General features: G+C 45.8%; 1 protein-coding gene across 1 annotated transcript; it reads right to left on the reverse strand.

Moving 5' to 3' along the window:
* Positions 1-26,067: 26,067 nt before the first annotated feature.
* Positions 26,068-27,383, reverse strand: LOC141026247 (uncharacterized). Its single transcript, XM_073502252.1, has 2 exons — positions 27,019-27,383; positions 26,068-26,494 (listed from the first exon to the last, which is right to left on the reverse strand). The coding sequence occupies exons 1-2, from the start codon at positions 27,381-27,383 to the stop codon at positions 26,068-26,070; spliced, it is 792 nt and encodes a 263-aa protein (XP_073358353.1).
* Positions 27,384-72,089: the final 44,706 nt, after the last annotated feature.

Here is a 72,089-nt window from a genome sequence, read left to right on the forward strand (position 1 = left end):
TACATCTAGAGTTGACTAAAAAGGATCAGGATGAGGATTGTTGTTCCTTCAAGGCGATACATCTAGAGTTGACTAAAAAGGATCAGGATGAGGATTGTTGTTCCTTTAGATACCCTTTTTAGTCAATCTAGAGTTGACTAAAACGGAACAACAATCCTGATCCCGATCCTTTTTAGTCAACTCTAGATGTATCGCCTTGACATCTGAAATGTACTTCTTTACATCTGTAGTGAATCGCGCACAGATAGCTTCGTGCTCTGAGATATATGCAAAAACTTCATGAACAGTTTCGCGCATAGATTCGCGTTGCAGCTTGGTCCGTAGAGAGCTCCTTAGATCACAGGGACCCTCTATAGCGTCTCTATGCAAAGAATCTTCCATCTTATTCAAGAAAATTATGAACCTATCAACGAACCTCAAATCTGCAATGCGCAATTCTGAAAGCAGTTCTTTAGCCTTGGCAGCCTCGCAAGAATGCTGATCAAGATTAATAGCCTGAAAAGGCGTGTAAACAGTGTTTATGTGCCATCTCTAATACTTATAAAAGCAAAAAAGAAACTGCAGTTGCGCCAATTCAGAATAAATTAAATCATGGTTAGTATTTATGAGCAGTCTAGCTAGCTGCATGTCACTTCTTATATGCATATGTTTAGCTGGGAACTTTTTGACATCGTTGTTAACTTGTAGCAGAGATCGTGTGCAAACTAGTACATATTAGGATTAATTTATATTCGAATCATTTGACTTACATGGAGTTGCGGGGAGGAAGCATGGGAGCTTCCGGTGCCAAGCAGACCACTTTTACATGGTCGATTGAATATCTGAGCGTAAACACTATCACACAAGCCCCTGAACTGCAAAACAGTAGAATTCACATAAATACGTCTATTAGCAAGAAGAAGTCGTAAATAAAACGTAACAATATATCCTTTTTCCAGTTATCCTTTCCCTTTCCAGTGGATGGACAAAACTAGACTGTATGAAAAAAAAGGTTAGTTACCTCAAGATTTGCAAGACCTTTATCAAACACCTTAGTAAACCGCTCTTGTAGTATGAATTCATAGCGTGGAAAACCAGATGCTGGTGGTGGAGTTTCATCGTCCTCCAGTATCGCTAAGTCCGCAACTATGATTTGTTGGGAACCCAGTCGGAAACATAATGTCACTGGTCATTACACAGAATATTTGCAAGTAAATTGAGTACCAAACATATACGAGATAACTTACCAGGGGTAATAACATATTTCCTGGAATTGATGTTAAATCTCCGTTTTTCCAACTTGTGACACCATCCACCAAAGTATCTACACTATAATCGCACGACCTATACTCCTCACCAGTACAAAATACACCCAAATGATTCATATTAGCAGTACTGGCACAACTTGGTGCATTGATCAAAGCCCACACATAAAGCCTGTAAAGACACATAACTTTTTCATCGTCAGCCGGATTATTCTTCTGGGACAAATCTATCAACAACTCCTTTAATTCATTCGTGGTCAGGACCCTCCGTTTTGAGTGAGGATCAGATGGGGGTCGTTTGATCATCGCTTTCAATTCCTCAAAACCTATAGGAATCCCAACTGCAGGTCCCACAAAATCACCTTCATTGGGATCGCCCATCACATATGGTGCCAGCTCATACAGATCAATATATGTGCCTTTCAGATCAAGTCTCCCTTTTTCATCAATAAGCATAGCCATATCCTTGACAGTCTGAGTTCTTAGTGCTTCCATCACTTGTAATTTTAGAGGGGCATCCCATTCTCTTTCCTCGATCATAGCAACGTGACGCGGTTCGAGTGAATTTTGGAGACCCTTAATTTCCATGGGCCTGCATCGTGTGATGTTGTTCAGACTCTTCTTCCTATGATCACCCGGTTTCTTCTTCCTATGATCACCCATTTCTGGAACATCCTCTTCAGGAATGCCCCCTTTTGGAATGCCTAAATCTGCAATCCCCTCATCTGCAATGCTCTCATTTGCCTAAAAGAGTCCAGAGGACGCATATGTTGACTGATTTGACCTTCCAGCTTGCAAAGGTTCCTTAGCAAGTGCACGCGGTCTCTTTACTCGCCCTTGAGGTACGGGTGGAGATGATTGTCCATTGGAGGCCGACGTCAGTACCGAGTCGGTTGGCCTCTCCAAACTTTCCTCTGTGAACAGTCTTGTCATGCCCTTCCGAGCCATGGTCTGCAAATTCCAAGACCACATAAATAACGACAAGATTCAAAAAAGGCAATGTGAAAAAGGAGGCTGCTTTTTGTTTCCCTTGTTTTCTTTTCAAGAATCCATCACAAGCGGCTAGATTTGGCATGGTAAAACAAGTTACTATATTAGTTCGAAATGATGGCTATTTTGCGAGAAAGGTCAAACATTTGATATTTTCAAAAAAAATCCAAAAGATTACAGTAAATATTAACCTTCTTTGGACAAAAGAATTGGGAGTCGGTGGCTTTTTTTTCGCACTGTGAACTTTGAGCCCGCCCTCGATTTTCTTCCAAGATTCGCCACTGATCATGCCTGAGGGCACAGGCGGGGCTCCCGGTAGGGCGAGGCAGGGCGCCCGCCCTACCTTGATTTTGCGCTAAAAGATTTGTACGCATACGCTGTCGTTGGCTGGTTTTATGTGTGTGGAGTCCCCCGATCGCTAGAAAAAGAGAAAAGGAAGGAAAACGAGAAGGCCTAGTCCCTCGTGCAGCTTCGGTCCACGTTATTTGGGCCCATGAGTTCCTGCTGCTGGGCATCATTCAGGAACTGACAAATGTGTAGACATGATGCTCATTGCAGCAGTAACTATGCTCTTCAAGCTCTCCAAAGTACTGGATCCCGCCAGGTGTTCCTGCATTGCATTTGGAGATCATGTTTCGGACATATGAGAGGTGAGGCAACGGCGTTTGTTACATGACGGCTGTGGTATCTGCTTACCGCATATGATGTACTCTGGATGCTCGCCCTCGTCGCGCTGTGGAGCGTGTGTTGACAGAATTGTTAGTAGAATCAAACATAGTATGGCAATTATTATATCACACGGTATGATAGAAAAATAACTGGGAAGCAGCAGTGATATAAGAAGTAAACTTTAACACACACTATGCCTTCACAAATTGAACGCACAGGTGATGAGGTATACATCCTTGAGTAAGAATAACTAATTAGTGCTGCAGTTCCTTTACAAAAGGCTGGTAGTAGTGCAGTGAGTGAATTTAATTGTAACATGAAAGATGAAGATAGAGTACATTGGATGAAAATGAAATTCTGTCAGTTTATAACATATTCATGCTAACGATGTATGTAAAATTGCCAGCACCACATTCTTCATTTGAGTGTGTAAACAAATTCATAAAATGAAGGTAGGTCCTTTTGATTCACTTTTGTAAAAGTTTGGAATGGAGCATGTGGATGCATGCCATGATCATGCTTGAACAGTCGCATTATAGATTTTGTCGTCAGAATAAAATGTTGACTGAAATTAGATGGAAAAGAATATCTAAATAAAAATGGCCACGCTTGGTGAACTGTGAAATGTAAATAATGAGAGTTGGAAGTAAAGGAAACAATAATAGAAATTAGGTTGTAGATACAAAGATTATCATATAATTCAGTGGATGAAAAGCAAATCTTGTTCAGGTAGAAAAAAACCATACACTCAATGACAAGCATTAAAAGTATGAAGTGAATAACTATCAGTTCGGTGGTGCCTGACGAAATATTCACATGATATTTTATAACTGGTTGATGGACGAAATATTCACATGATATTTTATAACTGGTTGATGGATCAGATTAGTTTCTGCTGACAGCACTGGAAATTATGAAGAGCCTAATTACTAAAAAGCAGCATAGTTTGAAGAAATGCAGTCATGTGGTAAGAGAAAATAGTCAGTACTGCAGTGTATGAATTTAACTGTAACATAAAAGAGCAACATACAGTGCAGTGGTTGAAAATGAAATTCTGTGAGTTCCAACTGTCATGTCATTGTCAAAACAGATTCCTAAACAAAGGTGATTTGTTTTGATTCAGTTTTGTAAAAGCATTGAATGGAGCATAGTTACGTAGAAGATAGTCAGGCTGGAACAATCTCAGTATAAATTGTGTGGTGAGAATACAATGGTAAGTGAAGCCAGACGGAAAAGCAGATGTAAACTGAACAAGAGTGCATTTAAATGCATGGGACAATGTTTTCACCTGATACATGTTGGAATAATCCCATTAAGAAAGCAGTTCAAGACGTTCTACCCAATTAGACCTTATTCTGGATACTAATTACTCTAGACTCTAATTCCTTCTTGAGTGTTAGAAATAAATTAAAACAAATAACACCAGCAGCCAGCTTTTCAAGATCATGCATATTCTTAAGAAGAAAGCATAGCAAGAATGTTGTATTCATCACCTTGATGGAGCAAATTTTGGTTGAGTGCTGTAACATCCGGTTGATTAATTTCTCCACGTAATGTCATTACTCTGCAAGTGCATCTGAATCTGTATCATAGCAAAAGACTAATATCAGCAAGAGAACATAGTACTTCCATGTAAATAACCATATAGAAAGGTATAAGATAGGTGTTTAAAGATAACCTACGCTAAAAAAACGTCACAAAAAGTGACCAGAAATTGAACCTTAGTACAGATTATGTTGGAACCGAGGATCAACGGACGATAAAGAAGAACACGAGACACAGTGGATTACCGGGCGACAAACGCCTGCCGGGCAACGGATGCCCCGCCGGCGACGAACGCCGTATTCTTTTCTCTGTATTCTACTCGGCTCACCGAACAAGTCGATTACATTGGCTTATATAGCTCAGCACACAGGAGCAGCCCACACGTCGCATGCATCCGGCCACTAACCACGCACGCACGCACGAACTAATCAACCTAGCATGCACTAACCACTAACCAACATGCGCGCAACGACGCGCCTCCACTGCCCGATCAGCACGCCCTGGCCTACTCGCACGACGCGCTCACACGCGCCTGCTGTGTCTTGGACTCCCAACAGATCGCCAACAGACTCACACACGCACACACCCTGCCTCGGACCTGACCTGGACGCGCACATGCCGGTCACCACCGCCACGGGCATGGCTTATTCCAACAGATTAGGCATGTGCGCGTGTGTGTCAATAACAACTTACAATAAACGAAAACCCAGCAGACAAACCTGACCTTAGCAAGGGAAGATTAGGCCAACATGAATTGAGGAATTTAAATTATCAACTCTGTACCTTTGTTTTAAGAGCTCGTTTACGGTGATTGGGGCGGTACTGGGAGTACTTTCAAGTACTTACCCCTTCGATTTTTATTAGCCGTCCGATCTGGTGGGGGATTAAAAATGAATTAACTTGATTAGTTTAATCAGAGAAGGGCATAATGGTCCAGGGTAAAAAATAATTTTCAACCGATCACGTCCACGACCAGAACCACGTCTAGATCTAATAGCTCGGTCAAGTCCTCCTTCTCGCCACGACCAGAACCACGTCTAGATCTAGTAGCTCGGTCAAGTCCTCCTTCTCGTCCTCTTCCTTCTGTCCGACGAGCCCGGTGAGAGGAACCAATTCACCGTCGTCGGCGTCGTTCTCGTCCTCCTCCTGGTCCCCTTCACTATAAAAGACGTGGTCGGCGGCAGGAAGAAGAATAAGGCGTGACATCTGCGGCGGCAGTGTCGGTGGCGACGGCAGCGGCGGTATAGGAGAAAGCCCCCCACTGATCCCATCGCTTCCGGACTTGCATCTTAAGGTATGAATCGCCTGAATCTCAACTTACTTTGATTCGTAGCCTGCACTTCCTACTTAGATTTGTTTAGTCATCATCGATTTAGGTTTCCCTAGTGCATGCAATTCAATTTAGCAGTACTTACATCTCTGATCACGTCTGATTTTTATTAGCCGTCCGATCTTGCGGGGAATTAAACTTGGGCGTTGATGATTGGTTTCCCTCACATGTCAAACGAGCAAAGTCTTTTCCATGCACTTGTCTTTGCCTATGAGCTATTTTACACCTGCAACATTGATAAACAGAAAGATGTTGATGATTGGTTTCCCTCACATGTCATATGCAGGAAGACATGGCGTATGCAAGTGATGAGAGTATGTTCGAGTATCTAAATGTTGTCAGCAAGATGTTTGATAGTGAGGCTGAAGGCTATGAATTCTACAACAAATATGCTCTTGAAAAAGGTTTTAGTGTGAGGAAAAGCTACGTTGAGTGGGATGGATCCAACAAATACATAATTTTAAGGAAAATTGTGTGTAGTCGTCAAGGGTTTCGCGAAGAGAAGCACATGAAAAGAAAGATGGAAGATAGAAAGAGGAGGCCACGAAGTTTAACTCGTGTTGGGTGTAATGCTAAATTGGTCATTACGAGACAGGAGGAAACCGGTCGGTGGTTTGTCAAGGATTTCATCGATGAGCACAGCCATCCTCTAGCCCCACGGGATCTTTCTTGTCTGCTGCGTTCGCACAAACGAATTAGCGATGAGCAGAAAGCGGACATTGCGGACATGGAAAAATGTGGGATCCGCAAATACCGTATTATGGATATTTTGTGCTTTCAATACGGTGGATTTGATAAGGTTGGATGCATAAAGAGGGACATTTATAATTTCTGCCATGCTAATAAGCAGGAGACAATCAGTCCGGTGATGCTAATACGGTGATCATGCACATGATGGCGAGGCGAGAGCGAGATGTGGATTTTTTCTTCAAGTACTTGGTAGACGAGCATGGCTATCTGAAGGGACTGTTCTGGGCTGATAGTCAATCGCGACTTGACTACGAGGCTTTCGGAGACGTCATTGTTTTCGATAGCACATACAGAACCAACAAATACAATCTGCCATTCGTGCCGTTTGTCGGGTTGAATCACCACCGCAGCACTGTTATTTTTGGCTGTGGTATAATTTCTCATGAAACAAGCCAGGCATACGAGTGGATGTTGCGGACCTTTTCTGATTGCATGGCACAGAAGCATCCGATATCTGTGATCACAGATGGGGACCTTGCAATGCAGAGAGCAATCAGGGTGGTCTGGCCAGACTCAAACCATAGACTATGTATATGGCACATTCAGCAGAACATTGTACGCCATCTGCATGATGACGACGTAAAGGAGGAATTCAGATCTTTCATTTATGATACTTCTTTCATTGAAGAGCATGAGATAAAATGGATACAATTCTTACAACGGAATAAAGTAACCAGTGAGGAGTCTTGGCTGCATCAGATGTATCAGATGAGAAAGTTGTGGTGTGCTCCATATCTTGAGGGGCGTTGTTTCCTAGGATTGAGCAGCAATCAGAGGAGTGAGAGCTTGAACTCTGTGCTACATACGCATCTTGAGGGTAAGATGTCGTTGTTTGAAATGCTAGAGCACTATGAGCGTTGCCTTGCGTCGCGACGGATTAACGAAGCTCTCCAAGACGTCGAAGCCTTGCAGTCCGTTCCATTTACAGAGGAAAATGCTTTGCCACTTGAGAAACACGCCGCAACAGTTTTCACACCTAGTGTCTTTAAGATGGTCTTATGGAGCATAGATGCTGTCAGCAAATGTCAGATCAGAGAGATACTAGATGGATCAGAAGATTCCACTTATGTTGTGTCCAAGCAGGAAAGAATGGATAAAAAGTTTGGAGTGCGCATTGAAGAGCAAGGAGGTCTTTTGCACAGGGTGAGTTGTTCTTGCCGTAAGCTGGAATGCGCAGGCACACCATGTTCCCACATTTTTTACCTATTGGGGATTTTAAAACAAACAATTCTGCCCAGTTGTTGCGTTCCCACTAGGTGGACTATGAATGCAAAATGTGCATACGCACCTACCAGAAAAAACCAGATGTATGACTATTCGGTAAGCCTGCAGAGGTACCGCGAGTTGCGGAATTGTAGTCACGCCGCATGTTTCAAGGCATGCCACTCTGATGAGGACTATCACCGTCTAAAGATGCTTTTGGAAGCACAACATCATGGCAAGCAATCAAGTTTTGAACAAGCTGACAGCAAGGGGTCAACTAATGCTCAGCATAACAGCATTAGGTTTGGCCCGTTGATGCCGCACTCGGAGAAAGTTGATAAGGTTCTGGATCCCGTGCATGTGCCAGGCCGAGGTGCACCGAAGAAAAGGCTGCAGGCAAAGACAAAGAAGTCAAGATCACAGAATACGTGTGGCTATTGCAAGAATCCTGGTCACAATCGACGTAAATGCGCTAAATTGCTAGAGGTACGAAATATGTTCATATTTATTTTTTGCATGTGTTTTACTCATAATTGATGTCCATGTGATTTATTCTATTCTTCTGTGTAGGATCTCGAGGCTGAACTGTGATGTCTACATATAGCATGAACTGACGATGAGCCAGAGAAAGTCGTGTGCCATTCAGCTTTGTGTGACGTGGTCTTCACATTCTATTTCATCGTGACAGTAATTTAGTGAAGTGCGGTTGTACTGCCATGTTACTGTATTAGTTCGACATCTTTCGTTTTCATTTTCTGTGTGTATCATTTGATGTCCAACTTTAAGAATGATGATGTATTTCGAACAGGAATAAGGGCTAGCATGGAGCACTTGTTATTTTCGAGTAGAATAATTTTTGTGATGTATTTCTGCACGCACGCACGGCCGCCAGACGGATCTCCCGCGCGATCCCATGGTCTGCATGGCTCATGCATGGCAGGCCATTTTCCTACGTCGACCCAAACACCGGCCCATCCGAGGTTGCAGCTCCGGACGGCCCACGTCACGTACGATCTCGCGCGTTGTTCTCGTGTAACTAAAAATAGTCCCACCTCGCCCCTCGACCAGCTCCTTTACTTGCTTAAATACCTTCATCGAGGTGATTTTAGCAAGCGTTGGTCCTCATTGTAGGATGAATATGATTCTTCACCCTTACTTTGGTTGTCACGCATATTCATAATCATCATGCATATTCTTCATTTAGAGATCATTAATGACTGACGTATTTTTTAAATAAGCGGGGCCCAGTAGGGTGTGCTTGGAAATATTTGAGAAACCTCCATGCACGTTCATCTTCGCTGCATGCAAATCGGGCGGCAGCCGCTGTGCCAGCAGCTGTCAAGGCCTTGATGAATCACTATTCACATGCAGGTCCCCGACTCTTGCATTCAGGTGCCTAGTTTTTGCATGAAGGTCCCTGGGTCGCATCATTGGTTGAGGAAGTATCTCTAGAGTTTTCGAACTGACATTGCCCACCACCTCCTCCAAATCACCCAAATCACCTCCTCCAAATCACCCAAATTTTCTTGTACATGGTGACACACATGTCTATGAAAGAAATTTTTGGAAAAAATTATTTTACAATGCCCCTTGAGGCATAGATCGATGTTTTCAGCAGTCAGTCTAGAGGGCATTATAAATTCAAAAAAATTCAAAAAAATAGAAAACCTTGGAAACCTAGCATTGTTTGTGCAAGAGATCATGTGTGCCAAAATTGAGGTGATTTGGAGGTGGTCGAAAAAATGCCCGCATTCCGGAGGGACCATTTGGTCTTTTAACTTAAGCCAGTTTTTGAAAAAAGGTGAATTTTTCCACCACCTCCAAATCACCCCAATTTTCTTGTACATGGTGACACACATGTGCCAAACATGTCTATGAAAGAAATTTTTGGAAAAAATTATTTTACAATGCCCCCTTGAGGCATACACCGATGTTTTCAGCAGTCAGTCTAGAGGGCATTATAAATTCAAAAAAATTCAAAAAAATACAAAACCTTGGAAACCTAGCATTGTTTGTGCAAGAGATCATGTGTGCCAAAATTGAGGTGATTTGGAGGTGGTCGAAAAAATGCCCGCATTCCGGAGGGACCATTTGGTCACTTAAGCCAGTTTTTGAAAAAAGGTGAATTTTTCCACCACCTCCAAATCACCCCAATTTTCTTGTACATGGTGACACACATGTGCCAAACATGTCTATGAAAGAAATTTTTGGAAAAAATTATTTTCCAATGCCCCCTTGAGGCATACACCGATGTTTTCAGCAGTCAGTCTAGAGGGCATTATAAATTCAAAATAATTCAAAAAAATACAAAACCTTGGAAACCTAGCATTGTTTGTGCAAGAGATCATGTGTGCCAAAATTGAGGTGATTTGGAGGTGGTCGAAAAAATGCCCGCATTCCGGAGGGACAGTTTTTGAAAAAAGGTGAATTTTTCCACCACCTCCAAATCACCCCAATTTTCCTGTACATGGTGACACACATGTGCCAAACATGTCTATGAAAGAAATTTTTGGAAAAAATTATTTTACAATGCCCCCTTGAGGCATAGACCGATGTTTTCAGCAGTCAGTCTAGAGGGCATTATAAATTCAAAAAAATACAAAACCTTGGAAACCTATCATTGTTTGTGCAAGAGATCATGTGTGCCAAAATTGAGGTGATTTGGAGGTGGTCGAAAAAATGCCCGCATTCCGGAGGGACCATTTGGTTAACTTAAGCCAGTTTTTGAAAAAAGGTGAATTTTTCCACCACTTCCAAATCACCCCAATTTTCCTGTACATGGTGACACACATGTGCCAAACATGTCTATGAAAGAAATTTTTGGAAAAAATTATTTTACAATGCCCCCTTGAGGCATAGACTGATGTTTTCAGCAGTCAGTCTAGAGGGCATTATAAATTCAAAAAAATTCAAAAAATACAAAACCTAGGAAACCTAGCATTGTTTGTGCAAGAGATCATGTGTGCCAAAATTGAGGTGATTTGGAGGTGGTCGAAAAAATGCCCGCATTCCGGAGGGACCATTTGGTTAACTTAAGCCAGTTTTTGAAAAAAGGTGAATTTTTCCACCACCTCCAAATCACCCCAATTTTCCTGTACATGGTGACACACATGTGCCAAACATGTCTATGAAAGAAATTTTTAGAAAAAATTATTTTACAATGCCCCCTTGAGGCATAGACCGATGTTTTCAGCAGTCAGTCTAGAGGGCATTATAAATTCAAAAAAATACAAAACCTTGGAAACCTAGCATTGTTTGTGCAAGAGATCATGTGTGCCAAAATTGAGGTGATTTGGAGGTGGTCGAAAAAATGCCCGCATTCCGGAGGGACCATTTGGTCTACTTAAGCCAGTTTTTGAAAAAAGGTGAATTTTTCCACCACCTCCAAATCACCCCAATTTTCTTGTACATGGTGACACACATGTGCCAAACATGTCTATGAAAGAAATTTTTGGACAAAATTATTTTACAATGCCCCCTTGAGGCATAGACCGATGTTTTCAGCAGTCAGTCTAGAGGGCATTATAAATTCAAAAACATTCAAAAAAATACAAAACCTTGGAAACCTAGCATTGTTTGTGCAAGAGATCATGTGTGCCAAAATTGAGGTGATTTGGAGGTGGTCGAAAAAATGCCCGCATTCCGGAGGGACCATTTGGTCTTTTAACTTAAGCCAGTTTTTGAAAAAAGGTGAATTTTTCCACCACTTCCAAATCACCCCAATTTTCCTGTACATGGTGACACACATGTGCCAAACATGTCTATGAAAGAAATTTTTGGAAAAAATTATTTTACAATGCCCCCTTGAGGCATAGACTGATGTTTTCAGCAGTCAGTCTAGAGGGCATTATAAATTCTAAAAAATTCAAAAAAATACAAAACCTTGGAAACCTAGCATTGTTTGTGCAAGAGATCATGTGTGCCAAAATTGAGGTGATTTGGAGGTGGTCGAAAAAATGCCCGCATTCCGGAGGGACCATTTGGTCTAACTTAAGCCAGTTTTTGAAAAAAGGTGAATTTTTCCACCACCTCCAAATCACCCCAATTTTCCTGTACATTGTGACACACATGTGCCAAACATGTCTATGAAAGAAATTTTTTTAAAAAAATATTTTACAATGCTAGGTTATTTTTGAAAGAAATATTCAATCATGCTAACTTAAGAACATTGACAAAAAATGATTTTCAACATTTTCTAAATTTAATAATATATTTGTAATGGAAGATTCGATCATGCTAACTTATGAAAACCTCAAGTCAATGTTTTTTACTATCTATCCTATGTAGATAAGGCTTGTTATTTGCACACACCATTACCAAGCACATGCCCACTGTATGCAGCATGTCTCATCAGTCAAGCAACATTGAAGCACCTACTGTGATCACTGCAGCATCAGAATATAAACACTGCAACAAAGCATAGCTGACCTGCATCTAGACAGTTGATATACTTCAGAGACATACTAGATTAATTAAGTCTCTGCCATACTTAAGAGTCTGCCATACTACTTAAGAGTCTGCCATACTACTTAACAGTTCACAAACACTTCCACCTTCCAGATTCACAGTTCACAACCATACTAGCGCAAAAGTTAATCATCAACTATATTGATGATGAGTACCACTACCAGCTTCACAGAGGGTGACTAGATGGGACCCATAGCCTTTAGGAGGGCTGCATGCTCTGTCCTGATCTTCACGTCGTTCCCACTCGTCGCTACAGCGCGTGCATGCGACATAAGGTGCTCATACAGCCCATCCTTGGGAATTGGCTTAGTGGTGCAGTATGGGCACCTGAACTTGCCGCACTTGTAGTACGCCGCCTTCCCCTTCTCCCTGATCTTGTTGGCTTCATGCTCAATGAAGGACTTGTGGTTCCACTCTTCCACCTCATCTCCAGAGTTGTACTGCACATACAAATGATTTGCATAAATACATACTTCCCATTTAGAGTAATGTAATTAACAAACATCAAATAATTGCCATTTACTTGCCCATTAATGAACAAACAAACATAATAGCCCATTTACAGCTAATTAATGCACAAACAACAGAATAGTTCCATTTAGAAGATTTTAATGGACAAACAACAGAATAGTTCCATTTATATGCATTCATATATGGTTTCATGAAAAAACATCACACATATCCCATTTACAGCTAATTAATGCACAAACAACACAACTTTCGGAGGAATTAATTGAAAGCACAACAAAACTTTCCATTTTAGAATAATTCAATGGACAAACAACACAATATTTCCATTTATGTGCATTCAGATAAGGTTTCATGATCAAAGACCACAAATATGCCATTTAGAGCTAATTAATGACCAAACAACACAACTTTATGATATCAATGAATAAACTATATAACATTCCAATTTAGAGGCATTCATATAGGGCATCATCAACAAATAACATCTCACACAGATTAATAAACAGACCAAAAACAACTTGGGGTTACCTCCTCGTCGTCGTCAGACTCAGACGGGTCGTCGAACCCAGCGATGTCCAGCTTCCTCTTGTTGCCAGCAGCTTCCTCATTCTGCAATACAAGTAATTAATTCAATTATACTACTAACTACATATAACATAGTATACAAAGGTCAAGCAATCTGCAATGTGCTTCTAATAACCTAAAATGTTACTTTGACCTAAAATTATCCAAAGGTCAAGCATTCTACAATGATAGCTTGGTCAAACTAAAATTTTAGATCATGCTGACTGTGGTCCTTCAAACTGTAATGCCAGACTGGGCACCAACAATAATTTTGTGAGTGCTCAGGTCTGCCAATTAATGGAGGTAGTACATTGGTTGACAACAAGTAATTGCATTTACTTCATCTGGCTCATGTAATGTACATAGTGGTGCATCTGCTGCCCTATAATCTGAACCTTATATTGGATAGTATATTGTAATGCCATGAGCTTCAGGAAAGGAAATCTTAGTGCAATTTTTGGTGCTAGGTGTGAAACTATTTCATATGACATTCATTCATGGAGTTATGCAACATAAATTTAATATGACCTGGTCATCTGGCATAGTTGCATGTCTAGAAAATCTACTTATGGTTTACTTTATAAGTACAGCAATCCTACAGATCAAAAATAAAACCTACCTACAATTTTAGTTTATGGATAATGAAGTGAAGCTCCTAACTATTTTGAAATTGTGCACTAGTTAAACGTACTGTGTTCATTTCAACAATTAATTGATAGACATCAAATGAACAAAGTAGGATTTTAACCTCATTTGTACAATATCAACTTTAATAGATACACTGGGTGGCGGCTCAGCCCCTGCCGTGGCCCACTGAGGGAATATGCAAAACAAATCTAACAACATACAACATACAACAAAATCTGAGCACATGAGGCAATCCAGATACTAATATAAAAAACCTAACTCTCATTATGATCTCTCTAGCATTCAACCACGAATCAACTACAAAAAATCCTAACTCTCAAATGGGGTTCCCCATTCAATAAAAAAAGCCTAACAAGCAGAAGGGGGTGCCGCATTCAATCGCAAATCTACAATAAAAAAACCCTATCTACTAAATCTTCTGCTTAACAACTACAACTAAGAGAGGAGGGGAACGAGAAGGATTACCACATCCACCACCTGCTTGTCGCTCGCCTCCGCACCTGCATCCAGTGCGCGGCCAGACGCCGTCACCACTAGGTCCGACACGACGGAGTCCGAGCCCACCACCCCCTGCTCCACCAGATCCGCCGCCGCAGCGACCGATCCAGCGACTGCGGGTGCAGCATCTCCCGCACTGCCGACGGCGGCCACTTCTTGGACGACATCTACTGCGGAGTTCGCGGCCTCGACCGCAACTCCGTGCGCAGTGGCGGCAGCGCCACCACCTTGCGCCATCGAAGCCTAAGAGAACCCACCGGAGAGAGGGAGGCGGTGGAGTTGAGCGAGTAGGTGCAGTGGCGGGGTGATGGAGACAAGGGGGAGACGATGCGGCAAGGAGAGAGGGGGTGAGCCGATTTGGAGGAAAAGGTGGGGGAGATGCGGCCGGTGGTGGTTCCCCTCCCTCTTTATAGGATGTGACGTTTTTGGAAGTTTTCGTGCGCCGCGTGGCCGCGTGGCTAGCCCTCAACCGCCGCCGCCCACGCCCACGACCGCCGCACGTGACAAGGGAAAACGAATCGCCCACGTACAATACATGTATACCCCCAGTGTACAAAAGTAATCGGGCCGGTGCAAAAAAAGCCCGCCTACTTGCCCGCTTTCACAATTCAACGGCCTGCATACGACTAGTAACCCAATCATTTATTGGGCCAGGATGTAGAGGCCCGCCAGATTGTGAAAACAGGTAGCAAGTAGGCCCCACAGGGCAGGGACGGAGACGTTTAGGCAATGTGCTGCCCGCTTTAGAAAGGAACTTGAGAGGGAAAGCTCAGCGCGCTATATAAACCGGTGCTAGCTCCCCTCGCTCGGCGAGGTGGGACTAAACTCCCTGCACCCCTGGGATGTGCCTGGCGCGAAGCTCGCTTGGGCCTAATTCGGGTGGGCCGTCCCACGCCAACCTCACCCGTTGGGTCGCTGGATGGACCGTTGGGCCATCTCGTTGTCTGCACCTGAGGCCTGCATGCATGGGAAGGGCGGCGACGTGGGTTTGCATGCGCGGGTGGCGGACGTGCAAGCATGCGAGCGAGGCGATTAAAACCTTGTTTTCACACTTTTCGATTCAACGTGGGAATTAAAACCTTGGTTTCACACTTTTTGATCCAGCCGCATCTATTCAACGTGGCAATTAAAGTGGCATATGGATCGTTCGACGCGGCTAGTTTGAACGTAAGCGCGGTCGGTTCCCTTCCCTTCCCCTTTCCCTATTTAAACCACCAGCCCTCACCTTCTGCACACATCCATTTGCGCCGCCCTTCTCTTCTTCCCCAAACCCAGAGCACTCTCTGAGCGAGCAGCGAGGATGCGTACAACGGCCCCACCTACCGGCTCCCACCGACCGTGCCGGAGAGACAGTATCCGGCCGGCGTCGTCGTGGAGAGCACGCTTCGCGTGTGGGCGTTCTCCCGCTGGAGGGGTGCAAGGGGCTTTGCTCAGTGGTTCCTCCGTGCGGGCTTCGCCCACCTCCCGGCGGGCTCGCCGGTGATGTTCCGACTGCATGAAGTGCGTCCAAACTCCTGGTCTTCGCCGATAGGGCTCACCGTCACCTTCACCAACAGATTTGATGCGTACTACCTCCTCGGCAAGGTGTTTTGGTGTGGATGCGAATTCATCGCATTCACAACCCACAACATCTTCACAAACTTCGACTGGGTCTTCCCCACCCGCGACGGTATGCACACCCTCCCCTACTACATCGGCGAGGATGGGATGGAGAGGAGCACTGGAGCGGAGGCGCAGTGAAGATGGTGGTGAAGGCCCGGTCTCGTCAGCTTGTCTTGCCTTAGCGTGTTAGGGCAAGTTTTTTATCTTTTAAATATTTCTATTAAGAGCAAATCATGTTGTTGGTTCTACCGTGAACTTTATCTATCCGAACTATGTTATGATTTCTACCCGTCTATTTGATATGTTGTTGGTTATCTGTGTTTTGCTTGCTATTTCTATCTTCTTCCCTTGATATTTCTATCTTATTTGACGTCAAAACCAGCAAGTTTTGGGGAGCTCAGATTTCACGCGGCCCACGGGGGTGTGCTTGCGCGCTTGATGGAAAAAATTGGTGTCATTCAACTTAGCCGTTCGGGTAGCAGGGGATGTTCCATCTGGGAAGACGGATTTTTTCGGCATGCTTGAAATGGACCCAAAAAAATTTTGAAACCCTTGTACCAACATGACAAGCATGCATGCCAACTGGAAATTGTTTTGCGACGTTGCATGGTTTTGTAGGCTATAATGATTACACGTGTAGATGAAAGGCACGAAAAAACAGTTTCAACAAAGACAACATCAATGATTTTTTACAAGTTTTATAGATGGAAACTTCTTTAGATGCAATGCCATCTCAGAAACAACTCAGAAACAACTGTATGATTGATCATAAAACTCATGCATTGTTGTTCAAAGAACTGTCTCATGAATAAATTGTACCATAATTGCGAACATAGTGTGAAACGGAAAAAAATGTTTGTTTGCAACAAAATAATCCTGGTTTGAAGCTTAAACTGGTAGAAAAACAATTGAGCCTACTCCATATGGTCTTCTGCACTGCCAAAATCCAGTGACCTCTTGCGTTGCGACGTTGGAGATTGCGTCGGGCTTGGCGACGACCCATGTGCTTCAATCTTTTTCTCTTTAACATCAATGTAACCATACAACTGAAGTTGTTCTTGGTCTTTCTCCGCCAACTCTCTAGCAAGACCCTCCATTTCTTGGATTCTCACTTCCTGTAGAAAACCATAGGAATTGTATTAGGAAGAACTTAAAAATGACGTAGCCATAAACTAGATGGATGTAACATGTAAAATTTGAACCTCTGGATCAAAGTCATGCTCGGGATAACGACCCGTAGTTCTATTGTACACAATGTACAGGTGACATTTCTTGCTGCCATTCAGATCAGAAAGCATTTTTTCTACATCATCTGGTCCTGCAATCAAGAACATTCCTTCTGGCAGCTTCCACGCAGACCCGGGTAAGAAGTAGTACAGTTCTGCTCCCAGTTTGCAACCAAAAGTATCTCTCATTTCACTCATAATGAGATCGTAGGTCACTTTGGCGGGTTCAAAAATTCTGACTTCTGCCGGGTGTTCATCAAAGTATGCTCTCGGGACATGTGACATCTCATCATCCCTACTAACAAAAAATTCCATGACCAGCACCTAGTATCTCACATCAGAGTTAATTCATTAAATGAGTAAAGGGGCAAACATAATTTTTTATGTGCATAGCAAAATTGCGGTGTTGTTACCTGCTTTTGTGGAATGTATCCTTCATGTGGAGTGACTAGGGATTGTGCCATCTCAAACCTTGTCACCTTGTTATGTGGAATGTATCCTTCATGTGGTGTGACTGGGGACTCTGCCATCGCACGTTTCTTATCCTGCGTATGAAACGTCGACAGTGGGTTTACACACAAATTTTAAAAGGTCATACCATATCTTGGGTATGGCATCGTTGGGAGGTACTTACAAGGGGAGAATTGAAGATATGTTGTTGGGGTGGAGTGATGTGGCATTGAACGGGTGACTCTATCGCACTTTCTCGAGTGGATGGCGACTGTGCCGTCTCATGATGCTTAGCCTACATACAATCGCCGACATAAGGTTGCCACAAATTGAAGATGTGTGTATCATAGAATACTAAGGTCCTTAAGATATACAATCGGTGCGAAATACTTACAGGGGGAGAAAAATTGAAGACATGTTGTCGGGGTGGCCGTGAGATCGCACGGGCTTCTAACATATGTCCTTCCAAACGGACCTTCTCCAGCATGGCCTTATAATCCATGTCCGACCGCTCCTGTAGCAGCTTGTTGTCCATATCCGAACGTGCCTGCAACACATAGGCATCCATCCTGACTCGCTCTGTCTGTATAATACTGTCCACAAGCTTCCGGTCCTTCTGCAACGTTTGATGCATTTCCTTGTAGCCAAGGAAAAACTTTTTTTCCATGTCCTCACAGTCCCGCTTATACTTTTCTTCAATCTCAAGACGCATCTTCGCCATCTTACGGGAAAACTCCTCACGCTCCTCCTTTATCATCCTGTCCACGTATGAACGTTCTTTTTTGAGTTTCTTATCTACCTCAGCGTGATCCTTTTGCACCTTCAAGTCGATCTCCCGGCGCGCTTCATGCAAAGACTTGTCGTACTCCGCATGGTTGTTATGCGCCTCTGAGACCATGGTCCCTACAACAACACATATACCCATAGTATGAAAACTGTATCCACAACCTCATCCAACTAATTCCTAACAATACCACAGAGAAAATATATTCATAACCAGTTCGTACGAACAACTACTACAAACTATCAATCAAAAAGCTCTTGCATGACATCCTGCACTCCAATTACACCAGAACTACTCAACTATGGCAAAGGCTGTATTTTCTAATCTCTTCGGAAATGACTTCTTGGTCGAATCAATGGAAAAAATAATCAGCACTGCAATCGAAGATGGGAGGAGCCGTGGAGGAGACCTTTTTAATCCGGCGTCGGCGTGGTCGCTTCAGAAGCGATGGCGCGATCCCGGCGATGGCTATGTGAGGAGAAACAAGGTAGATGGGGGTGGTTAGGATAGGGTTGATATGCGGTAGAATGGGAAGGTATATATCCGTGATTGTAGGGATAATTAGTTATTTTGAAGTAATGCGCTTTGATGCGGTAGAATGGGAAGGTATATATCCGTGATGGGAGGAGCACGATCTTTTGGGGGCTTCCAAAACATGTGCACTGACCGCGGGTCCAACCACATATCACACAAGCCCGAGCCATCGCCGTGCCCGTGCCAACCCGCGGCCCACCATTGCCTCCCTTTCCCTTGCCCCAGCAAATTGTTATTCTTCTCCGGCGACGAAGCCTGCCATCGCCGGCGGACGGTGAGAGACGAGAGATGTCCATGTCCAGTTCGGCCTCTCCGTCATCATGGCCGCGGTATGGTTCACTACCGATGACCAGATGCCCCGACTGCCCACGCATCGCGCCACTGAAGCGTTTGACAACCATATCGGAGAAGAATGGAAACCATGGGCGGGAATTTGTGAAATGCGAGAGCAAACCAGAAGCGGGGAAGGTTGAATCTATGTTCTGTTGTGTCTTTTTGCTATGAATTCTGACCCCAAATTTATTTATATTTCCTCGGAATTGGTATTTAGGGTTTCCCTTCCCTTTTTCAGAACCTGAAAACATGCAAGCATTTTGAGTGGGTGGATGAATACGTTGAGAGGCTTCAAACGGATGGCTTCATTGATTTGAGGCACGGGGCAACCCTAGAGGTAGATCTGCCATCGGCGGTGGATAATAAGGGCTATGCCAATGTTCCTCCGATGGTGGCGGATGCGGAACTCAAGGTGGAATTGAAGAAGATCAACAAGAACTTAAGGCAGTTGATCGATCTGAAGAAGCACGCAAATCTGATGGCCGCGGGATTTTATTTTTCAATAATTGTTGTGGGATTTGTTTACTTGTTGATCATCAGTCGTTAGTAGTTGTTAACAAATTATTTCAGTCAGCTTCTGTATAAGCAATGTCATGTGTGCTTAATGCCTTGTATGACCAGACCAAGGAAAAGCTCATTTGAAATCTATTGGAAAGGACAAATAAAATTGAAAACTGATTTCTTGTTTCCAAAATAAAATTTGTAACTTATTGTTCTCTAAAAAGGAAGAGCAATAAATTCCTTCCACGAATTTCAAGAAATAATTGTCAACCCATTTATTACGTGATATGTTTGGCGCAATTAGTGGCTAACTGGTTTTTTTGAGGAATAGTGGCTACTTGGTTTGATACATTCCAAACGTTACGTTCAGATTAGTTGCATCATTTCGTTCATTTTTTACCCAAAAAATCTATACAAAGTGTTAATTGGACAATGTGAACAATGTGGCATGTACCCTGAACCCTAACCACCACCCCCCACCACACACACACACAAAACCGTAAAAACATTCAAAATTTTGCCCCACATGGAAACCATTATGCATGAATTCTCTATGGGGTCATGGGATGCCATGACGAAAGTTTGGGATCATTAGTACATGTACACGCAAGTACGATCTCTGACACGCGCATTTCCGGTCCCTGTACATGTACATGTAAACCAACCCAACATCGATCCGGTTCAGTGGATGGATGCATGCTCTATGTGGCACGAAGTATGTCGGTCAACCCAGTCGACGGGCCAGATCGATGCTACCGGAGGGATTCCATTGTAGACCAACGCTCGACCTATGTCCGGTGTGTGTGATAGGTCCACTTTAAGACAAACATAGTTCCGTCAACCCTAAAATCGTAAACACTGATAACCCTAACCCCCCCCCACTAAACCGTAAAAACATTCAAAATTTTGCCCCACATGGAAACCATTATGCATGCATTCTCTATGGGGTCAGGGGATGCCATGAAGAAAGTTTGGGATTATACACGCAAGTACGATCTCTGACACGCGCATTTCCGGCCTAGCATGTCAACACCCGAAAGCACTAGCTGGGTTCCTCACCTGTATGAAACCAACCCAACATCGATCCGGTCCAGTGGATGGATGCATGCTCTATGTGGGACGAAGTTTGTCGGCCGAGCCAGTCAACGGACCGGATCGATCCTACCGGAGGGAATCCATTGTAGACGAACGCTCCACCAATGTCCGGTGTGTGTGCTACATCCACTGTAAGACAAACATAGTTCCGTCGACCCTAAAACCCTTAAACCCTAAACCCTGATAACCCTAACCCCCCCCCACTAAACCGTAACAACATTCAAAATTTTGCCCCACATGGAAACCATTATGCATGCATTCTCTATGTGGTCATGGGATGCCATTAAGAAAGTTTGGGATCATTAGTACATGTACACGCAAGTACGATCTCTGACACACGCATTTCCGGGCTTGCATGTCAACACTAAACCCTAAACCCTGATAACCCTACCCCCACTAAACCCTAAACCCTGAACCCTGATAACCCTAACCCCCCCCCCCCCACTAAACCCTAAACCCTAAACCCCTAAACCCTAATAACCCTAAACCCCTAAACCCCTAAGCGAGTTGACAAGATTTTCTTATTTTTTTATATCATTTATCCAAATCTCACATAACTCACGCGGCCCACCCCTCCCTAAATCCCGCGATTACAGCTCCGCATTCTAACCACCCGGGCCGTCCGCACCTCCCACGACCGCTGCAAGATCAGATCGGAGACGTCGGTCGCCCACGAAATACAGGAGTCGGCGGCCACCACTCGCCGCCCACCGCTAACGTGATCTGAGGGGTCGGACGTCAGTGTTCTTCTCGCCGCCTCCTCCTCGCGTGAACGCGCCGTTTTTCCTTTGCGCCGTCGACCGCGCTATACCGGCACTTATAGTTTGCGACGCACTAACCGCCGCCATCTACTCGGCGGCACCGTCTCCGAGAGAAGGTATTACCTGATCGTAACTCTTTATAATCGTTGTCGGCCGCTCCTTTAGTAGTTGAACCCTCATAGGTTTTGCACCCAAATAGGTTCTCTGCTTAAACCCATAAGTGGATCATATGTTAAATGACCCAGTTAATTTTGTTAAAATTAATTCGCTGCTAATTTTGTTATACATTTTCCAATTTTGTTCAGATTAATTGAGCCGGATTTTATCATTGCATAGGAGCCAACAATGTCAGTTTCAGATACGAACCTTCATAATGGAGAAAAGCCCATCTCCGAAATTACCGATGCGGTAAGTAATTGACTGTTTGTGTACAATCGTTTCGTACACATAATTCATGTGTACTCAGTATAATTTAATGGCATGTAACAGGAACTCGGCGAAAAGCATGGTCATATGAAGTTAGTATGCTCACAGACAAGGTTCGCAAAAACCATGAAACTGTTGTCACCAGACCACAAAAAGTACATCATATCAGAAACCAGTCTTGGCGGTCTAACCCAGATGCATGAAGTGACTCTACGGCGCATAATGTTGGTTAGACTAGCCAAGAGCATAGATATGGACACCCAATCCATTACCATCGGAAAAACGCCAATTCCTATAACAAAAGAGGACGTGCAGTGTATATTTGGCATTTCGATAGAAGGGGAGGATATAGAGCCACATCTGGAAATGCAAACCGACACAGAATTGTTTACCGCCTATGCAAACAATAGGCAAATTTTGATTTCTGGCCTTGAAACGGCGATCCGAGCTTCCAAAGCCCCAGACGGCGATTTCCTGAGACGGTTCATTCTGTACGCAATTGGTACTGTACTAGCACCAACAGCACAACAGTATGTGGACTCGAAATATCTCAACCTTGTTACAGATCTTCAAAACCTTTGGAAATTTATCTGGGGATGTTTCACACTTAATCACTTCTTCAAGTCCGTTCACAAGTTTAGAACTCGAGATCACGTAAATCTACAAGGAAATCTAATTCTGCTCCAGGTTAGTGCTAGATCACTACTTAATGTCCTTTAATTATTGTTCTGTTGCATATCTGTATGGTGATGAACTAATTTATTGTGTAGTATTGGTACTAGGAGCACGTGCGTAGTGGCCGATTGATGTATGCTTCTAGACCCCCACCATTGATCGCACGATGGGACGAAACGACGGCTACTTTAAGAAGCGATGCTTACAACAAAGGAGGTCTTCATAACGGGCTGGTACCTATCTACAATTGAACTTTCTATATCCGATTTTTTATTTGGTACTAATGGTTCATTATATTTTATAAAAAAAGGCTGTCATGGAAATTTGTGCTCCTCAACGACCGTCTGAGAATTCTAATAATTTTCCAAGAAAAAATGATGAACATGTGCATCAACATGATTCGTATCGAGCACCATCACAAGGACAGCAATTTAGTAGCCAGCAAGTATGTACTCCAAAGACTATTTGTTTTTGCAATATCACAAATAGGTGTCATGGAACCTCATTCATTTAGCTATTGTTATCAACGGGGTTTTATTTGGTTTACACAGATTGACATGGTAGTTGAAGCCATGAATGCACGCTTAGCTGATCATGAAAAGAAGGTAGGCAGGAAGTTAATGGAAATTGAGCACAGATTTGATGTCAAAATACCAGACGCTAGCTGAAGACTTGATCGACATGAAGACTAAAACTGGCACTAATCCTAGGTTGTCGAAGGCCGAGGACGAAATTAAAGACTTAAGGAGGGAACTACATGTATGTCATACTGTGCATTTTGTATTTTGTATGAATATGTTCCTTCATGTTCATTATTGTTTGCATTGTTACAGGAATTAAAATACGAATTTAGAAGCAACCGACAATCAGTGTCACAGAAAGGAGGCGTGCAGGTGATCTTTATGGCCCAACACGTTAATATCTAAAAGTAACAAACTAATGATGAACTACCTTTGTTCTTTGTAGGATCAAGTCAATGTGTGCAATTCATCACTGACAGGAACTCCTAGGGCTATCCAATTCACGGCAGGGACTTCGACTACACCAAGTGCAAGACATGTGACGGAAAACAATGAGAATCCAGAATTAACTCCGATGAAGCCTGTCTTTGGTAATGATTACAAGTTCACGGATGAGGACATAGAGACAGCCGTTTACATCCGCCGAACATACGACCCTGTTGAAATAGCTAGAATCGGAGACATTACCCTCACAGCAGAAAAACTGAAGCGAAATTTGGACGAGAAATACATTTATGGTGATGTAAGCCCATTATACTCTAGTCTACATCATTACTGCAACAACTTTCTTATTATTGTATGATTGAAAATTTGGCAGGTTATTATGGCATATGCTCGCATTAGCCAAATTGAGAATGATACTACCTTAATCATATCCCCTGAAGAAACCGAAACGCTGTTACAAATGAAGGGGGTGGTTCCTGTTGGACGTGCAGCCTCATGGTTAGCTCGTGTAGCAGAAAAATTTGTAGGGCGCCGAAAGGTACATGTTTTCCTCAGTTTCATAGTTTATGTACACACTGTACATGACAAATTTCAGTTCTCAACCCAACCCAAATTTTACTGCAGGTGCATGTCCCACTGAATGTACACCAAAACCATGGGATGCTAATGATGTTTAATTTTGACAAAAAAGAAATTCAGACTCTGAACTCCATGAATTATCATTGCGACAAGACCAAGGAAGATTCTCTTGTAAGTGTTCTCTTGCTGCCTCTTTTGATTCGCATGGCACATGAGCTCCCAAAGTACCGTAACCCTATGTATAACTCGTCGTACCCTAGGTGGACTCGATTCAGTTCTGCATCGACGAAGCTGTCAAGAATGGGTTGATATCACCAGCTAAGAACATCAATTTTGCCGAATGGACCAAAAAACGCTATGAGAACATACCACAACAGACCGATGGGTAGGCATGGCCTCATAAATTATTATTTGCCTACACGAATAAGATTACTGATCTTTAACTAAACATCGCAGGACTTCCTGTGCGGTTTGGACACTGCAGTACATGTTGTCATGGAACGGGGATGAAATGACCGATATTTTCAACCAGGTAATTGAATGCCTAATTAACATTTGTACTTTGTTTAGCTTGAAAGCTATGCTGGCATAAGTGTCGGTTATCAAATATAGGCAAGGATAGATATTTTCAGGTGGAAAATATGTACAGCCTTACTGCATTGAAATTGCAACGCGCTTCGTCTCGAATCATATAAGTTCCCCATAACGGTTAGTGCTACATCAAGAATATATCATTTATTTCATAAGTCTCATGATTAGAACTAACGCAGCACTCTCTCTTATACAGAAGGAGGTGTACGATGCCCAGCAAGCACTTCTACCTGATGGTTCAGAAGACGACGTGCAATTAGTAAACAATCCTGATGGTTGCAACGAACACGACACATCCAACTCCCAGAAGGATACCGGTGCACCCAACTCCCCCAATAGTGGTGCACCCAACTCCCCAAAAAGGAAGAGAGCACGTGGACGCCCGAGAAAGCTAGTCAATCCCGAGGAAGCAGCAAAAACAAAGAGTCTTAAAGAACTGAAAGTTAAATTTGACAGCAAGACCATAGCCAACCAAGTGTCTTCGTTTCCATCACGGTCACGCAGAGAGCATAAACCAGCACCAGCTTTATTGAGCCCATTCAAACACAAATAGGTTGCATCAATTGATAAATGCTCATGCTCATGCTCTACTTTTAGCATCATTTCATACACGTTTAGTTCTTATCAGAAAGTGGAAATAGGTACTTTTGGCAATCATGAGCATCCTCTACTTATAGCAATATCTAATGCATCATCAGTACAAAGCTTGATTTGGCAATAGGTGGAATCGGCAATCATTTGCATGGTTTCATTTTGTGAAGCTATAATTATGCTGAGTTATACACTAAACATAATCATGCCAAGCTATAACTACCATAGTCATAAACCAGGCTTTTCTTACGCACAGGTGCTTATTTGTACAGGGTAGACGCATAACTAGGCGTCTCTCCTGTAGAAATAGGCACCAGTGCTTCAGAAAAACCCTGTTTATTTTTCTAAGCACCACCGTACAGGGCTTATCATGCATCACCAAAATAGTATTAACAACTTGGAACACTAAACCAGAGTAGCAGCAAACTCTTAAGATAAACGGCAGATCAACCACCGCACAGCATAAGTTCAGACACACCATAGGACATAAGTTCAGACACATCGAACAACAAAGAAACATAGATATCATAAAAGGACACTGCGCTAGCAACTTGAAGGCAGACTTTGTTCTCTCTTCATGTCGCGTAGTGGCAGTGGTAGTAGGGGTCAGCCTCCTGTGCTTGTGAAATTTCCACACCTGATTTGATGTTGTCTATTATCTTCCAAGCCTTGTAGGTGGCGTACGCATCCTTCGCTGCGTACTCGATGAGGTAGTCTGGCAGCGGGCTGATCCCCCACAGTTTATGGTCTTCGGTCCTGTTGATCTTCTTCTTCATGTTTTGGTAAAATGGGTGGATGACGCTGGCTGCAACATCAGCCAAGGAGTCGTACTGCTTCTTTCTGCCGGCATATGGAACTCTATAGTTTTTCTGAATGTCGATGTACTTTTCGGGATTGATCTCCAAACCAGACATCTTCAGCATCTCTTTGTCATTATGAATGCTGAAACCGGCAAAGGTGAACAACTTCTTCTCCTGGAGGAAGCTCTTGAGGCGCTTGGGCCTTCAAGGGGAGAGACATATTGAAGATTAGTAGTAATTTTGAAGATGAATGCATGAAGTACATGATGTTATTTCTCTTTTTGGATCATACAGTTGAAAATAACACTACAGCAAACTACTTCACTACATCAACTTCAGAAACAACTTTTAATACATCTAGTCCAGTGCATCCACACCGGTAGACACGACACTAATGCATCAATATCAGAAACTACACTAGTATATCAGAAACTACACTAGTAGACACAACACTAATACATCTAGTCCAGTGCATCAACTTCAGAAAATAACACTAATGCATCCACAGCGGTAGACACAACACTAATGCATCAAGATCAGAAACTACACTAGTATATCAAGTTTGGTGATTAATCTGGTGCAAGATTTTAAGATACTAATCCAGTGCATCAGGGTAAAAATCTATGCCAGTGCATGTACTTGAGAAACCACACTAGTGCGTGCACTTCACAATCTACACTAGTAGATGTAGTTGAGAAACTAGGGTATATGAGTAGGATGGCTCACCATTTTGTGGCCGTAGCGATGTGGTAGACCAGGCAGAGTTCATCCACGCATAACTGCAGAAATGCTGCGTACTGCGGAGGTTCGTCATCCCTGGTATACTCCACATCAACGCCGACGAATCTAGGATACCTGCCGACGGCTTTCATGAAGAGCCTGGTGAGCATTTCGTCGGCAGTGTCTGGATTGCTGGTGCAGACGACCTCCAGCGTCTCTTTGCCGTGGAGTTCCACCTTGTCAAGTTTGGTGGTGTAGTCGCGCTTCTCACCGGGGACCTGAACGTCGTCTTCCTTGATGCTCTGCTCTTCCTTGATGCTCTGGTCGGACGTCTCGCCACAGTGACGCTTGGTAGACGGCTCCTCTGCCATTGCCCTTCTCCAGCGACGGCGGTTTTGAGACAGAGACGGTGGTTGCAGTTTGTGGAGTAGATGGACGTGGTTCGGATAATGAGGGAGGAATGGAGGAGAAGGTGCCTTTTTGAGTTCTGGGGGAGGCGGTTCGTCGCGTGAGGGAGGCGCTCGTCGTTATCGTGATCGTGGGGGTCGTGGGGCTCGTGCTGTTCGTGTTCCATTCTGTAACCACCCACGGGCCTGCAACGATAAAATGCTTAAAACACTTCTGACATGAAAAAAAAGAGAGCAAAAAACAGAGTACTATCGGTCTCACAAGTGCATGCGGTCGTGCACCTCCTGCGGTCGTGCACCTCCTGCGGTTTGCCATCAATTGCTATCGGTCTCACAAGTGGGTCCCCTTGTCATCCACACAACCGCGCCACCACATGTACCACATTTTTCTTTCTCCCCGTCTCGACCACTCCACATCTTTCTTTCTCCCCTTCCCGACCAGCGCCGCCGCCGCCGCCATCTCCCGACGACCCCTCTCTTCGCTGCCGGTGCGCGGCCGCCGCCAACTCCGGCAAGTACGTGAGATCTCCCCTCTTCTTCCCTTACCCAACCGCGTCTCCCTACGGAGGCGGATCTGAGCCGATTGGTTTGACTGAAACTTAGTTTTTGGATTGGATCTTGATTTGGTTTCTATGGTTTGAACCTTTGGATTCAATCCAAAAGTTGAAAACGGTTTGGACTGGGTTGGATGACGAGCATGTATAGTTCGGTTTGGTCTAGATTCTAAATGAAAATATCTGGATTGGTTTGGTTTTGATGTGTGCCGTGGATTGGACTGGTTTTAGTTTGGATGCCGAACTATTCCCAGGTTTAGATGAGACGGGCATTGCCATTGTCATTGGCATTGCTTTATTACGTAGATGATAGTAAATAGATTGATTGGCCATTGCCAGTATAGATTATCACTATGATTTATTATATGTATGATCTTTGTATTGTACTATGTACAATTGAACTTAGAGTTCAACATGTTCTGTGTAGAATGGAGGAAGCACCATGTGGACGCTGCAACTCACGGCGCCGGACCAGCCTTTCTACTGCCACGCTGTTCGGCATCTACTTCCAGCCTTCTTTTGTTGTTGGAGCGCTAACAATTTATATGAACCTTCTGACAGTACATTCTTTTTTTTTGCTATTTCCACTAATGTATTGTGTCCGTTATTTGTTTTTATCTTACACAGATCGTACCATGCAATGTGAGATTGGCATTCAATGAGCTCATCGGAGACACCGTGACCTTCGACGCTCTTGGGGGCCCATACACTATGCAGGTCGACAAGGGGCGAAAGATAACCCAGATAGGAGGAGATGATTGGGATCGTTTCATCGCCCGCATGCGTCTTAGTGGGGGTGAATTGATCAGCTTCTCCTTCAGAAGAGATAGGCCCAGGATTTCTGTTATCTATCTAAATTTGATTCCGGATAGTGAGGATGAAGTTCATGAGGAGGAAGATGGTGCTGATTCAGATGATGACGATTCAGATGATGATGAGAACCCACTTGTTGAATACCTGTATGCCCAAGGACTCAGACTGGGCGACGAGGAAATCGGCAACCTCTGGGACATGCTTCCGCTATGTGAAGACTACCTAGGGAAGCCATTCGTGACCCGCCTCACAAGGACGAATGTTAAACGGCATATCATGGTATGTTACTTAGTGTGGTAATTACATGATATGCATGCTTAGTTAGTGTAGTAGTTCATATGATATGCATGTTGTAGTACTGTGATGAGAGGCCTAGTTTAGAATTCATTTAGTGAAGAATTTTATGACATGCATGTAGTGTAGTAATATGCGATGATATGCTTAGTGTACGCAGTAATCTAATGATATGCCTAATTACTGTAGTAATTTGATGCTTGGCGTATAGTGTAGTGATGTGATGATATATATGCTCAGTGTTGAATCCAATGATATATTTGTCTTGAAGTGTATGCTTTGTTGATAATTGCACGTGACATGATCATATATCATGTCAACTGTTTTCAGAAATTACCTAAGAGGTTACTTGATAGCTGTGGCATCGACCCGGACGAAGAAGGCATGGCTGCTGGACTACGCCTTACCAGAACGGGCTCCATCACCAGCTGTGCCTATGCAGTGGACACGGACGGTCGCACTGTCTTGAGCACGGCAGGGTGGAAGAAGTTCCTTCGTGCCAAGAATCTTCGGGTAGGACAGGCCATCCTACTCAGTGTTGCGAACACCCGTCGCCATGACTTGAGGATGATGATCACCATCCACCTCATTTAGAACTGGGGTGGGCCATGTATCAATGTGAAATGAACTTGTTATGTTAGCTCTTGTTTGCGAGTACTTGTCGTGTATTACCGTACCTATATCTACTCATATCTAGGTACTATTGCTTGTGATGGATTGCAACTATTATTAACTGGTAACTAATGCTCTACTAGCTATGATTATTCCACTGTGTTACATGGTAACTGTTATATATGTTTGCTGAAGCTTCCGAAGAATTTTACATACATTTTCTGAAATTTACATACATTTTTTTAATTTTTGATTTTTTTTAGATTTGAACTTCTTTTTTAAAATGGGTGAACACTTTTGAATTATATTTTTTCATCAACTTCAAAAAATATTCGTATTATTAAGAAATTGTGAAAAAAATTTAAAATTCACGCTTTCTTAAGAAAAACATAAACATATTTTGAATTCAGGAACAATTTTTTAAACGATGAACTGTTCTTGAAATCAGGAAAAATTTCCAATTTCAGAAATATATTTTTGAAATTGTGAACATTTTTAAAATTTCCTAATATCTTTTACGAATTCATGAACATTTTTGAAAAATTCATACATTTTTCAAAATATTTTGAACATTTACTAAAAATTCATGAACATTTTTTTAACATATGAACACTTTCTGAAATCACGAACATTTTTTGAATCTGTGAGATTTATCATGTCCTGAACATTTTTTCAAGCCATGAAGAACTTTGGAATGCGAACATTTTTTCGCAATTTGCAACTTTGTAGAAATCCTGAATTACTTTCAAAAGGAAAAATAGAAAACAAAAAAAATAAAAAGGAAAAACGAAAGGGGCTTCCCGCCCCTCACATGGGCTGGCCTTAAGGGCGCACGAGGGACGGCGGGTGCACGCTTCCTTGGTTTCGGGCGTGTTGGTCGTCATATAGGATCGTATGCCCGGCCGTATACGTATTTGTTTGTATACGGCGGCCTTTCGTGCACGCGTGAAGCCGCCCGCGCGTGGGGCAGCACGTGTCACGGATAGTTGCCAAAACTGTCCCATCATATAAATGTGGACGGCAACCACCTCCGGCCGCATCGCCCACCATTTCCCCCCGCCGCATCGTCTCCCTCTCTCCACTCCCCACTCCCCAAAACCCTCTCCTCTCCAACCTCCTCGTCTCCCTCACCGCATCCTCTCTCCATCGCCATGGCGGACGCAGGAGGCGAGCGCCCCGATTGGGGCGCAGATCTGGTGGAGCAGGCGCGGCAGGTCGCTGCGGGTACCTTTGTGAGGGGGCGTGCCGGCGTCCAGCGCGGTGCTCCCTCCGCTGGAGATCTGGAGAAGGCGGGGCCGGGCCGCAGCAGCGCGGTCCAGCCAGATGCGCCTGCTCTGGCGATCTCTGGCGAGGCGCAGAAGGTGGAGGCGGGCTCTGTCGAGGCGCAGAAGGTGGGGGCGGGCTGTGGCGAGGCGCACGAGGTGGACAAGGTGGAGAAGGTGGAGGCCGGCTCCGGCGAGGAGGAGGCGGAGCAGAAGGTATCTGCTTATCACTTTTAGTTGGTAGTTTTTAGATTGTAGTGTTTGTGGCCAGAACTTTGTTTGGCTAGATTTGTGCATGGCCTTGTGATTTCGAAATTGTCTACCTGAGGTGATTAGATGGTGCATTAGCTGTTGGGAATCGTAGCATAATTAAAAAATTTCCTACGCTCACCAAGATGCATCTATGGAGTCTACTAGCAACGAGGGGAAAGGAGTGCATCTACATACCCTTGTAGATCGCGAGCGGAAGCGTTCCAATGAACGTGGATGACGGAGTCGTACTCGCCGTGATCCAAATCACCGATGACCGAGTGCCGAACGGACGGCACCTCCGCGTTCAACACACGTACGGTGCAGCGAAGTCTCCTCCTTCTTGATCCAGCAAGGGGGGAGGAGAGGTTGATGGAGATCCAACAGCGCGACGGCGTGGTGGTGGATGTAGCGGGTCTCCGGCAGGGCTTCGCCAAGCTTCTGCGAGAGAGAGAGAGGTGTTGCAGGGGAGGAGGGAGGCGCCCAAGGCTTAGATGTTGCTGCCCTCCCTTCCCCCCACTATATATAGGGCCAAGGGAGAGGGGGGGGGCGCAGCCTTGCCCCTTCCTCCAAGGAAGGGTGCGGCCAGGGGGGGAGTCCTTCCCCCCCAAGGCACCTCGGAGGTGCCTTCCCCCTTTAGGACTCTCCCTTCTTTCTTATCTCTTGCGCATGGGCCTCTTGGGGCTGGTGCCCTTGGCCCATATAGGCCAAGGCGCACCCCTTACAGCCCATGTGGACCCCCGGACCCCTTTCGGCACTCCCGGTACAATACCGATAAAGCGCGAAACTTTTCCGGCGACCAAAATAAGACTTCCCATATATAAATCTTTACCTCCGGACCATTCCGGAACCTCTCGTGACGTCCGGGATCTCATCCGGGACTCCGAACAACTTTCGGGTTTCCGCATACATATATCTCTACAACCCTAGCGTCACCGGACCTTAAGTGTGTAGACCCTACGGGTTCGGGAGACATGCAGACATGACCGAGACGCCTCTCCGGTCAATAACCAACAGCGGGATCTGGATACCCATGTTGGCTCCCACATGTTCCACGATGATATCATCGGATGAACCACGGTGTCGAGGATTCAATCAATCCGTATGCAATTCCCTTTGTCAATCGGTATGTTACTTGCCCGAGATTCGATTGTCGGTATCCCAATACCTTGTTCAATCTCGTTACCGGCAAGTCTCTTTACTCGTACCGCAATGCATGATCCCGTGACTAACGCCTTAGTCACATTGAGCTCATTATGATGATGCATTACCGAGTGGGCCCAGAGATACCTCTCCGTCACACGGAGTGACAAATCCCAGTCTCGATCCGTGCCAACCCAACAGACACTTTCGGAGATACCCGTAATGCACCTTTATAGTCACCCAGTTACGTTGTGACGTTTGGCACACCCAAAGCACTCCTACGGTATCCGGGAGTTGCACGATCTCATGGTCTAAGGAAAAGATACTTGACATTGGAAAAGCTCTAGCAAACGAAACTACACGATCTTTTATGCTATGCTTAAGTTGGGTCTTGTCCATCACATCATTCTCCTAATGATGTGATCCCGTTATCAATGACATCCAATGTCCATAGTCAGGAAACCATGACTATCTGTTGATCAACGAGCTAGTCAACTAGAGGCTTACTAGGGACAGGTTGTGGTCTATGTATTCACACATGTATTACGATTTCCGGACAATACAATTATAGCATGAATAATAGACAATTACCATGAACAAAGAAATATAATAATAACCATTTATTATTGCCTCTAGGGCATATTTCCAACAGTCTCCCACTTGCACTAGAGTCAATAATCTAGTTCACATCACCATGTGATTAACACTCACTGGTCACATCACCATGTGACCAACATCTAAAGAGTTTACTAGAGTCAACGATCTAGTTCACATCACTATGTGATTATCACTCAATGTGTTCTGGTTTGGTCATGTTATGCTTGTGAGAGAGGTTATTAGTCAACGGGTCTGAACCTTTCAGAACCGTGTGCTTTACGAATATCTATGTCATCTTGTGGATGCTACCACGCGCTATTTGGAGCCATTTCAAATAATTGCTCTACTATACGAATCCGGTTTACTACTCAGAGTCATCCGGATTAGTGTCAAAGTTCGCATCGACGTAACCCTTTACGACGAACTCCTTTCCACCTCCATAATCGAGAAAATTCCTTAATCCACTAGGTGCTAAGGATAAGTTCGACCGCTGTCATGAGATCCTTTCCCGGATCACCATTGTACCCTCTTCACCAACTCATGGCAAGGCACACTACATGTGCGGTACACAGCATAGCATACTATAGAGCCTATGTCTAAAGCATAGGGGACGACCTTCGTCCTTTCTCTATCTTTTGCTGTGGTCAGGTCTTGAGTCTCACTCAATACTCACACCTTGTAACACAGCCAAGAACTCCTTCTTTGCTGATCTATTTTGAACTCTTTCAAAATCATGTCAAGGTGTGCTGTCTTTTGAAAGTATCATCAGGCGTCTTGATCTATCTCTATGGATCTTGATGCCCAATATGTAAGTAGCTTTATCCAGGTCTTCCTTTGAAAAACTCCTTTCAAACAACCCTTTATGCTTTCCAGAAATTTTACATCATTTCGGATCATCAATATGTCATTCACATATACTTATCAGAAATGTTGTAGCGCTCCCACTCACTTTATTGTAAATACAAGTTTCTAACAAACTTTGTATAAACCCAAAAACTTTGATCACCCCATCAAAGCGTATATTCTGACTCCGAGATGCTTGCTCTGATCCATGGAAGGATCGCTGGAGCTAGCATACCTTTTAGCATCCTTAGGATCGACAAAACCTTTCTGATTGTATCACATACAACCTTTCCTTACGAAAACTGGTAAGGAAACTTGTTTTGACATCCATCTGCCAGATTTCATAAATGTAGCTAATGCTAACATGATTCCGACGGACCTATGCATCCCTACGGATGAGAAAAACTCATCGTAGTCAACTCCTTGAACTTGTGAAAATACTCTTTGCCACAAGTCGAGCTTCATAGACGGTAACATTACCGTCCATGTCCGTCTTCTTCTTAAAGATCCATTTATCTCAATGGCTTGCCGATCATCGGGCAAGTTCACCAAAGTCCATGCTTTGTTCTGATACATGGATTCTATCTCGGATTTCATGGCCTCGAGCCATTCGTCAGAATATGGGCCTACCATCGCTTCTCCATAGCTCGTAGGTTCATTGTTGTCTAGCAACATGACTTCCAAGACAGGATCACGCATTACTCTGAAGTAGTGCGCATCCTCGTCATCCTACGAGGTTTGGTAGTGACTTGATCCGAAGTTTCATGATCACTATCATAAGCTTCCACTTAAATTGGTGTAGGTGCCACAGGAACAACTTCCTGTGCCCTGCTACACACTAGTTGAAGCGACGGTTCAATAACCTTATCAAGTCTCCACCATCCTCCCACTCAATTCTTTCGAGAGAAACTTTTCCTCGAGAAAGGACTCGTTTCTAGAAGCAATTACTTTTGCTTCCTTATAGGAGGTATACCCAACTGTTTTTGGGTATTCTATGAAGATGCATTTATCCGCTTTGGGTTCGAGCTTATCAGCCTGAAACTTTTTCACATAAGCATCGCAGCCCCAAACTTTTATGAAACGACAACTTAGGTTTCTATAAACGGTGTCGTCTCAACGGAATTGCGTGGTGCCCCTTTTAAAGTGAATGCGGTTGTCTCTAATGCCTGACCCATAAATGATAGTGGTAATTTGATAAGAAACATCATGGCATGCACCATATCCAATAGGGTGCACTTATGATGTTCGGACACACCATCACACTATGGTGTTCCAGGCGGTATTAATTGTGAAACACTTTCCACAATGTCTCAATTGTGTGCCAAACTCGTATCTCAGATACTCATCTCTATGATCATATCACAGACATTTTATCCTCTTGTCACGACGATCTTCAACTTCACTCTGAAATTGCTTGAACCTATCAATAATTCAGACTAGTGTTTCATCAAGTAAATACACTCAGCATCTACTCAAATCATCTGTGAAGTAAGAACATAACGATATCCACTGCATGCCTCAGCATTCATTGGACTGCATACATCAAAATGTATTACTTCCAATAAATTGCTCGCTTGTTCCATCTCATTAAAAACGAGGCCTTTCAGTCATCTTGCCCATGTGGTATGATTTGCATGTCTCAATTGATTCATAATCAAGTGAGTCCAAACGATCCGTCTGTATGGAGTTTCTTCATGCATATATACCAATAGACATGGTTCGCATGTCTCAATCTTTTCAAAAATGAGTGAGTCCAAAGATCCACCTACATGGAGCTTCTTCATGCGTTCTACACCAATATGACTCAAGTGGCAGTGCCACAAGTATGTGGTACTATCATTACTATCTTATATCTTTTGGCATGAACATGTGTATCACTACGATCGAGATTCATTTTAGGTGCAAGACCATTGAAGGTATTATTCAAATAAACAGAGTAACCATTATTCTCCTTAAATGAATAACCGTTTTGCGGTAAACATAATCCAATCATGTTCAGCGCAACCACCAAATCTCGATGGTAGAGGGAGCATGCGATGCTTGATCACATCAACCTTGGAAACACTTCCAACACATATCGTCATCCCACCTTTAGCTAGTCTCCATTTATTCCGCAGCTTTTATTTCGAGTTACTAACACTTAGCAACCGAACCAGTATCTAATACCCTGGTGCTGCTAGGAGTACTAGTAAAGTACACATTCATATAACGTATATCCAATATACTTTGTCGACCTTGCCTGCCTTCTCATCTACCAAGTATCTAGGGTAGTACTGCTTCAGTGACCGTTCCTCTCATTACAGAAGCACTTAGTCTCGGGTTTGGGTTCAACCTTGGGATTCTTCACTAGAGCAGCAAACGACTTGTTGTTTCATGAAGTATCCCTTTTGCCCTTGCCCTTCTTAAACTAGTGGTTTTACTAACCATCAACAATTGATGCTCCTTCTTGATTTCTACTCTCGCGGTGTCAAACATCGCGAATAGCTCAAGGATCATCATAACTATCCTTGATATGTTATAGTTCATCACGAAGCTCTACTAGCTTGGTGGCAGTAACTATGGAGAACTATCACTATCTCATCTGGGAGATTAACTCCCACTCGATTCAAGCGATTGTGGCACTCAGACAATCTGAGCACACGCTCAACGATTGAGCTTTTCTCCCTTAGTTTGCAGGCTTAAGAAACTTGTCATAGGTCTCATACCTCTTGACGTGGGCACTAGTCTGAAATCCCAATTTCAGTCTTCGGAACATCTCACATGTTCTGCGACGTTTCAGAAACGTCTTTGGTGCCACAATTCTAAACCGCACCGAACTATCACGTAGTTATCAAAACGTGTATGTCAGATGTTTTGTAACATCTACAGACGACACTGAGGTTCAGCACACCGAGCGGTGCATTAAGGACATAAGCCTTCTGTGCAGCAATGAGGACAATCCTCAGTTTACGGACCCAGTCCGCATAATTGCTACTACCAACTTTCAACTAAATTTTCTCTAGGAACATATCTTAACCAGTAGAACTAAAGCGCAAGCCATGACATAATTTGCAAATACTTTTTGACTATGTTCATGATAATGAAGTTCATCTGATTATGAACTCCCACTCAGATAGACATCCCTCTAGTCATCTAAGTGAAACATGATCCGAGTTCAACTAGGCCGTGTCCGATCATCACGTGAGACGGACTAGTCAAGATCGGTGAACATCTCCATGTTGATCGTATCTTCTATACGACTCATGCTCGACCTTTCGGTCCTCCGTGTTCCGAGGCCATGTCTGTACATGCTAGGCTCGTCAAGTCAACCTAAGTGTATTGCGTGTGTTCCGAGGCCATGTCTGTACATGCTAGGCTCGTCAACACCCGTTGTATTCGAACGTAAGAATCTATCACACCCGATCATCACGTGGTGCTTCGAAACGACGAACCTTCGCAACGGTGCACAGTTAGGGTGAACACTTTCTTGAAATTATTATAAGGGATCATCCTACTTGCTACCGTCGATCTAAGAAAATAAGATGCAGAAACATGATAAACATCACATGCAATCAAATAGTGACATGATATGGCCAATATCATCATGCTCCTTTGATCTCCATCTTCGGGGCACCATGATCATCTTTGTCACCGGCATGACACCATGATCTCCATCATCATGATCTCCATCATTGTGTCTTCATGAAGTCGTCACGCCAACGATTACTTCTACTTCTATGGCCAACTCGTTTAGCAACAAAGTAAAGTAATTTACATGGCATTATTCAATGACTCGCAGGTCATGCAAAATAATAAAGACAACTCCTATGGCTCCTGCCGGTTGTCATACTCATCGACATGCAAGTCGTGATTCCTATTACAAGAATATGATCAATCTCATACATCACATATATCATTCATCACATCTTCTGGCCATATCATATCACATAGCACTTGCTGCAAAAACAAGTTAGACGTCCTCTAATCGTTGTTGCAAGTTTTTACGTGGTTTGTAGGTTTCTAGCAAGAACGTTTCTTACCTACGTATGACCACAACGTGATTTGCCAATTTCTATTTACCCTTCATAAGGACCCTTTTCATCGAATCCGTTCCGACTAAAGTAGGAGAGACAGACACCCGCTAGCCACCTTATGCATCTAGTGCATGTCAGTCGGTGGAACCTGTCTCACGTAAGAGTACGTGTAAGGTCGGTCCGGGCCGCTTCATCCTACAATGCCGCCGAAACAAGAAAAGACTAGTAGCGGCAAGAAGAATTGGCAAACTCAACGCCCACAACTACTTTGGGTTCTACTCGTGCATAGTAACTACGCATAGACCTGGCTCATGATGCCACTGTTGGGAATCGTAGCATAATTTAAAATTTTCCTACGCTCACCAAGATGCATCTATGGAGTCTACTAGCAATGAGGGGAAAGGAGTGCATCTACATACCCTTGTAGATCGTGAGCGGAAGCGTTCCAATGAATGTGGATGACGGAGTCGTACTCGCCGTGATCCAAATCACCGATGACCGAGTGCCGAACGGACGGCACCTCCGCGTTCAACACACGTACGGTGCAGCGACGTCTCCTCCTTCTTGATCCAGCAAGGGGGGAGGAGAGGTTGATGGAGATCCAACAGCACGACGGCGTGGTGGTGGATGTAGCGGGTCTCCGGCAGGGCTTCGCCAAGCTTCTGCGAGAGAGAGAGAGAGAGAGAGAGAGGTGTTGCAGGGGAGGAGGGAGGCGCCCAAGGCTTAGATGTTGCTGCCCTCCCTTCCCCCCACTATATATAGGGCCAAGGGAGAGGGGGGGCCTCCCTCCTCCCCTGCAACACCTCTCTCTCTCTCTCTCTCGTAGAAGCTCGGCGAAGCCCTGCACGAGACCCGCTACATCCACCACCACGCCGTCGTGCTGCTGGATCTCCATCAACCTCTCCTTCCCCCTTGCTGGATCAAGAAGGAGGAGACGTCGCTGCACCGTACGTGTGTTGAACGCGGAGGTGCCGTCCGTTCGACACTCGGTCATCGGTGATTTGGATCACGGCGAGTACGACTCCGTCATCCACGTTCATTGGAACGCTTCCGCTCGCGATCTACAAGGGTATGTAGATGCACTCCCTTCCCCTCGTTGCTAGTATACTCCATAGATGCATCTTGGTGAACGTAGGAAAATTTTAAAATTATGCTACGATTCCCAACAATGGCATCATGAGCCAGGTCTATGCGTAGTTACTATGCACGAGTAGAACGCAAAGCAGTTGTGGGCGTTGAGTTTGCCAATTCTTCTTGCCGCTACTAGTCGTTTCTTGTTTCGGCGGCATTGTAGGATGAAGCGGCCCGGACCGACCTTACACGTACGCTTACGTGAGACTGGTTCCACCGACTGACATGCACAAGTTGCATAAGGTGGCTAGCGGGTGTCTATCTCTCCTACTTTAGTCGGAACGGATTCGATGAAAAGGGTCCTTATGAAGGGTAAATAGAAATTGGCAAATCACCTTGTGGTCATACGTAGGTAAGAAACGTTCTTGCTAGAAACCTACAAACCACGTAAAAACTTGCAACAACAATTAGAGGACGTCTAACTTGTTTTTGCAGCAAGTGCTATGTGATGTGATATGGCCAGAAGATGTGATGAATGATATATGTGATGTATGAGATTGATCATATTCTTGTAATAGGAATCACGACTTGCATGTCGATGAGTATGACAACCGGCAGGAGCCATAGGAGTTGTCTTTATTATTTTGCATGACCTGCGAGTCATTGAATAAGGCCATGTAAATTACTTTACTTTGTTGCTAAACGAGTTGGCCATAGAAGTAGAAGTAATCGTTGGCGTGACGACTTCATGAAGACACAATGATGGAGATCATGATGATGGAGATCATGGTGTCATGCCGGTGACAAAGATGATCATGGTGCCCCGAAGATGGAGATCAAAGGAGCATGATGATATTGTCCATATCATGTCACTATTTGATTGCATGTGATGTTTATCATGTTTCTGCATCTTATTTGCTTAGATCGACGGTAGCAAGTAGGATGATCCCTTATAATAATTTCAAGAAAGTGTTCACCCTAACTGTGCACCGTTGCGAAGGTTCGTCGTTTCGAAGCACCACGTGATGATCGGGTGTGATAGATTCTTACGTTCGAATACAACGGGTGTTGACGAGCCTAGCATGTACAGACATGGCCTCGGAACACACGCAATACACTTAGGTTGACTTGACGAGCCTAGCATGTACAGACATGGCCTCGGAACACGGAGGACCGAAAGGTCGAGCATGAGTCGTATAGAAGATACGATCAACATGGAGATGTTCACCGATCTTGACTAGTCCGTCTCACGTGATGATCGGACACGGCCTAGTTGAACTCGGATCATGTTTCACTTAGATGACTAGAGGGATGTCTATCTGAGTGGGAGTTCATTAAATAATTTGATTATATGAACTTAATTATCATGAACTTAGTCTAAATCTTTACACTATGTATTGTAGATCAAATGGCCCACGTTGTCCTCAATTTCAACGCGTTCCTAGAGAAAACCAAGCTGAAAGATGATGGCAGCAACTATACGGACTGGGTCCGGAACCTGAGGATCATCCTCATAGCAGCCAAGAAAGATTATGTCTTAGAAGCACCGCTAGGTGAAGCACCAATCCCTGAGAACCAAGACGTTATGAACGCTTGGCAGCAGCATGCTGATGATTACTCCCTCGTTCAGTGCGGCATGCTTTACAGCTTAGAACCGGGTCTCCAAAAGCGTTTTGAGAAACATGGAGCATATGAGATGTTCGAGGAGCTGAAACTGGTTTTTCAAGCTCATGCCCGGGTCGAGAGATATGATGTCTCCGACAAGTTCTTCAGCTGTAAAATGGAGGAGAACAGTTATGTTAGTGAGCACATACTCAGAATGTCTGGGTTGCACAACCGCTTGTCTCAGCTGGGAGTTAATCTCCCGGATGACGCGGTCATTGACAGAATCCTCCAGTCGCTTCCACCAAGCTACAAGAGCTTTGTGATGAACTACAATATGCAGGGGATGGAAAAGACCATTCCCGAGGTATATTCAATGTTGAAATCAGCTGAGGTAGAGATCAGAAAAGAACATCAAGTGTTGATGGTGAATAAAACCACTAAGTTCAAGAAGGGCAAGGGTAAGAAGAACTTCAAGAAGGACGGCAAGGGAGTTGCCGCGCCCAGTAAGCCATTTACCGGGAAGAAGTCAAAGAATGGACCCAAGCCCGAGACTGAGTGCTTTTATTGCAAGGGAAGTGGTCACTGGAAGCGGAACTGCCCCAAATACTTAGCGGACAAGAAGAAGGCCGGCAACACCCAAGGTATATGTGATATACTAGTAATTGATGTGTACCTTACCAGTACTCGTAGTAGCTCCTGGGTATTTGATACCGGTGCGGTTGCTCATATTTGTAACTCAAAACAGGAACTACGGAATAAACGGAGACTGGCGAAGGACGAGGTGACGATGCGCGTCGGGAATGGTTCCAAGGTCGATGTGATCGCCGTCGGCACGCTACCTCTGCATCTCCCTACGGGATTAGTTTTAAACCTCAATAATTGTTATTTAGTGCCAGCTTTGAGCATGAACATTGTATCTGGATCTCGTTTAATTCGAGATGGCTACTCATTTAAATCCGAGAATAATGGTTGTTCTATTTATTTGAGAGATATGTTTTATGGTCATGCCCCGCTGGTCAATGGTTTATTTTTGATGAATCTCGAACGTGATGTTACACATGTTCATAGTGTGAATCCCAAAAGATGTAAAGTTGATGACGATAGTCCCACATACTTGTGGCACTGCCGCCTTGGTCACATTGGTGTCAAGCGCATGAAGAAGCTCCATGCAGATGGACTTTTGGAGTCTCTTGATTACGAATCATTTGACACGTGCGAACCATGCCTCATGGGTAAGATGACCAAGACTCCGTTCTCCGGAACAATGGAGCGAGCAACCAACTTATTGGAAATCATACATACCGATGTGTGCGGTCCAATGAGTGTTGAGGCTCGCGGAGGATATCGTTATGTTCTCACTGTCACTAATGAAACACAAGTCTGAAACCTTTCAAAAGTTCAAGGAATTTCAGAGTGAAGTCGAGAATCAACGTGACAGAAAAATAAAATTCTTACGATCGGATCGTGGTGGAGAATATTTAAGTCACGAATTTGGTACACACTTAAGGAAATGTGGAATAGTTTCACAACTCACGCCGCCTGGAACACCTCAGAGAAATGGTGTGTCCGAACGTCGTAATCACACTCTATTGGATATGGTGCGATCTATGATGTCTCTTACCGATTTACCGCTCTCATTTTGGGGCTATGCTTTAGAGACTGCCGCATTCACTTTAAATAGGGCACCGTCTAAATCCGTTGAGTCGACACCGTATGAATTATGGTTTGGGAAGAAACCTAAGCTGTCGTTTCTAAAAGTTTGGGGATGCGATGCTTATGTCAAGAAACTTCAACCTGAAAAGCTCGAACCCAAATCGGAAAAATGCGTCTTCATAGGATACCCTAAGGAAACTATTGGGTATACCTTCTACCTCAGATCCGAAGGCAAGATCTTCGTTGCCAAGAACGGGTCCTTTCTAGAGAAGGAGTTTCTCTCGAAAGAATTGAGTGGGAGGAAAGTGGAACTTGATGAGGTGATAGTCACCCCTTCCGAAAATGTTCCTGTGGTGCCTGCACCGACTGGGGAGGAAGTTAATGATGATGATCATGAAGCTTCAGATCAAGTTGCTGAACTTCGTAGGTCCACAAGGACACGTTCCGCACCAGAGTGGTACGGCAACCCTGTCCTGGAAATCATGTTGTTAGACAACGGTGAACCTTCGAACTATGAAGAAGCGATGGCAGGCCCGGATTCCGACAAATGGCTAGAAGCCATGAAATCCGAGATAGAATCCATGTATGAAAACAAAGTATGGACTTTGACTGACTTGCCTGATGAGCGGCGAGCCATAGAAAACAAATGGATCTTTAAGAAGAAGACGGACGCAGATGGTAATGTGACCATCTACAAAGCTCGACTTGTCGCTAAGGGTTATCGACAAGTTCAAGGGGTTGACTACGATGAGATTTTCTCACCCGTAGCGAAGCTGAAGTCCGTCCGAATCATGTTAGCAATTGCCGCATACTATGATTATGAGATATGGCAGATGGACGTCAAAACGGCATTCCTTAATGGCTTCCTTAAGGAAGAGTTGTATATGATGCAGCCGGAAGGTTTTGTCGATCCTGAGAATGCTAACAAAGTATGCAAGCTCCAACGCTCAATTTATGGGCTGGTGCAAAGCATCTCGGAGTTGGAACATTCGCTTTGATGAGATGATCAAAGCGTTTGGGTTTACACAGACTTATGGAGAAGCCTGTGTTTACAAGAAAGTGAGTGGGAGCTCTGTAGCATTTCTCATATTATATGTGGATGACATATTATTGATGGGAAATGATATAGAATTCTTGGAAAGTATAAAGGCCTATTTGAATAAGTGTTTTTCAATGAAGGACCTTGGAGAAGCTGCTTATATATTAGGAATCAAGATCTATAGAGATAGATCAAGACGCCTCATTGGTCTTTCACAGAGTACATACCTTGACAAGATATTGAAGAAGTTCAGTATGGATCAGTCCAAGAAGGGGTTCTTGCCTGTATTGCAAGGTGTGCAATTGAGCACGGTCAATGCCCGACCACGGCAGAAGATATAGAACAGATGAGTGTCATCCCCTATGCCTCGGCCATAGGGTCTATTATGTATGCCATGCTGTGTACCAGACCTGATATAAACCTTGCCGTAAGTTTGGTAGGAAGGTACCAAAGTAATCCCGGCAAGGAACACTGGACAGCGGTCAAGAATATCCTGAAGTACCTGAAGAGGACTAAGGATATGTTTCTCGTTTATGGAGGTGACGAAGAGCTCGTCGTAAAGGGTTACGTCGACGCTAGCTTCGACACAGATCTGGATGACTCGAAGTCACAGACCGGATACGTGTATATTTTGAATAGAGGAGCAGTAAGCTAGTGCAGTTGCAAGCAAAGCGTCGTGGCGGGATCTACATGTGAAGCGGAGTACATGGCAGCCTCAGAGGCAGCACAGGAAGCAGTCTGGATGAAGGAGTTCATTACCGACCTAGGGGTGATTCCCAATGCGTCGGGCCCAATGACTCTCTTCTGTGACAACACTGGAGCTATTGCCCTTGGGAAGGAGCCCAGGTTTCACAGGAAGACCAGGCATATCAAGCGTCGCTTCAACTCCATTCGTGAAAGTGTTCAAAATGGAGACATAGATATTTGTAAAGTACATACGGACCTGAATATAGCAGATCCGTTGACTAAACCTCTACCTAGGGCAAAACATGATCAACACCAGGACGCAATGGGTGTTCGATTCATCACAATGTAACTAGATTATTGACTCTAGTGCAAGTGGGAGACTGTTGGAAATATGCCCTAGAGGCAATAATAAATGGTTATTATTATATTTCTTTGTTCATGGTAATTGTCTATTATTCATGCTATAATTGTATTGTCCGGAAATCGTAATACATGTGTGAATACATAGACCACAACCTGTCCCTAGTAAGCCTCTAGTTGACTAGCTCGTTGATCAACAGATAGTCATGGTTTCCTGACTATGGACATAGGATGTCATTGATAACGGGATCACATCATTAGGAGAATGATGTGATGGACAAGACCCAATCCTAAGCATAGCATAAAAGATCGTGTAGTTTCGTTTGCTAGAGCTTTTCCAATGTCAAGTATCTTTTCCTTAGACCATGAGATCGTGCAACTCCCGGATACCGTAGGAGTGCTTTGGGTGTGCCAAACGTCACAACGTAACTGGGTGACTATAAAGGTGCACTACGGGTATCTCCGAAAGTGTCTGTTGGGTTGGCACGGATCGAGACTGGGATTTGTCACTCCGTGTGACGGAGAGGTATCTCTGGGCCCACTCGGTAATGCATCATCATAATGAGCTCAATTTGACTAAGGCGTTAGTCACGGGATCATGCATTGCGGTACGAGTAAAGAGACTTTCCGGTAACGAGATTGAACAAGGTATTGGGATACCGACGATCGAATCTCGGGCAAGTAACATACCGATTGACAAAGGGAATTGCATACGGATTAATTGAATCCTCGACACTGTGGTTCATCCGATGAGATCATCGTGGAGCATGTGGGAGCCAACATGGGTATCCATATCCCGCTGTTGGTTATTGACCGGAGAGGCGTCTCGGTCATGTCTGCATGTCTCCCGAACCCGTAGGGTCTACACACTTAAGGTCCGGTGACGCTAGGGTTGTAGAGATATATGTATGCGGAAACCCGAAAGTTGTTCGGAGTCCCGGATGAGAGCCCGGACGTCACGAGAGGTTCCGGAATGGTCTGGAGGTGAAGAATTATATATAGGAAGTCCAGTTTCGGCCACCGGGAAAGTTTCGGGGGTTATCGGTATTGTACCGGGACCACCGGAAGGGTCCCGGGGGTCCACCGGGTGGGGCCACCTGTCCCGGAGGGCCCCGTGGGCTGAAAGTGGAAGGGAACCAGCCCCTAGTGGGCTGGGGCGCCCCCCTTGGGCCTCCCCCCATGCGCCTAGGGTTGGGAACCCTAGGGGGGAGTTCCCCCTTGCCTTGGGGGGCAAGGCACCCCTTCCCCCCCACTTGGCCGCCCCCCCCTTGGATCTGATCTCCAGGGCCGGCGCCCCCCCCAGGGGGCCTATATAAAGGGGGGGAGGGAGGGCAGCACACAACAGCCTTGGGCGCCTCCCTCCTCCCCTGGAACACCTCTCTCTCTCTCGTAGAAGCTCGGCGAAGCCCTGCACGAGACCCGCTACATCCACCACCACGCCGTCGTGCTGCTGGATCTCCATCAACCTCTCCTTCCCCCTTGCTGGATCAAGAAGGAGGAGACGTCGCTGCACCGTACGTGTGTTGAACGCGGAGGTGCCGTCCGTTCGGCACTCGGTCATCGGTGATTTGGATCACGGCGAGTACGACTCCATCATCCACGTTCATTGGAACGCTTCCGCTCGCGATCTACAAGGGTATGTAGATGCACTCCCTTCCTCTCGTTGCTAGTATACTCCATAGATGCATCTTGGTGAACGTAGGAAAATTTTAAAATTATGCTACGATTCCCAACAGGTGGACCCCTGGACCCCTTTCGGCACTCCCGGTACAATACCGATAAAGCGCGAAACTTTTCCGGCGACCAAAATAAGACTTCCCATATATAAATCTTTACCTCCGGACCATTCCGGAACCTCTCGTGACGTCCGGGATCTCATCCGGGACTCCGAACAACTTTCGGGTTTCCGCATACATATATCTCTACAACCCTAGCGTCACCGGACCTTAAGTGTGTAGACCCTACGGGTTCGGGAGACATGCAGACATGACCGAGACGCCTCTCCGGTCAATAACCAACAGCGGGATCTGGATACCCATGTTGGCTCCCACATGTTCCACGATGATATCATCGGATGAACCACGGTGTCGAGGATTCAATCAATCCGTATGCAATTCCCTTTGTCAATCGGTATGTTACTTGCCCGAGATTCGACCGTCGGTATCCCAATACCTTGTTCAATCTCGTTATCGGCAAGTCTCTTTACTCGTACCGCAATGCATGATCCCGTGACTAACGCCTTAGTCACATTGAGCTCATTATGATGATGCATTACCGAGTGGGCCCAGAGATACCTCTCCGTCACACGGAGTGACAAATCCCAGTCTCGATCCATGCCAACCCAACAGACACTTTCGGAGATACCCGTAATGCACCTTTATAGTCACCCTGTTACGTTGTGACGTTTGGCACACCCAAAGCACTCCTACGGTATCCGGGAGTTGCACGATCTCATGGTCTAAGGAAAAGATACTTGACATTGGAAAAGCTCTAGCAAACGAAACTACACGATCTTTTATGCTATGCTTAAGTTGGGTCTTGTCCATCACATCATTCTCCTAATGATGTGATCCCGTTATCAATGACATCCAATGTCCATAGTCAGGAAACCATGACTATCTGTTGATCAACGAGCTAGTCAACTAGAGGCTTACTAGGGACAGGTTGTGGTCTATGTATTCACACATGTGTTACGATTTCCGGACAATACAATTATAGCATGAATAATAGACAATTACCATGAACAAAGAAATATAATAATAACCATTTATTATTGCCTCTAGGGCATATTTCCAACATTAGTTTGGTTGTAAATATAGTGAAGGATGTGCTGATGTACTGGGTGTTGTCATGTTAATCCAAAAGAGCTTCTCAAGGGCTGGATTTTTTTGTGCTGGATTGGGGCTTCTGAAGGAGAGGGGAAGCGTGGTCGAGGGGAAGGGGCAGTCTATGCTTATTTAGTTTGGGTTAGTTGTGGAATTTTGTTGTTGCTTCAGACATATTGACAGCAGTGAACATCCTCTGCAATGCCGTTGCTTCAGAGATAAAAGCATCTTGAGGTTTTTTCAGATGCTTATTAGATTAGTAGTTGAATTTTTGCTTTTTAGATTTTAATTAGTATGAGGTTGAATACCTTATTTAAGGGGGAATTTAAGGTCAGATAGATGTCATATGATTATTAGATCTGTAGTTCAATGTTGCTGACATTTATGATTATTTGATTTGATCTGTGGTTCAATGATACTGGATGGAAACATATTTGATTTGGAATGCATTAATTTTGATGTGCCAATGAATTGATTTAGATGATACAAGATTCATCTATAGTATAATTTGTTGTTGTTTTGGTAAGTAATGAAATTTTAGATGTTTGTTGGAGATGTATGCATTTATAGTTGAAGTTGTACCTAATTAACTAATGCATTATGTTAATATGTGTAGGAGCTTTGCTGCATTATCCCAAAAACAATAATCTGTGCATATTGAAATTTGTAGTTGGCTTCTGTAATTAGTATATACTATATGTAAAGTGTGAAGTAAACATTCCAAGGCAGGATCCTAGCAACAAAATATACTATATGTTTCCATTAAGTAGTGTGGGGGGGGGGGGATTCCCTCAAAAGAAAAGTGTTGGGTAAATTCAGGGAATGTCAAGAATCCAGCTTGCATTTTCATTAGCATTTATGAAGGAAATCATTTATCTTTTGATTGATTGCTTAGATTCTTTATTTATAAGGAAAGCATTTGGTCACTTGCAACATACCAATGTGGTTCACATTCACAATTTTGTTTGTAATGACATTCTGTTAACTGCAATTCAATTCATTGTAATTGATGTGCTTGTTTGACAATATAGCAGGAGGAGGAGGATCTTGTGGGCAACAAGAGGAAGTGGGAAAATACTGGGTTCTACCCATATGACTCTGATGAAGATGAGCCGTACGAGGTAAGGCCTAGTTGAAATGTTATTTGTGCATTGAGTTAGTATTACGTGTTTATAGTTTTTTGAATGCATAATGTATTAATGTCAGTCATTAATGTGTGCAGTATGAATCTGGAGATGATGTGGACGAGGGGAACGTCGAGTTCTTTGAAGAGAAGGAGGTGCAGAAGATCAGGGCCCAAGGATCTGCCATGTACTACAACTGGAGGAAGGACAAGTACAGGTGCCCCTACTGCAGCAAGCCCAAGCCCAGGTCTGGGTTGCAGGAGCATCTGATGGAGCATTGTCGGGCTACATCCATCAACAGTCATGACTACAAGATCAGTGCTCAGCATTCTGCCCTCCACAAGGTCCTGAAAAACCCTAACATGTAGTTGCCCTAGACCCTGGTTGTCGTATGATGGAGGAAGCCTCAGTTCTTTTGGTGAACTTTATGTGGTATTCTGATGGTGGAAACTTTTAGTGGTAATGTAGTATGAACTTTATCTAACTGTAGTACTGTCATGTGTGGTCTAAACATATCTAATATGCTAGTGGTCTGAACTTCGAGGTGTCTGCATCAGCAAGTGTGCTGTGTGGATGCTGCTATCTATGGTAGTAATATATATTGCTATCTATATTTATGTCCCTTAAATTTGCCATTATGGTTCCTTAGATGTATGATTTGCTTGAATTTAGCTGCTGCAATGATCAGACATGCCGCATCAGTGTTGCTTCACTGATCAGGCATGCTGCAAACACTTGGTGAAAACATGCATATTCATATCAGCAACATTGATATGGCATCAGAGTACTACCTAGTAATTCGTATTTGTCTGCCGTTAGATCGACATCAACGAATGGTTCTAAAAAAACCCAACCATTCTAAAACATGAGTAAGCCAACATCCCTACAAAAATTATTTCACTGCTTATGTCTATTTTTTTGCTGAATCATTAGGAAGCCCTAAATATTTGGATGCAAGATCACCGACATGGCACTACTGAAATATTTCAGTGTCTACATCTCTGTACTGAAAGTGCATTACTGAAATATTTCCGTGGCTACGTGTGTGTGTACTGAAACAGCACCACTGAAATATTTCAGTTGCTACATGCGTGTACTGAAACAGCACCACTGAAATATTTCATTTCATACGTGCGTGTACTGAAAGTGAACCACTGAAATATTTCAGTGGGTACGTGCATGTACTGAAAGTGCACCACCGAAATAATTCAGAGGCTACGTGCTTGTACTGAAACAGCACCACCAAAATATTTCAGTGGCTATGCGCGTGTACTGAAACTGCTACACCGAAATATTTCTAGGGTTGCGTGCGTGTACTGAAACTGCAGTACTGAAATATTCAGTGTCTACCCGTGTGTACTCAAATTGCATTGCACTACTGAAATTTTTCAGTGTGTACCCGTGTGTACTGCAATTGCACTACTCAATATTTCAGTGTGAACCTGTCGGTACTGAAATATTTCAATGCCTACAACTATCTACTAAACTTGCAGTATTGAAATATTTCAGTGTCAACCCAGAGTCTATCACTCTAAACTGTGTACTGAACTTTTCTGGAGGCACTGCTTGCAGCCAAAATATTGCAAGTTCAATTTACACAGATTGCATCACGTAATTTGAACACAACTCTTGAGGTGACAGACAAAATTTCCTATCATGGATACAACTCCAGCACATCAAAACCTAGCAAGTAAACATAGCAATGCTATATGCCTAGACTCATTACAGCCTCGTCGATCAAACTAAGCTGCCATCCAGAGGCTACGGATTCAAGTACACAGGTAGCAAGAATATATTGCAGAGAATCAAATTAAGCAAGTGGCAAGTAATGATGAATGAAATTCATCAATCTTACCCTAAACATAGCTACGGCCGGCGTTCAGACGAGGAGAGCGGCGAGGGAAGCGTGGAGAACGGCGGGGAAGCGATGTCGCGACCACTGTCCTCCTCTCTTGCGCTTCGGAGTCATCTCCGACTCGGTTGGAGGCTCCACAATCTGCAACGGCACCTCGTGCACCGTGGGTTCCTAATCCAGTCGATGCTCTACCCTGGATCTGAACGCCCACCACCTATGCCTGGTCCACGGGCTAGACGAATCGGCCTGCTCCATCGCCCAGAGGAGGATCTCGACCTTGTGCATCGGTTGTGCGGGTGGGGGGGAAAGCTTTGCCCTTTCCCTCCTCGTCATTTGCTTCAAAGTGGCCATTGTCGTCCAGTTCATCTGCAATATGTTGTGAAACCAAGAACGGATCTCCGTCAACCTGGCCATCTTGACCTGGTCGCCGCCGGCAATCTCCACGAAGTCGGCGTTCTCGCCGCCGCCGATGTGCTCGATCTGCTGCTCCATCTAGAATCTTGCGTGGATGGAAGAGGGGGTGGATGTGGAAGATGAGAAGAGCAAAGTTGCGGCCGTGAGAAGGAGGAGAAGGCTAGGAGATGGCCGCGGTTGCAATGGTGATGGAAGAGGGGAAGGAGCACGGCGGCGGCTTTGCATTGGACGAGAGGGGCGGCGGTTTTGCATTGGAGGAGAGGGGCGGCGGTTTTGCATTGGACGAGAGGGCCCCACCTTGTCATATATTTCCTAGGACTAAAATGCCCCTAGCCTAATAGTACTTTCGAGTACTTTCATCCGCGTACTTTCGAGTACTACGTATGTATGCGCCGTTAGATCGAGACAAACGAACGGCTCCAAAAAATGCCAACTACTGTAAAACTTGTATTGTTTTAATAGGAATATCCACATTGATGTGATCATGGACCAAAAAGAAAGGCATAAATGATGAGCTATATTTAGGAATGATGCTCAGGCATAGACTAATCAAGAAAATCACATCGGAATAGAATTTCTTCGAGCGGCCAACGCTGCTCCTGCCGAGGGACATGCAAGCAGAGTGCAAAAGCTATGGCACAAACACATATCACCGACCATCCGCTGCAACTCATCATCAGCTTTTGTTCATTTTTTAAAGTTCTTTCACGGCAGCAGCAGCCTTCATTTTCTTAATACTACTAACTAACAAGATGCAGTGACACATTAATCTTTTCATCACTGGTTGATAGAGAAAGGGGGCAGAAGGATATGGATCCACGTGCTGCAGAGAGGGAAAGAGTGAGTGCACCTAAGGTTGTGAAGATCTGGTCAATGGTGGCCGCGCCGATGATTGGGAGCAGGAGGAGGGAGATAGGCACCCTTGCCCTCGTCCGTTCGTCGAACCCCATCGTTACCTCCTCGCAGATGCCACCAACACCCAGAGCCTCCTTCGCCGGAAACCGCCCAAGGAACGTAGAGGCCTCGGATAGGATTCCACGCATAAATCAACGCTTCCTCGGCTTCCGTAATGTTCGCTTGGTGCAGCTAGGTCTGGGTCCAGTTTGTCGAGGCCCCTTATGACGACATTGTAGGACCCTTCATCATCTAGGCCTAAGAACTTAACACGCATATCACGGAGTGCCTCCATAGCTGACTGTCCATCTACGGATCACCAGGGCTCTGCTACGACTTGGCTGTCTAGTGTGGCACAGACATGTAACCTTGGTATTTCACACACGCCCAGGCGGATCATCACCTGAAAAAAATGAAGCAGGAAGGTATTCAAGGTTGTATGTACAAATAGCAGCTAATACTAAGTATGCAGATATAGTAGGACCAAGAGAATATTGCAGTAGCAATGCATGGAAGATGGTATTGATAGACAACTATTACCTTGACGACATGGCAGCAGAGCATCTATTGATAAACAACTATTACCTTGACGACATGGCAGCAGAGCATCTCCTGCTATCTGCTTCTTGCATATGCACATGAACGTTTCACCCTCTTCTCTAACATTGACCCCATATTCCTCCCTAGACCATTTCTCCCTGGTTTCACTGTTGGGATGCGGTGCTATGTACTTCAAGTAATTTGGAATTACTGCCTCTGCTACGAAAGGTTAAGATTCACATACGGTTTGCACAAACAGATCATACACTTGTCCTGTGTATACCTTGCTAACGTGCTTTTCGGTTGGTAGATTTGGCCTCAAAAGAATGTCATTCTTCACGAAAACAATAAGGAAACACACTTGGTATATGAGCAGATCTTCGGGATTATACAAAAAGAGATGTTCTTAAGTAAAAAAACAAATTTATGGATTCAATTATGTAAATACATAGATATGCGCATATCCTGATCAACTTTTACGAAGCTAGATTGCTATGGCATAAATTTGTTAAATCTTTCCAGTAATTGGAGGGACAAATATCTAAATATTCATCACAATACCAAAAACATGAACTTCCAAAGAGTATGCCCTACTAACATACAGCTATGCAGGTGAACAACAACAAATTGGAGCATCCTTATGATGGAAATATAACTTCTATTCAATGGAAATGCCCATTCTCAAGATGCATTCACTATGTATGATGCTCACACTCAATTTTGGTACCATGGTTACAAACTTACAACAATAATGGGCTATACTCATTGGTTCCGAAAATTTAAAGATCCTTTTTTTTAGAATGAGAAGATTTAAAGATCCGATAGGCATTCTAGATCCAGCGCTAGTGGGCATGTATGCAACTGCACACTTCTTTATTGCTGCACATTGCGTATACCAAGTGTGTTTCCTCAGCGGTGCAAATCTGTTTTGTGAATCCACCTCCAACTCGATCGCATTAGGATCTATTTGGTCTAGAACAGAATGACTGGAGAATGGAAGAGCAAAAGAATCCATCTCACCCGGCGGAGTCGAGTAAGTCCTTGGAGATTTTGGTGGCACGCTTGTGTGGGTATTCTCCAGCTGCCGTTCAGTACTTCCTAGCCGATCTCCCCAGACGCCTCCCCTGACCAGGGAGAAAATCCGGCGGCGGCAGCGGTACTGCACCTGCACTTCATTTCCTTTGCCTACTCATGGTCGCCGACGAGAGGAGCGGGAAGGAAACAGAGGATGGCCGATGTGATGGATCAATGAAATAATTACATAAAAATGAATTTTATTGAACAAGAGCATGTTCGCCTGAGACTGAAGTAAGAAAATGTGATGAGTTCACCTTTGATCTGCAATAGCACATTAGGAATGCCCAATTTCTTCTTCAATCATGCAAGTACCCAGGACGAAAGTACTCCCAGCTCATTGGTGAGCAACCTTAGTGAAGCTCCTAGATACAGGAAAACGATGATTTCGGGTGGAGAAATGACACCAATAACGACCAGGCATAGCTCACTGTATGATGTTGGTGCCATTTGCACATTTGATACAGCAGTTGTAGCGACAAACAAAAGATGCAGTAGTATATAAAGTCAGGTAAGTGTACACTCAAATACATCCCTACATGAAAACAAAAGCCTGCAAAGCACACATTTTAGTGCACATGTTTCAGTTTCCTTTTCTTATTCGCATTCGGAAAGAATCAAAGAGAACATAAGCAATCCTAAAAATAACCTCACGATCACCTGTTCCTGTTCTATCTCTCTGAGATGCCTCTGCACAACATGCTAGCTGTGGACACTGCTAGTGTTCATTCACCTGCAATATAACATGCCTCCCCGCTGATGCAGATGGTGGAGCTCAGGGTGTCCATGCACTGCTACGGATGCGCGAGGAAATTAGTTCAGAAGCACATCTCCAAGATGGAAGGTACGAGACGAATAGGAACTGAACATTGAAATACTTTTCTCGGTGCAGTGATCAGATTCTTTTAATAGGGCCTAGCCAGTGCTAAAAGCATACAATCATGCTGCTGGGGTACTTGTTGTCATAAAGTTCCTATCATTTCACCCCAAACAAAAAACAATTGCAGATTCATAGAGCCACTCCTTCCCTGTGATTTTCATCAAATACCTTGTAGGCGTACAGAATCAAAATCTGCACTAGCAAAGATGAGAAGTTCCGGGAGCAAGGCACTGGAAAGAGGGGAAAATCAGGAAGTGGTGAGGTTGGGGCAGACGTTCTGCAGCGTCTGTTTGTGCTACGACAAGAGCAGCGGCGCGAGCTCGGTGACTGAGAAAGGGACGCGGGAGGAGAAGGAGAAGCTCACCAAGGACAAGGAGGGTGTAGAGCCGCGTCCCTATTCGATCCCGCGGCAGTGGAGGCGCCGACGACCGCATCAACTCCATCTGGGTTGTGCTCGTCCTCATGCGGCTTCCTCGGGACGAGAGCTCGCGGCGCCGCCCGCCTTCTAGCTCTTGCCGCCGCTTTCCTTCGGTAGCCAGCGCCGGAGGAGCGATGAGCCGCCGGCGGCGGCAACCCTGACCGGCGAGAGAGGAAATTGCGTGTGGAAGAGGAGGAGGCGCGATATTTTGGGGAGAGGAGGGGGTACTTCTTCTCGACGAAGAGAACGACGCACCCTTGCCAACGTGGACTCAACTCGCTTGTCTCGTAGCTTGCCAACATGGACAGCGCCATCGACCGCCCCATCTGCTTTTGGATACCACTTCCTTACAGCCCGAGGCAATGACTATGCACATTTGCAAGAGATCTCGGTCGCCAAAGCCACGGCCTCACCACAGGCGAGAGCCTCCAGGCAGGGCGGATCAGTTACCGCGGCGAAAACCAGGGCCGAGGCCCCAATGTAATTTCCATCACTGTCTCTATAGATAGCACTTACTGAACCGGTGCTTGAAGACTTAGAAACGACGCTATCCACTTTCAACTTAGCTGACCCTGTAGGAGGTGCAGTCCAACGAGTGACAGTAGGCTGGATGTTGGTCGCTTGATGCTGTGGGGTAGTTGGTTTGTTGCCATGGTGATTTCTCCAATGAAGCGTTTTGCACGAACTCGTGTGCGGCGCTCGGGCTCTGGAACTCATGTTCATAGTTCATGTATAGCTTTCAGCCCCGCATGCCAAATTGCCCAAAGAGTGACCAGCACACAGATGAAATCATGGTGTGGTAGTAGTTCCACCAGAGAAAAAATCCATCATTTTGCATCCGGTTCTCTTGTTTGCTACATTGCATGCACTAACTATTGATCTGCAAGAGCCCAAACGCAGCGGGACATCATGCAATCCATAAGTCCTCCCTCCTCTGCCCCACACAGTGTGCATGTGCTACAAACAACCATGTTGCGGTGATGAAGCAGGTCGGTTGAAGGAATAGATTGTTGAGGCCAACGTCAAAGGAAGATTCTAATCTTTGAAGCCACTTGCACCTTCCAAAGATTGCACCAAGAGCGTTGTTCACCCTCAGCGTTTGACGAATCAACACGTCCCTCTAGCCATGCCTCGCGTGGGTGTTTTGTCGATACTATCATACGGTAAGCCGATCTGACCGAAAAGATGCCCCTTTGGTCATAGTTCCATGCCCAGAAATCATCAAACGCCCTTGTGCACAAAGTGATAGATAGAATTGCCTCGGCATCAATGGATATGAAAGTGTTGTGAATCAACCCCTTGGTGCAGTTGCCCGTTTTTTTTAAGATGAGCTCGCTAGCTAGTTCAGCTGGAGCGTGAGGCTAGTGATTGGACACATATTGTATTCCCTGAATAACCAATTTTCTCTTCATATATTTGTTGTTTGACCATCTCCCACGCCACGGATCAGACCTTGAGCCAACATGTCTTTCCCTTCCATTATTGCCCTCCACACATGAGAGGGTGCGTTACCAACTTGGGCTTGCATAAAATCGGACCGAGGGAAATACCTTGCCTTAAGAATATGTGCACTGAGGTACTCTGGTTCTTGTAGAATACGCCATGCCAAAAAAGCCAATAAAGCAAGATTAGACAGTTCTATATCTCTGAAGCCCAGACCTCCCAATTTTTCCAGCTTTGTCATGACATCTCAGGAGACCCAGCTGTCCTTTCTCTCACCTTGCTTATATACACGTTTTTCAAAAAAAAATTAGGATATATACACGTTTTTCAATTTTTTTTAGGATATATACACGTTTTTCCAAAATACATTTTTTCCAGGTGGGCCAAATTTCCGGGTGGGCCGAAATTCAACCCAACCTGATACCGCGGCGGCTATGCAGCCTTCTTCTCTCCCAAAAAGAAAAAAAAAACGCAGCCTCCAGTCCTCCACCTTGAACTCCGGCGCCCCGTTCCGCCGCAGCCGCGGGCCTCCAGCCACCGCCGCCGACCATAAGCTCCACCAGCCCCCGAGAAACCCCAGCGAGTGGCTGGTCATGGGTTGCTTCTGTGACTCCCGCCCGCGTCGCGCGCAGGATTACCTCAAGACGGTGGTGCCGCCGCAGCTCATGGCTGACAGGCCGAGTGAGGCTCCGATCTCGTGATCATCAACCCAGGTGCGCCCCCGGGAAACCTTACTCCTCCACGTTAGTCTTCCCGATGCCATGGCCATTGTCAACTGACCTGAGGATCCTTCCCTTTTGGTGGATCTGCAAACGTGCACATGGAGTTTGCAGTTTGCTACTCAGGGTGTGCCGTTCAATATACCGCACTGCATTGCCCTGCACATCTCCCGGCACAAGAATGATGCACCAAGGCTGTCGGTGCGAGATCAGGTGATGCAAACGCAGAGGTGATTCTCCCCTACTGTTGGCCTTGTAGCTACGTATCTTCGGTATATGACTATCGTTTCAGTTTGCAGAGGCTCAACTGTCGTGCTCGGTCAACGCACAATGCAGAACAGTAGATGGCATATGATTTGTAAAAATCTACCTCTCAAAATTCCTTTGGATTATGTCTGCCGCTCGAACTGATCAGGCCCGACTCTTGCAGATCGCCTCACTGCTCAAAATCCCGATTTTGATGAAGTTTCGCCTTCAGAGAACCAACCCTTATAGTACCTCTTAAGGTACTATGCTGTATGTAAAATCTTATGTGTTTGGTACTTTGCATACCTGATTTTATGGTGGTAGGATATTATCTTTTGCCATGTAACACAGCTTAAGATTTTTCATGTTAATCAGAAGAAGTAACACCCAATTTTGTCTAGAAAGGGCACTGTAAAAATGGTTGGTTTTTGTTTGTAAGTGCACTGTAATTTTTTTGCTAGGACTTATGTGCAACGTCCCTCCTCAATTAGTGGTTGCTCGTGTGTTTCCTATGAGTGACTGTGGTTGATTTTGCACCACATTGGACGTTTTACGAGTCTTGGACAGCATATACAAAAAAGAGAATGTGTGATTTTTTGGTGTTACATTATGCGCAAAGCAAGGATAGAAACCTAATTGAGTTATCTTGTACGTGTGTATCCTATCCTATGTGGTGTTGGCGCTTTTTTTTTTGGATCTTTTGGTGTTACATTATGACACAAGGACATTTTTTGCTGGAGATAACTAGCTCTGAAGTCAGAGGACTGAAGTTCTTCTATTATGTCAGATATTGCTTTGATACGAGATTCACATATTCTTTGTTCTCTCTTCGTACATATGGTATATGTACGGATGTACCCATCATAGCCAGATTCATCAATGATCACGTTCTGTCGAGCTGCTTTAGACTGTTCAGTGGGGCATCACATAGATTTAATGGAAATAGTTGGAGTTACATCATGGATTATTTTCTCACTACCTGTTCCTATAACCACAGTTACTTGGCTACGCACTTATGCCCAGTTCTTTGTGGTATTAACAGTAGATTCAGAGAATAGTTCTGCACCATAATAAAGTAGCTTATATTCCGCATAGCATTTTATGATATCAATATACTGATGGCCCCTAAAATTGGCCAGAAAGGTCAGCACACAGTGACGCTGATGAAGATCCTTCACAAAGCACATCTGAACTCTAAAGAAAGCAAATAGGAAATTATATCTGGAGAGGATCCTTTGAAAATACCCCTGCATCATACAGTTTTTTTTTTAGAAAAGGAGGATGACCCCCGGCCTCTGCATCTGGGCGATGCATACGGCCACTTTATTAATTATTCTCACAAGATCTTACAAAGCCAAACAACAGCAAGACTAAAGCCACCGTCTAAGCAACAACTGTTGCTACACCTATCCAATTGATGAAGGGGCGCAGATAGTCTGGGCCTAATACCAAACAGACATCGCAGCCAAACCTAAACATCTAAGACCTGAGGTCCCAACCAGGACGCCTGCCTGGTATGGGGCACCTACCAGTCCGGCGCACTCCTCAACCAGGACGCCTGCCGGGTATGAGGCCGCCGCAGCCACCTGCCATCAATCCATCTTCAGAGTTGTACTGTTGCATGTACCGTGCCAGGTCTCTCTGCCATCGACGCAACCACGACGCCCGACAGCGTCGTCCTCCTGCGCGAGTCCATCCTCTCACAGCGAACTCCGAATCTGCACTGCGCCACGCCGTCAAGATCCGTCGCCAGCAGTGTTTAGGATGAATCACCGCTCCACCAAATAATCCATCCTCTGGTCCCTCGATCACGTGTGTACCTCCAAGAATGACGCCCCCAAGGGACGAACGACACCAGAGCGCCGCCGTCATCCGATCTAGGATTTCCCCCGGAGGTAGCAGAGAGTGGCCTTGAACTTCTTCACGGCGATGCCTTCAAGAAGGGAACGACGCAGATAACGCCGCCACCGCCGGCCTTAGCAGACGCCGAAGGCAAGTTTTCACCCAGATCAGTTCAAAGGGATCCAACTCTCGTGCACGGGCCGCCGTCACCACCAGCACCACCAGGCAGAACCCTGGAGCACCGGCAGATCAGCGAGCTGCCGGCACCACCGCATCCAGATCGCCGGCCACGCGGGGCCACCGCCATCCCCGCGCCGTCCGGGTCAGAGACGGAGCCGCCGACCGCGCACAGGGACCACTGCCGCCTGCACACGCCGGAGCGCCGCCGAGAGCCCAGCGCCCGCCACCGCATGCCGAGGACCGCCGCCGCGCGCCCCGAGAGGACTCCCACGCAAACCAGGGGAAACCGCGAGCGTGAGCCCTGCCGGCGCCCCCAAGTCCGCGCCGGCGCGCCCAGCCTCCAGCGCGCCGCCAACAACCGCCGTGATCCGCCCGCGCCAGATCCAGCGAGTCGTGGGAGAAGAGATCCCGCCGCCGCCGACGTCGACCGGGCTTTGCCCGGCGGCGGCGAGGAGGAGAGGTCGGGGGAGGGACGAGGACACGGCGGCGCTAGGGTTCCCCCCGGTCGCCGCGCAGGGGCGACATGGGAGGAGTCGGGACTTCAATCCGTGTAGTAGCTACGGGCGTCCTCCTGCATCATACAGTTTGAGTTGTCTCTGATCAGGAGAGGCCATTTTAATGTTTCTCAGGATTATTCGTTACATCAGGTATGCCTCTAGATTACTGTATGATCCTTTCCTTATCGTCATTTTTCTTTGTACGCGCTTGCTTTCACAACAACCATGCTTTGCCGGTTATTTTAATTTTTATCACAAATGCAAGCACTGTCAGTGTGTATAGACGAAACTGTGTCGCACCTGGACAAATCACTAGCACTAGGCTGCACATTATGCGGTAAACAGGAATTCCATTACTGAAAATGTTCAGCCCATCAGATTTAATTAAGAAATCTGAGCACCAAAACTGTCCTGAGACAGTAATCTTTGCACAAAGTAACTTTATCTCAAAAACTACAAGGTACGCACTGGTATCCATATAGACTGTGTCCACTGCAGTTGGGCTGGCATGGTCAGGGTACGGTTCCTTTTGCTGGTAACGAAGCCCTAGCTTGTTCAGATTTTTGTGGGGGTGAGGAACAGCCGAATCAAATTAGACAAATCTCCCTTATAAGGATGGATAGGACATTCGGGGTGCATCTGCCCATGTATTTTGATGCCTAATTTCCTCAACGAACGCCTACTTTTGATTGAGATCCATAATCAATACTAGTCATAGCTGTTTATTTTCAGAAAATAAATAGGGTTTTGTCCAACTGAACCCCCATTTCCCCTGTTAAGTCTGACCCTAGATATAGATTTCAGTTCTCCTTAGTGGATGCCGCCTGATATAGACTAGTTACTTGGTCCTTTTCTGTTTTGACCAAAAAACAGCAGGCTGCTGTATTTCATTAATATAGGAGGAGTAAAGCAAAGTTACAAATGAAATGAGAGCTAGGGGCTGGGATATAGCGCTGGCAGCCAGGTAACAGACCAGCAGAACAAGAAGCACCAACCTCAGGGGGGGTGGAAAAATTCTATCTAGCTGCGAAATGCCTACCTGCTGCCAACTACGCCCTCGTTTACAATCCTGGAGAACCACCTGTGTGGAGGAGCATTGGAGGTTTTGAAAAATCCTTGCATTTCGCTCCCTCCACACCATCCAGGAGGCAAGGTGCAAGGCTGATTTCCACATTGCCCTGTCGGCCTTGGCATGGCTCTCAACTGACGCTGCCGTAACTTGTGAATGGCAATCTGTATTCGCTTCCTTTTATAAAATTAGAATAACTGTATTTTTTGTATCCTCGTTGGATTTCTGGTTTTAGCACCTCATACATTTTTCATGCATAAGTTATGAAATTAGCATGTGTGCAGGAACCAGAATGCCTACTGGATAGAAGTTAGTGAGACCGGGCAATGTCGATAATGAATGTATTTTGAATATACAAACTCTTCCTGTGAAAATACTTTTGCCCTGTTTGTCAAACACTCATATGCCCCAATGAAGCCATGCGAACTCAGTACACACATCTCTACTGGAAACCTTGCTTGGCTTACGTGGCAGCAACCGCACAAGCCTGCCCACTTGGTGATAGAAGCCGATTCCGAGGTATAGCTTTCTTCTTAAGGAAGTGATTTGTGCATAATACATTGAGTGTACCTGGAAGTGGTGCCCTCTTTGTTACGATCTGCTTTCCAATATGCAACCTCTGCCGGATTCATATAAGTCACTTGCTGAGACAATTGGTAATGTTACAATACACATCCTGTACAACAAGAGTGGTTGCCAATGGCAAGGAAATCTTTCTGAATGCATCACACATGGTGCCGCTTGTGCGTACGTCAATTCCCCTGTTGTTTGTAACCGTTGTGGTACTCAGACTGTACATCTCAAGTGCAATAACATGCTCAGCTTTGTTTTGTATGTCCACCATGTTTCCAAATGATTTTCTGTAGAAGTCTAGAACTATTTCTCTATGCATTGATCTTTTTGCACCTTTGTGTGTATTTGCAGGGTTTGCAACCCTTAACACAACACTGACAATAGTCTGACACAGTCATCAGCTGCAAGAACCCGGGCAGTGACCGAAGATCCGTCTGCAGTTTCCTCAGTGGCACCTGCAGCAGCTCCTACAGCAGACTTACCTGCAACTACAGTCGGAACTGTAACAACTTCTGCAGTGACAACTAGTTCAGCTGGTGTGACCACAACAAGCACGGTGACCCCAACACATGGTGCCAAACCAGTCCCAGAATCAGACCCTGAGACCCACCTTCCTCAACTCCAAGCACCAGTTGTTCAGCCGCAGCATCAGCAGAATCACCTATAGCCCATACTCAAGTTGCCAATACTGGTGTGACCATTGCATTCAGCACCTCAAATTCGACAGATGCAACCACAAGGTGATGTACAACCTATAGCCTATACTCAAGTTTCTAAGCAGCCATTTGCAATTCCTGCAACTCAAGCAATAGCTTCCCAGGTGCAGCCATATGCACAGCCTCATCCTCCACGACATCAGCAGGATGTCTCCCAGCAACAACATCCACAAATGCAGTACTTACCTCAGCAGCAACATATTCAATCTCACAGCACCAGTATCAACATGTGCAGTAGCAATCGTACCCACAGCCTAAGGTTTATCATCAGCCTCATCCAGTTGCACAACTTCAGAATCCTTTACTACATGTGGTAGCAGATAATCAATCATATTCGCAGCCGCAGCCAGCACATCAGATGACACATGGTGCTCAAATTCAACGCCCTGCACATGCATCTCAGCACCCAGTTATTTGGTTCTCAGCATCCTGCACTTGTACACCCTCTGCAGGGTCAATTTCCATTGAAATGCCAACAGGAAGCCATGCTTGCTCCTCAAGGTTCTCTGCATACACCACAACATCAGCAACATGGGCATCATTTTCAGCAGCCACCAGCGCATCCACCCGGCATCCCTTCCCAAGCACCGCCACAAGGATTTTCCTCTTAACACATCTATTCCTTCACAAATAGGTCAATCGTACCAACAAGGAATGCGCTCATCACAACAACAGATGCATTCTCAACCTTTCAAACCCAATGGTCCACAATATATGCAGCAGCAGCATATTCCAACTTCGACTAGCAGGTCTATGAGTTATGTTGCAAATTCGCATCAGTTCCAAGAATTAGGAAAGTCAGAAAGTGCAGCTAATGCTACTGCCAATACTGAAGTAGGTGGTAATACAAATGGAGGCGGTGAATCTTCTGGCATAAAGCCAGAATCTCTGGGTGATAAAAATGTGAATGGAGAGCAGAATGATTTTGGTAATATCAGAAAAATTTAGGACAAACTGGCATTGCATTGAGCAGAGCAGATGGTTCAGACAAAGGCAAGGGAAAGGATGATTCTGGTCTGAAGCTTCAAATAAATCCAATGATCTTGAGAAAGGAGGACCACTGCAGCAGACATCACAGAAAATCCTGGGAGCACTGGGATCCTATGTGCCCCCCAGGCATGGTCCGACAGCGTCCGTCTGGACCTGATACTATTCTTCCTCAGCATAGCTCCATCATGATCTTGTGCCACGTACACAAGACCAGATGAATCCAATGAGGCAACCTAGTCATAGTTTTCGTGAAAATATCTGGCCTACAGCGCAGTAACAACCATATGATTTATATCAATCTGAAATGGCACCAAGGGCGCTTGCACCAAACATTCCATGGCCTGCACCCATCAGACCTGATGATGATGTCATGATTCGGCCTCCCATGGGTGGACCCTTGCCTGGACATCATGACACAACTACGCCTCGTTTTGCTCTAGAAAATGTTGGCCGGTACATCCTGCTGGTAATTCTCTTGAACCAAAATCAGATACTTTTGAGTTTTTTTTATCGTAATCATCTTGACCAAAAATTTCATCCATTCAGGAATGAAAAAGAGCAATGATATTGGCAGAGAGGCGCTTGGAAATTCCAGGGCTTTCCATGAAGAAGGGTCCAATTCTTTACACGAACATTTCAGGTCGTTGTTTCCACCATATCCTGGCAGATACAATGTCAACCCTAAAGATATTGAAGATGTCGTGGAATTGTCACGGCAGATGTCCTCGTGCAAGGACTTAGTCGTGGAGCCATCGCAGCTAGGAAGCTTAAAGGGGTTAAACGGGACAAGGGACACGAGAATTATACTGGTTCGGCCCCTTACGGTGAAGGTAAAAGCCTACGTCCAGTTGAGGTGGTATTACTTAAGGTTTCGATGACTAGGGAGCTTAATTGCTATGCCTGGCTATCGATCTGTCGTCCCCCCTGAACTGCCGCCGGGTCGTCCCTTTATATAGAGAGGTTAACGCCCCCGGCGGCTCTCAGAGTTCCGGCCGGCTTATAACAGTATCCGGCTCGGACTCTTAGCTATTCTTGCATTGCACTACAAGTCTTGCCATAACGACGGTTCATCACTACGGGCCTTAAGCCGCCTCCGGGTCTTAAGCCCATTACCGACCCGCCTTCCGCAAACTTGGTACTGGGCTTCGCGTGATGATCATTATAACGTAACCCGGCCCCTCCTGGGCGGGTGACTCTAATGGTTATATCCTCAACATTAGGCCCCAGATTGATTTGAACCGGTTCACGTCAATCTTCAAAATCTTCCGGCTTCTGCTTGTGCAAAGGTTATAACCCGCCATGACGTCATCTTCTGGATTCTTGGTAACCCGCCATGACGTCATCTTCCATTAAATTCATTTTTTATTCTGTCATATCCTAGCGGATCTTATCTTTAATGACCATCCCGAAAATCGAGGCATTTCTGCGGCAAGATAATCATGTCTTCCGCCTCCTCTTTTCCCGCGCCCATTTATCAGCCGGCCCTTATAAATAGGCCCGGCCCATAAGCCTTCGTCACTCTTCTCCTCCATCGTCTTCCTCCTCTGACGCTCCAGAGCCCGAGCTCCGCCGCCGCCGCCGCGCACCTCGTCTTCACCGACCAAGGCCGCTGCATCGACCTGTGTTGACCAGAAAACTGCGGCGCACCTTCTGCTGCTCATCAGCACCAGTAAGTCCTCGCAGTCCCGTGCCTTAGATCCACATTAGGGCTCGCGAGTTCTCTGTGTTCTTCGTAGTTCATCGCGATTTCTTCACAGTTCGGCCACCGAGGTTCCTTTTGATCCAAAAAACGGTATAGACTCCCTGCGGTAGTAGTTTGCCACTCATTTTTATGCTAGTAGATCCCTTTTGTCCGCAAAAAGATCCCGTTTAGAGCTTATGAACTTCTCTGTATCAGCTTTTTAGGTCTAGAAATTTTTCCTTTCCGGACAACCGTTTGATCCAAAATAATCCCCGCAATATGTGAAACTTGTTTATGCAACACTTAGACAAAAAACTGCATCTGTTAGCCATGGCGGCTCATATCGCCGGCTTAAAAGAGGCCATGCTTTGTGAAATTTCCGGCTCATTCATAATAGAGTTTTAAACAACTTGAATTACTTATGATATCCACAGCGGCTTAGATAACCCGACACAATTAGCCATATATCATTAGGCCCCTTCATAAGCCGCCATCTTGAACACTGAACGGAAATCTTCCTCCGGCTTAAATTTGAACCGGAAATTTTCTTTTGTCATAGGCTTCCATCTTTCACAATGCCGCCCAAGGCTCCCAAGGCACCCATTACGTGCAACTAGGTGAGATCTAACGTTACTGATAATACCTTAGATGACTTCGTGAAGACGGGTTACCTGCCTAAGAAGGAGGTCATGTCCTATCGTGCCCCTGACCCGTCCGAAGAAAGACCTCAACCAAGAGACGGAGAGGTTGTTATATTTGCTGATCACATGAGCCGGGGTTTTGCACCTCCCGGCTCAAAGTTCTTCAGAGATGTTCTGCACTTTTTTGATCTGCGACCTCAAGACATTGGACCCAATTCCGTGTCAAACATTTGTAACTTCCAAGTGTTCTGTGAGGTGTACCTTGGAGAAGAACCCAGCCTACTACTCTTCAGGGAGCTATTTTATCTGAACCGCCAGAACGAGTGTGCCAACGGGCCTAGCTTGGAACTCGGCGGAATCTCAATTCAACAACGGAGAGATTGCCTCTTTCCTTATTGTTGAGGATATAGACCTTAGAGTCACCCGCCAGAAGGGGCCGGGTTACTGTGATGGTCATCGCCAGAAGCCCAATGACAAGCTTGAAGAGGGTGGGCCAAAGATGGGCTCAAGACCCGGATAGGGCTTAAGGCCCGTAGTTACAAATCATTGTTATGGTAGAACTTGTAGTGTAAGGCAAGAATAGATGAGAGTCTGAGCCGGACACTCTTATGAGCCGGCCGGGACTCTGTGGGCTGCTGGGTGTCAGCCTCCCTATATAAAGGGATGACCCGGCAGCGGTTTAGGGGAGAGAAAAGATCTCGTCGAGAGCCAGGCATAGCGGTTTAGCTCCCTGGTTAACGAAACCCTAATCAATACCACCTCAAACTGGACGTAGGCTTTTACCTTCACCGTAAGGGGCCGAACCAGTATAAACCCTCGTGTTCCTTGTCCCGTTTAACCCCTTTAAGCTTCCTAGCGGCGATGGCTCCACGACTAAGTCCTAGCTCAAGGACATCTGCCGTGACAATTCCACGAAAGTTGGCGCCCACCGTGGGGCCAGCGCACGGTGGATTTGAGTTCTTGAAGGGCAGCTTCGAAGGGCTCAAGGGATACGCTGTGGGCCGGATGACCAAGAGTCGTCACGGCAAGCTCTACATCGACGATGCAAGCTGGGGCCCCGACGCCGGCTCAATTGAGTACGGGTACCGGGTCCCCTTCGGCGGAATTCATGTTTTCATTGGCAAGATTGGTGAGCCGGGCCCTGATCCGGATCTCCACGCCGACCTCATCGAGACGGCTCAGCGTGCACGACCCGCCCGGGCCTGGCCTGCCTTAAGGCATGCTTTTGTGGGGTGCATCCATGGAGGACCCTCTGATCAATCTGGATCTGGTGATGGAACGGCTGCCGGCTCGGACGGCGAGTCGGCCACCGATGAGTCAAACTCGTTGTATCAGCTTCAAGACGGCAGGCTCATGGGTTGTTCCGATGGTGACAGTATTCCGGACCTATTTGAGCCGCCAAGCCGGGTTGGAATCTTTATGGCCGGTGCGCAGCCTGTCCAGAACCCCACTGCTGGGGCGGGAGGCCCGGTGCCTTCTCCGGCTCAGGTACTGATGGATCTCACGGACAAGATGACGGCCCTGCTAACCGCCACGGTTGACCCGGCGGACCGAGCTCAGCATGATGCGGAGGTGGCACAGTTAAGATTGGATCTGGTGAAAGCTAAGGAGGATCTTGCAGCGGAAGGGATCAGGATGGCTGCGGAGAGGGAAGCCCTCGATGCTCAAACTCAATTGATTCAGGCGCAGTCCTTCCAGCTCACGATGGATCAGAACGCGTCCAATGAGGTCATGAGAAGGAGGCATCAGAAGGCCCAATCTCGACTCCCGCCGGTCTACGATCCTCGGAACCTCTTTAACACGCCGGGTGCAGGGACTAGTAACCCGCCGGGGGCCATAGTGCCCGGGTCTGGGACCCCTATTCAGCCACGAGTGATGGGGCCTCCCCAGGCACACCCTGCCCCGCCTCAGTACGTGCCAATACCCCCGGGTCATTATAATAACCCTCTGGAGAACATGGTTGCCGCAGCAGCCCGGCTGGCGGCTCTCCCCGTTGACGGCGACTCTCCAACGGCTGTTGAAACCCGCCGGGTCAGGGAACTTCTTTAGACAGCGTACTCCTACAGCCGGGATAGGATCCACTCGACCCCTCGTCCGAGCCGGAGCCCGAGTTACAGCAGACATATGGTCTCAGCGACCGGCTCAAGTAACGTCCGACGCCATGACCCGCCCCCCGGCCATGGCCCGGTTCATAACGGAGCCTTTCACGCAGTGGACCAAGACAGAGTGCAGCAAGAGGCGGAGCAGGTGCCTCAGTTGACGGCTCACCAGACTCCCCCGGCTTATCCGACGACTTCCGTTGACGTGGGTATCCCTACCAGGACTGGGGGTGTCCCTTGTTTAGTACCAGCTATCCGCAACGAGCGTCTACCCAAGGACTTCAAAGGCCCTAGGAAGGTGCCAAATTACACGGCCGACTTACAACCCGCAGCCTGGATCGAGAGTTACGAGATGGCCATGGAACTGCTGGAGGTCAGTGAGGCGGCAATGGCCAAGTACTTCACCATGATGTTGGATGGGACTGCCCGTACTTGGTTGAAAGGGCTACCACCGAATTCCATCGGGTCTTGGGCTGAGCTGAATGCCCGGTTCATCCAAAACTTCAAGGATACCTGTAGGCAGTCTATGTCAATTGTGGATTTGACTAACTGTAAGCAGCAGGAGGGTGAGTCTACGACACATTGGGTTCGCCGGGTTAAGGAAATAATACATTCATCTGATAAAATGGATGCCGGCTCTGCAGTCTTAATGTTGGAACATAATTGTCGCTTCGTGCCCCTGAAGATGAAACTCGGGCGGCTTAAGCGCGACTGCAATGATATGGGTACACTCATGGTGGCTCTTGTCAAATACGCCGATTCTGATGGTACCAAGGACCCCGCTTCAGATGATGAAAGGACAGGGAAGGGAAAGAAGAACGGCAGTGGCAAGGGTCATCAGCCTAACCCGGGGAACCAAGGTGGTGGCAAGCGTAAGGCGGATGGCAGCTTAGAGTTTGTGGCCAACACCAGCTCGCAGGGGAATAATCAGCGACGTAAGGGGAGGCCGCCTCCCCGAGGCGGCGGGTCAGGCCCGACCCTGGAGCAGCTGTTGAATGAGCCTTGTCCAAGGCATGGCTCTAAGGAAAGGCCAGCAACTCATCTATGGAAGGACTGTGCAATCATGAAAGCCTTTAAGAATGCCAACACCTTCAACGGCAACAATGGCCTGGGCGGCGGCTCAGGCGCCGGCGGCTTTTATGGCCCGGGCGGCGGCTCAAGTTCTAATCCTCAGAACGGTCAAGGGGGCTTTAATCAGTAGTCTAACCAGGGCCATCAACAACAGCAAGGGGGCTATCAGACCAATCCAAAGCAGCTCAGCGGTGGGCAGTATCATGTGTTTACCACCAGTCTGTGTAAGCGAGATCAGAAGCTTCATAAGAGGGCTGTGAATGCTGTTGAGCCAGTTGTTCCACGCTACTTGCGGTGGTCTGAGCAACCTGTAGTATGGAGTAGGGAGGATCACCCTCCCCGAGTGGATAATCCGGGTCACTTGGCATTGGTGGTGGCTCCTCAGGTGGGAGGATATAAGTTCACTAAGGTGCTTATGGATGGAGGCAACAGTATTAACATCCTCTATTATGAGACTTTCCGCCGTATGGGGTTAGTTGATAAGGACCTCCGCCAGTCAAACACTATTTTCCACGGTGTGGTACCTGGTAAGTCGGCTTATCCAGTCGGCAAGATCGAGTTGGAAGTGGCCTTTGGAGATGAGCACAACTACAGGGTGGAAAAATTGACCTTTGAGGTGGTCAGGATAAGAAGTCCATACCATGCCATCTTTGGGCGGCCGGCTTACGCCAAGTTCATGGCACGGCCGTGTTACGTATATTTACAGCTCAAGATGCCGGGTCATAATGGGACCATTACGGTTCACGGCAGCCGGAAGGTCGCCTTGGAATGTGAAGAAGGCGATGCGGCTTATGCAGAGTCTGTTTGCGCAACGGAAGAGTTGAAGTTTTACAAGGACAATGTTGACCCAACAAATATGACCTCTCTGAAAAAGCCGACTACGGAGCATGAGCCGGCAATGAAATTTAAGTCGGCTGACGAGACTAAACTTGTTGATTTCGTTCCAGGAGATTCATCTCAGCAGTTCAGCATCAGTGCCAATCTGGATCCGAAATAGGAAAGCGCGCTCATCGAGTTCATCCGTGAGAATAGGGACATCTTCGCATGGAAACCTTCTGACATGCCAGGTGTACCTAGAGAACTCGCTGAGCACACTCTCAATGTTGATCCGAAATTTAAGCCGGTCAGGCAGTTCCTCCGACGGTTTAATGAAGAGAGGCGGAAAGCTATTGGTGAAGAGGTGGCCCAGCTCTTGGCGGACGGGTTTATTGTTGAAGTCTTCCACCCAGAATGGTTAGCCAACCCGGTGCTCGTGCTCAAGAAGAATGGCACCTGGCGGATGTGTGTGGACTACACGGACTTAAATAAGGCATGTCTGGCTGATCCTTTTGCCCTTCCCCGTATTGATCAAATCATTGATGCTACGGCAGGTTGTGCGCGCTTAAGTTTCTTGGACGCGTATTCCGGATATCATCAGATTAAAATGGCGGTTAAGGACCAGGAGAAGACAACATTCATCACTCCCTTTGGAGTCTTCTGCTATGTGTCTATGCCCTTTGGACTCAAGTGTGCACAGGCGACTTATCAGCGTTGTGTGCAAAACTGTCTTCATAACCAGATTGGGCGCAATGTTCATGCTTATGTGGATGATATTGTGGTTAAATCTATAAAGGAGGAAACCCTGATAGATGATTTGAGAGAAACCTTTGATAATCTCCGGGTCTACAAGATGATGCTTAACCCGGCCAAGTGTGTCTTTGGGGTGCCTGCTGGCAAACTCTTGGGTTTTTTGGTTTCTGACAGAGGCATTGAAGCTAACCCGGAGAAGATCAAGGCCATCACCTCCCTGGCTAAGCCGGCGTGTATAAATGACGTTCAGCGTTTGGCGGGTCGCATCGCTGCTTTAAGCCGGTTTATAAGCCGTTTGGGTGAGAAGGCCATGCCATTATATCAGTTGGTGAAGAAAACTGATAACTTTATCTGGAATGATGCAGCTAATACTGCCTTTGAGGATTTGAAGAAGCAAATGGCAGAGCCTCCGGTCCTTGCTGCTCCAATTGACAAGGAGCCCTTATTGCTGTATGTGGCCGCTAATGCACGAGCCGTCAGTGTGGCTGTGGTGGTAGAGCGCAAGGAAGAGGGTAAGGAGCATCCGGTTCAGCGGCCGGTTTATTATGTCAGTGAAGTGCTCATTGAGTCCAAGCAGCGGTACCCGCATTGGCAGAAGCTTGTCTATGGGGTGTTCATGGCAAGCCGGAAGCTTAAGCATTATTTTCAGGGTCACCCCATTACTGTGGTTAGTTCTGCCCCTCTTGGTGATATCATTCAAAACAGAGAGGCCACAGGGAGAGTGGCTAAGTGGGCTATTGAGCTTGGACCTCATGGTCTCAGATACGTACCACGCACTGCTGTTAAATCTCAGGCTTTGGTGGATTTCATCAATGATTGGACAGAGTCACAGGTGCCCGAGCAAAAGCCGGATAACACATACTGGACTATTTACTTTGATGGGTCCAGACAGTTGGAGGGCTCGGGGGCTGGAGTGGTATTGGTTTCCCCTAAAGGTGACAAGTTCCATTATGTGATACAATTGATGTTTCCTTGTACTAACAATGCGGTTGAGTATGAGGCCTTGCTCCATGGTCTTCGGATGGCTAAGGAGATGAATTTGAGCCGGGTAAGGTGCTTTGGCGACTCGGATTTGGTGGCTCAACAAGTATCAGGAAGGTGGGACTCCAAGGACCCTCTCATGGCGGCTTATCGCCGAGAGGTGGATGCCATTGCTGGACACTTTCAGGGTTACCAAGTGGAGCACATTGATCGCAGGAAGAACGAGGCGGCAGATGCCCTAAGCCGGCTGGGCTCTCAGCGAAAGCCGGTGCCGCCTAATACTTTTCTGGATGTCCTGTATAACCCTTCTGTTAAATTGCCTACAGAGAAAAACTTGGCTGTCCCTGACCCGGAGGCCCGGCTGGTGGCGGCTCTTCACCTCATACCAGACTGGACAATGCCCTATCTGGCTTACATGACCCGGGGAGAATTGCCTGAAGATGAAACTTTGGCCAGACAAATTACCCGGCGGGCCAAGTCAATGATTGTTATCAATGGTGAGTTGCATCACCGCAGTGTTACGGGAGCGTTCCAGCGTTGTGTTTCTCCTGAGGAAGGTCAAGAGGTCTTGCGTGAGATTCATGAAGGGGATTGTGGTCATCACGCCGGCTCAAAGTCTCTTGTGGCCAAGGCTTTTCGTCTTGGTTTCTATTGGCTGACGGCTCATGCTGATGCGGAGAATTTGGTCAGTAAATGCGATGGTTGCCAAAGATTCTCGCGACGGGCTCATGTGCCGGCTCAGGAGCTGAGGATGATCCCAATTACTTGGCCCTTTGCGGTCTGGGGGCTTGATATGGTTGGGCCTTTTAAAAGGTCCAAGGATAAAAAGACCCACCTCTTGGTGGCAGTTGACAAGTTTACCAAGTGGGTTGAAGTAGAGCCAGTTAGCAAGTGTGATGCAGCCACAACAGTTCAATTTATGAAAAAGGTGGTTTTTCATTTTGGCTTTCCACACAGCATTATAACTGACAATGGTACCAACCTATCCAAAGGCGCCATGGAGGAATTTTGTCAACAAGAGCATATTCGACTTGATGTTTCATCGGCGGCTCATCCTCAATCCAATGGTCAAGCTGAGAGAGCTAATCAGGAGATTCTGAAAGGCATCAAGCCCCGGCTTTTAGTCCCTTTGCAACGGACGCCGGGTTGTTGGGTGGAGGAGTTGCCGTCCGTGTTATGGAGCATCAACACTACTCCTAACAGGTCTACGGGGTTTACGCCTTTCTTTATGGTTTATGGGGCAGAGGCAGTCCTCCCCAGCGACATCCGTCATGACTCACCCCGAGTGGCGGCTTATGTTGAGGCGGATAATGAACAGGCGCGCCAAGATGCTCTTGATTTGTTGGACGAACAGCGTGATGTGGCAGCAGCTCGCTCAGCGATTTACCAACAAGACTTGCGCCGTTATCATAGCTGCCGGGTTAAATCCCGGGTCTTCCAGGAAGGTGATCTCGTGCTCCGGCTCATCCAAGATCAGACTGATGCGCACAAGCTATCCCCGCCTTGGGAAGGGCCCTTTGTGGTCAGCAAGAAT

Source organism: Aegilops tauschii, chromosome 6, assembly GCF_002575655.3.
Source record: "Aegilops tauschii subsp. strangulata cultivar AL8/78 chromosome 6, Aet v6.0, whole genome shotgun sequence".
Taxonomy (NCBI): Eukaryota; Viridiplantae; Streptophyta; class Magnoliopsida; order Poales; family Poaceae; genus Aegilops; species Aegilops tauschii.

Coding starts and splice junctions, on each gene's coding strand:
- LOC141026247 (XM_073502252.1), bottom strand. CDS start 27,383: ATGGCAGAGGAGCCGTCTACCAAGCGTCACTGTGGCGAGACGTCCGAC. Junction 26,495..27,018: donor ATCGCTACGGCCACAAAATG/GTGAGCCATCCT, acceptor CTCCCCTTGAAG/GCCCAAGCGCCTCAAGAGCT.